Source organism: Gambusia affinis, linkage group LG22 (assembly GCF_019740435.1).
Source record: "Gambusia affinis linkage group LG22, SWU_Gaff_1.0, whole genome shotgun sequence".
NCBI lineage: Eukaryota > Metazoa > Chordata > Actinopteri > Cyprinodontiformes > Poeciliidae > Gambusia > Gambusia affinis.
Window position 1 is genome coordinate 11,812,393 of NC_057889.1, and position 72,089 is coordinate 11,884,481.

Consider the following 72,089-nt stretch of genomic DNA (forward strand, 5'->3'; position numbering starts at 1 on the left):
CAGTGCATGGACTTGTTGGGGATCTATTAGCCTCCATTGAGCATTTTGTTTAACATAGGATTTTCATCACAGAAGAAACGCCGTGTCCTCAATATTGTGAGCCACAACTTTACAATTGCTGATTTCTTTGCTCTTGCTCAAAAACCTTTAGAAAGTGCTGATTGTGATCAAATGGACCCAACTTCCATTGTGTTTAAAGTATAATAATCAGCCTGATTTTTGTTTTATAATTGTTGCTATAACAGGTTATGGGAGAGTAAATGAAAACTGTCGAAGCAAGGAAGCATGAATCCCTGGTCTTAGTATTTTTGTGTACTGTGAAGTTATTCTGCCATCCTATATAGTGTGGCTGCCTTAAGCTGTATCATGAATCCCTTGAGCAGTGTATTGTTCTAACTGTATCACATTGTGCCCGTCATGCTGTTTTAGAGAGGAGAAAGCTTCCTCTATGGGATTTCTCCTTCCCCCTTCCCCTGATAATCTATCTCTCCCTAAAGGCTAGGCCTCCCTGACCTTGTCTTATTCACTGAGGGCGCCTTAAGTGAAAGAACTGAGGCCTGAATGGACCATTTCTCCTCTTTTAACACCCCTTGAATGTCATTGGTGAAATATGAAGTCATTAGGCAATATTAAAACACTGCTGACAAACTAATTAACGGGAGACATTAAACAGGACCGGCTTGATTAATCCGCTTTAACGGTTCTTTTAAAGTGGTTCTGGTCAAAATTAAAACAGATTTAGTGGTGATGTTAAGGAAAATTATTTTATGTGTATCAGGCCTCAAGGGCAACCAAATGTCAGTGGTCTTTTACCTCTCACTACTCTGACTCTTTTGATAAACAAAATGACTTTGTAGGCTATGTGAACTCTTTAAGCCTATCTTTAGGTATTTTACAAAACTTTTCACCAGACAGTATGGCAATTTGTAATTGGTACTCCTTATTGCCTTTTTTCATGTATTTTATTTGAAGTTTTTTTTTATGGTATTAACAACAAAGTACACCACAGTTTTTACATTTGCACTGATTAACCCGGTTGTAAGTTTTAAGTTATTCATATGTGATTTAGTTTTACAGTTTACAGAGCAATTGCATGTTATTTCACATCAGTGCAGATCCCAAACTTTTAAGCTTCAATCCACACAACCACCACAAATTATGACCCCTAATATTACTGGCTGAATTACCCAGAATATTGGTAATTAGCCGGTGAAAGAATTTGTATTGACAACAGACATGACCTCAAAAACAGCACTGTTTGTATGTTATTTCTTGGATCAATTATGAGAATGAAATACTTCTAACAAGCATTTAAAAATTGATGGAAATCATCTCAGTTACCAACAGTTAGATATTTGGGTTTAATGACTTGGATAACATATATCATTTTTAATAGATTTGTGATTTAGTGATTAATTCGCCAGCAATAATTATAAACCTCCTGTGTGTTACTGGTGTGAGCGTGATCAAAATAGTCTTTTGAATAACCATGTAAATGTCTCCATCTAGTGGGAGAAGTGTAAAATGCACTTAGTTTAGTGACAGAAAGCAGGTAGGACACCTACAGTTTGTATGATCGTGAGACTTGTTGACTTGTTCTGTTACTTTTTATATGCTGGGAGTGTTCAGCCATTTGCAGGTAAACTGAATATAAAGTAATCTGCACTGTTCTATATCTCCTGTAAATATTGGTCACCATCCTTTATGTTGTGAAAAGATACCTTTCTAAATAACGTTAGTTACTAAATAACGTCAGTGCAAAAATATTCATATTTAGTCTTTTTTTATTCTTTAATAGAATGGTTATATAATGTTGTTCAAGAATAAATCAAATGTTATTTTGTACCCGAGTAGACTCTTTAAGAAGGTTTTATCGATACTTTATAATAATTTATGATACTTGTTTTTTGTAATGTTCCTTTTTGCACCTCATGAGATGCATGCATGCTTCACGAAACTGCCATGTTCCACCGTAAAAAAATATAATAAATCTCAAGCAAAACTTTTCATTGTTTTACTTGACGGTATAAGTAAGATAAAAGAAAATGTACACGAGCAAGAGCTTTTATACAAAAGGTTAGTAAGGATTGTTAATTTAAAAAATTTATATTTTTACAAAATTTTCTAAAACCTACTATAGGAAACGATCATGCAATGAATGACGTATTTCCGGTTTCAACTGCGTGCTCCTGTAATAGTCGGCCATTCAACGACACAAAGCGTCTAAACGTATCAAATATTTTTTGTGTGAATTTTCTAAATTGTTTAACTAGTTTTGCAAGCGATAACAATTACTTTTGTTTTTGTAATTTAATTAACTGTATCGTTGGTCATGAAATAAATTGACAATGTAGCTATTTTCTTCTGAAGAGCGGAGATCGACGCTAGCTGCTAGCTCTGTTAGTTACTTCAGGGCCTGTAATCACGTTGGCCTTCTGTGGCTTCGTTTTATAAAATGTTTCCTTCTTGGGGGAATTACGGGGCTCCTCCGCCGCAAAGCTTCGGAGGACCTGGCCCTCGAAAGCCTCCAATCGGAGCAGGTCAGGCTCCTGGTGGTTTCGGCGGCTACGAGGCCTCCTCTAGCGGCTCGTTGTTCTCCAGCCTTCAGGAGCAGCATCGACAGCAGATGCAGCAGCTCCAGATGTTGCACCAGAAGCAGCTACAATCCGTGTTACACCACGGTAACAGCGGCACTGGGTTTGGAGGTGGACACTCGGGCGGGTTTAACGCGGCCCCGCCGTGGCATTCAGAAGGACCGGGCCAGGTAGAAGGCGCAGAAAGTAGTCAGTCGTACCTTATGCAGGAAAAGACTCCGGTTCAGGCACCGAGGGGACCGCTACCACCCAGTCAGGGCCAGCAGCCGCAACCTCCACCGCAGCAGCAACCAGCGGAGTCCAAGCCGATTCCTCCACCTCCAGAATCCCAGCCACCCAAGTCGCAGGAAAACATCAGCGTTCCAGTGGCCAGCAACACAAACCCGTGCAGCACGAATGATAACAAATCCGTACCTTTACAGGTAATGACTTAAATTGTTGATATTGTTGTTTTGGTCTGAAACAAGACTGACTGCATTATTTTCAAATTGGACAAATAAGTTAAAATCGTGAAAATAAGCTTTAAATTTTTTTACATTTTTGATCCAAAAACAGACCTCATAGAGGCCAATGAAGCTTGGATATCAGATCACAAGATTTCAGTCTACAGTTGCTTAAAAGCATGTGGTTCCAGTTCGCTTCAGAAGTTATAAGTTCTAATGGGTAATGCTGCAACCAACACTGGGGATGTTATCTGAGGAACTGAAAGAGATATACAATGAAACTAGTAACTCTGCTCAAGAGGGGTGTTTCTCAACCATTCCCTCAAGTTCATACTTGTTCCTCTGAAGTTAAAATTACTTGGGGTTTTTTCAATATTTTTAACAACACTGTTTTATTGAATGTCTGTACAATTGCACAAAAGTCAGCTTGGTAAAGTGTTTCAGTGTTGGTCCAAAGAAAAGTCTTAAGTGACAAAAATTGTGCTGACGACAAAGATTTTATTTTTTATGTACATTGTTATTTGCAGTTATAAGGCTTGATGTGTACAGAAATAAGTCATCAAAGTTAATTAACCCATGTATATAAAAATGAGGACTTTAATTGCAAGCAAGAGTTGAATAAAGTTTTCTAACATTCTTAACCAAGTTAAATTTAAATTGCTAAACCAGAAGCCTGTTTTGGCAGTGGTTTGTTTAATGAATGCTTCATCTTGTCTTTTATTTGTTTATTACCAGTTAAAGTAAAAAATAGAAACTACAACTTTGGTGCAGTCTGTTCTGTCTGCTTACATGTAATCAATAAAATTGAAATTTTATTTAAAATAATTTTGGTAAATAAATTGCTAAAAATTCAAGGGTCTAGAATGTGAAAGCAACAGCAGCTTTACCCATAATTGATTTCATTATTTATTTATTTATCTAAACTCTGTAAGCAATAACATATCTATAAGAATGAAGAAAAAGCATAATCCTCACCTACTTTATTTTGTGATGCTGTTGTTTCTATCAGGATCAACAGAATGTGTGGTACAAACAACATCTTCAGAATTTACAGAAACTGAGGCAGGAGAAAGCCCAGCAAAGTCAGACAGCAGGCAATGCCTTTCTAACTCCACAACCGCCCAGTCAGGCAATGCCTCCTCCCCTTCCCTCAGAACCACCAAAAGGCACACCCCCTCCACCGCCACCAAGAGAAGAACCACCTGTGCCACCCCCACCTCCTGTAGAAGTAAAGGTAAGTTTTCCTACACTTATATTGATATTCATAAATGATTTATCGGTTTTACAAAATGATTTTTGTTAAGTTCTTGTTAAAGAAGTTGTGTAAGGCCCTTTTGGTGATGCAGTTAATACTGCTAATTTGTTCTACAGTTTTTCTTGTTTCTCTTTTAGTGTAATGTAGTATAATGTCATGTAAATGCAATACAATTCTACAATGTACTATTTAAGCTCTGTGTGCTTACATTTATTTGTTCTCAAAAAATAAAGAAAGATTCATAAAATGATTTTCACTTAAATACAATAACTGTAGATTGTTTAATTTATTTTACCTCTACACCAATTCACAGGACCTTTATTCATGCATTTGTTATTACACAGCTAATTTGGTTTTAATGAGTAATTTTTAAATAGTTTTTCCACATTTGCCCTTAAGAACATATTAAGATATGTTTTTCAGGAGAATGCAAGTGCCTCACAGTCTAAATTTATATGTTGTTTGCATAATTTTACAGAGTGCAAATGTAGGAAACTCATCTAATTTTTCAGACACAGTAAGTCTTACTGCCCATTCTCCCCATCATTTTTTATGCCCGTGCATATTTTGCCTCAGTTCTCATGATGCTTGCCATATTCTGAGTAGGGTTGGGTTGCAAAATTTTCACATAAACTGACATTACCAGAGACATGTTTTTTACTCAATTTTTTCTAAGTTGAGCCAATCTGTTGAGGTGGAAATTTACCAATGCTTCTTTGACCTGTTTGAAAGATGGGAAACATTTTTGTGTTGGAAATGATTAGGCATTAGAATATCTTTATATGGGATATTCTAAGCTTTTCAAGTTTGTACTGTTGTCTCGCTCCAAAATACGACATGCCCAAGTATCTTCAATGGTGACTTTGATCCCACTAATCTCAAATACCTAAACACAGTGTCAAATACCAACTGCACTGAAAACATACCCAACCCTACTTTTTAACACAATCCAAATCTTTTTGTCTTGCAACTTGTGTTTGTGATATTGTAGGTCTCCACCCATAAGCGATGTATTTTCCAGTTTAGTTCTTAACAAGCTTTAGCAATGTTTAAGATGTGTTTTGTTAGCTGCTTTTAGTGAATAATTTTGTTAATGCCTTGACTTAACTTTGAAATATTTATTTTCATTGCACATTGGACTCTGTGGTTCTACAAATATATCAAACAAGTGTTAGATATAAAAAATATGCTTATGCATATATTGCATAACTATATATGCAATATATGATTACCCCTAATCTTTGCTTGATTTTATTTGAAGCCTGACGCTCCAAAAGACCCAGAGGAAGCTGCTCGTCTTCAGCAATTGCAGGCTGCAGCAGCACAATGGCAGCAGGTGCAACAGCAGAGAGTTAGCTTGCAATACCAAGCTCTCATGCAGCAACATGAAAAACTTCAGCAGATTCTTGAACAGTATCAACGACTGGTTCAGCAGCCTCCAAACCTGCAGGTTGGTAAAAGCCCAACATAACATCAGCTTACATTTTCTGCTGTTTCTTTGTTTATTAGTAAATAGTGCTTAAAATGAATAACATTATTTTTGTTTCTATTGCAGACTATGTCTGCAGAACTGCAGCTGAGGCACTATGAAATGCAACACCAGCAGTTCATACCTTTATTTCAAAACTGGAATAGTTCTTTTGCTTTGTGGCATGAACAGTTTCAATCTTATCCTCATAAAGACCAGTTGCAGGACTATGAGCTCCAATGGAAGCAGTGGCAAGAGCAGATGACTGCTACCAATGCTCATCTTCAAGAGAGGGTGACCACTATTACTGCTATGGTGCCATTTGCCTCAGGCCAGTATGGTGCTATGATGGGACAGCTTGGCCAGTACCCTGGACAAGATACGCCATTGCAGCAGCAAATAGTGAACCCTGGTGTCCAACCCACTGTGGTTGGTGCTATTGCCACTGCTCCAGTGGCTGCTGGTGCCACAGCTGCAAGTGTTACAGGTGCTACAGCTCCAGGCCAACAACCTCCTACCTTTGTGGCACATTCAGAATCTTCTGACGGACCCCATGTACAAGGACGTCTTCCTGGTGGGGTTGGAGTCATACCCCCTGGTCCTTTGACTATGCAAACATCAAGTTTCAACAACATAAGAGAACCACGGTCAGTTGTATTTGTGTTTTACTTGTATTTATATATTGATGTGGGACTGACATTTAACAACAATTTGCAAATAATTTTTTTCTATTTTTATTAGCCATTTATAAATATGAATATTTGTTGTCAAGCAACATTAAATTAGTTTTATTTTCTTGATGGTAGGCCCAGCAGATTTGACCAACCACCACAAGGTTTTGATGCGCCCCCTATGTTCGACCAATCACAGCAGCGTTTTGATGGTCCTCTAAGGTTCAACCCACCACGTCAACGATTTGAAGGCCCAACATTTGATCAACCACGGCAGCATTTTGATGGTCCGACAAGGTTTGACCAACCACTTCAGCGCTTTGACGGCCCATCAAGATTTGAACAACCACGGCACCGTTTTGATGCCCCCCCAAGGTTCGACCAGCAACGCCCACGCTTTGATGGTCCTCAAGGGTTTGACCAACCACGGCAACGCTTTGATGGTCCCCAAAGGTTTGACCAGCCACGGCAACGCTTTGATGGTCCCCAAAGGTTTGACCAACCGCGGCAGCGCTTTGATGGTCCTCCGAGGTTCGACCAGCCACGGCACCGGTTTGATAATCCACCCAGACATGACCAGCCTAATTTTGGACAGCAATCCAGATTGGATTCCTCAAGCCCCCTTTGCCCTCCACCACGTTTTGAATCTCCTTCAGCCCCTCAGTTAAAACAGCAACAAGGTCCTGAACCTAAATTGGAGACTGACATTCAAAATCCTGCCAGTTCAGATTCAACAACCTTGCCAAAAACACCTGCTCAACCACTGTCTAACAAAGATGAAACTATACCAAATAAGTCAACAGCTGATGACTTGACAGATGATAATTTGCTTGGAACAGATGGCTTTTTTATTCAAGATGACCCTATTCCCCAGACATTAAGAAGTAAGAAAGAGTCTGAGGAAGCAAAAAACAAAAGTATCACTGATGATGGGAATAAAGACAAACCTACTACATCAACTAAAGACTCTGCTTCAGTATCAAAACCTCCACCACCTCCACAAAATTCCCAAAAGGACGATGGACCAATGACAGACAACAAAAAATCAATTAAAATGACTGCTGAAATCCAACCAGAATTACAAAGTTCAGACCAGTTAGCACCAAAACAAGAACCTCCAAATCTACCTCCTGGCAGGGGACGTGGCCAGCCTCCACTGCGTGGACTTGGGCGTGGACAGTTGGGTCCTGGCCAGTTCAGAGAACATAATACTGCACAAACTGAGGAGGGGGTGGGGGAAATGCCTTATGACTATGTACCATCAGAGGGAGATACAGGAATACCTGAAGAGCAACAAGACTACTGGCAAGATCCTTCATATCAAGGGTTTGGCGAGGATGAATCAGAGATGCGTCCTGAAGACACATGGGTTCCAGAAGAACATTACTTTGAAGAGGAGGAGTATTATGAGGAGCCAGTGGGACCATATATGGGGCGAGGTAGACCCCCAATGAGAGGAGGGCCCCCAATGGGACGAGGAAGACCACCCATGGGCAGAGGATTTCCTCCCATGGGGAGAGGTGTACCACCAATGGGCAGAGGATTTCCTCCCATGAGCAGAGGAGTACCACCCATGGGCAGAGGGGGTCCGCCCATGGGGAGAGGAGGTCCGCCCATGGGGAGAGGAGGTCCACCTATGGGGAGAGGAGGTCCGCCCATGGGGAGAGGAGGTCCACCCATGGGTAGAGGAGGTCCACCTATGGGTAGAGGAGGTCCACCTATGGGTAGAGGAGGTCCGCCTATGGGTAGAGGAGGTCCGCCTATGGGTAGAGGAGGTCCACCCATGGGTAGAGGAGGCCCACCCTTTAGTAGAGGAGGCCCACCAGTAGGTAGAGGAGGGGCACACATGGGAATAGGGGGTCCAGCAGTTGCTAGAGGAGACCTAGATGATATGCACTGGGCAGAGGCTGAGTCAGCAGAGTGTTCTGAGGAAGGAGAACCCTACTGGGAAGAATGGCGGCCTCAAATGAGAGGCATGAGGCCCCCATTTCCACCTGGTCGGGGTCGTCCTCCACGTGGGCACCCTGGTTTCATGCCTCGAGGCCGAGGAGGTCCACTTCACCCTATTCATGGTGAAATGGGTCATGAGGCTGTGGGTCATGAAATGGAGTTGGATGACGCCAACGTGGATCAATCAATGCACCCAATGTACCATGAGCACGACCCATATGGCCATCCAGGGCATCCTGATGTAGGAAGAGGCAGGCGACACATTCCGCCTCCTCCCCATGAAATTATGGATCGCTTAGAGGAGCCTTTGTATGAAGGAACAGAAGAAGATTCAGAATGGTATCCTCCACAAGGGCCTCCAATGACTCCACATGAAATAATTGACAGGGGAGGCATGAGAAGACGACCTATGGGTCGAGGAATTGCAAGGGGAATGTGGCGCCCAGGTCCACATCGTGAGGGATATGAAGAGGTATATAAGGAGGACGAAGCTTTGGATTATGATCGAAATGAGGATGAGTATCGCAAGCCTCCAGCTCCAGAGTTTCCACCTGAAGACTTTCGCCAAGAAGCCAAGTTCCGTGAGGGGGAGTGGGACAGAGATCGTCCTCTTCCTGAAAGACAGTATCCTCCCCGCATGCCACCCCCACCGCACCTCAGAGAGGAACGCTGGGATCCAGAAACAGAAAGACGTCGCTCGTATTCTTATGATGAAAACGATAGGGCAAGGGGAGAGCTACGAATTCTTGACTATAGGGACGAGCCCCCATACAGACTGGATGAACCGCCACACCTACGGGCTTCTGACTGGGATAGACCTTCTAGGCGTTCTCCATTACCAGTGAGGACATATCCCGATTATGGTGACCTTCGACCTCAGTATGAGGAGCGTAAGGAAGAGCCACAACCTGGTGGATCTGCAACAGACTTACCTGGAAGCTCAGTTGAAGCAGCAACCCAAGGAACAAGTGGGGCAAATGTGCTTGCCCTTTCTCAAAGGCAGCATGAGATTATTCTGAAAGCTGCTCAAGAACTTAAGCAAATAAGGTAATTTATTGTCTTCTATTATTCTATTATTATTTGTGGGAGCATGTTGTAATGATGACTGGCTGACTGGCCCAGAATAAAAATCCAGCCTAAAAAATGTAATTTGTTTTAGAAACTGTGATCTCTGATGTCGACCAAAAAAGCTAACCCTGGTCTGGCTAAAAACGTAGCTCTCAGTTTGGTTGAAATAAACTCTGGTTTGAATACATATTTGAATGCCAAGAGTCCCAGAGACTTCTCCAAAAAGCAGGAAGTGGACTGTAGTGCTTCAGACAGTTTTGTGTTGTTTTCCTCAGTGGTTATTGGTGAAGCACCACCACAGGACAGGGGGAGTGAGGCTTTTCAAAGAGTTTGGTTCATTTGACACAGAGCAGAGTCAAAGCAGACTGAAAATATAACAAATGTTGCAATTTTGGTCCTGAATTGACCTGAGAATGACTGCATTTCAGAATTTCATTGCAATCTTTTATGCTGAGGTGGCAACTATTAACTTGGCTTGTTTTTTTTAAAGGGAGTTGCAAGAAGGAAAGACCCCTAGTACTGAAAAACTACAATCTGCATCCAGTGACCTCCTGCCAGAGCTACCTGCAGGTCTCCTTGGCTTGGAGATCCCAGCAGATGTTAGGAATGTTTTAAAGGTAACTGAGAGCTACCTTATTATTCTAAAACACTTCTGGTTGTATGAGAAATTCAATAAAGGAAAGAAACTTAATTCCCTTTAGTTTTTCTACCTTACCATATGAGGCAAGAGCTTTGAAAATAATGGTATCTTTTCTCACCAGGGTATGAGTGCTGCTGTTCAGTCAGCTGCTCCTGAATCAGCGTCTTGGGAAAGCAAACCTGCTGCTGCTGTAGATTACCAGTCGTCACTGTCTGCTTCAGCCAAACCGGCAGTAATTCCTAAAACTGTCGATTATGGACATGGGCATGGTATGTCCAGAAAAACAAATACCATGGTCAACATTTAGAGACATATTAGGTGTTAAATCAGTGATCCTGGTATAATGAAATGTGCTGATTGTCCTTTTTCAGAGCTCGGAGCAACTGTGGAGCGGATTGCATATGGTGAGAGAATAGTATTAAGACCTGACCCAGTCCCATCAGATCGCCTCTATGATAAAGGTAGGGTTCATGTTGCAATCATTTTCTTATCATTTTTATTAAGTGCTGATTTTTAACTTTTTAATTGCCGTTTTCTTTCAACTAAATTCCTAGAACCACTCGGTCTCAGAGATTCCTACAGCCGAGATCCGTATTATGACCGGCGATCAGACCCCTATTTGGATCGTCGGGAGTACAGCAGAGAGAGGGAGTTGTACCGAGAAATGCCTCCTGAATATGAAAGAGACAGATATGAGAGGGAGCGTTATCATTCACGGGAAAGAGATGAAAGGTATGGCCTTTGTTGTTGAATATTCAACCTTATTTTTTGTTTTAAAAATTTTTTAGCTTTTCTACTTAAGTGGCATTATTTTTCTGTTTTTTATTCAAGCACACATACCTTGGTTGAAGAAAGGTACTATCAAATTGTGTCAGATGTCTTGATTTGTCTTGACTCTGATGGTTTGAAATGAGAAGGTTATAATAAAAAAATTTTAAATGGTAATTTTTATGTACAGGTCTCCACTACCTCCTCGAGTGGCATACAGGGAAAGAGATAAGGAGCGAAGTGGCAGTCGTGACCCAGACGACTTTTATGGAAGGCCTGTCTTTGACAGACCTCTGTATGAGCGCTCCGGACCTGACCGCATCGGACCTGACCGCATAGGGCCTGAGCGTTACAGCTCGCCTTACTGTACGTTGGACGCACTATATGTTAATTAGCATTCCTTATTTTGATTTTTTGAATTTGTTGAAATGGATATATTGCCATTCAGTGGAAAGAAGAGGTTATCCAGAGGACCGAGGACCACACCCTGCTGCTCCACTGCCTCCTCCACCAACACCACCACCTCCACGAGTCGAGAAGAAGCCTGAAATTAAAAATATTGATGACATCCTCAAAGCACCTGGCAGATTATCTCGACCTGAGAGGGTATTAATTAATTCCTGCAATATTCATTCATGTAACATTAATATAGACGAGCAAGGATTTAAGAAACCTTTATCTTAACAGATTGTTATTATAATGAGGGGCCTCCCAGGAAGTGGAAAAAGCCACGTTGCAAAGCTTATACGGGTACGTAATTCTGTGTAATTTTTGCTGTTTTTTTCCCTAAATGTATTAAAAATATTTCTCTGTAAATTAGAAATATTAGGTTTTTTTCAGTAAATCAGTTCTAATGTGAAAGTTGCATGTTTTAAAGATTATATACACATATTTCAAGTGTTTATTTCTGTTATTTTTGATCATCAATATTTTCATTAATTGAAATAAGCCTTTAACATTGACTTGTATTTTGAGGAAACAAAAGATTACATAAATGGTTTTGTTTTGGTTACAAACAAGTTTTGAAAATTATTCTAAATTTATTTAGGACAAGGAAGTTGAATGTGGTGGCGCACCTCCAAGAGTTCTCGTTCTGGATGATTACTTCATGACAGAGGTGGAGAAAGTTGAGAAAGACCCAGACACCGGGAAGAGAGTCAAAAACAAGGTTGGTCTGGTGCACATGAGACCAATCAAACTGTCTAATCTGATGGATTGTGATGAGTTTAATCAGAATTGTTTTAGTTTGGTGTAAATGATGAGATGCTCAACAACTGTCTTTCAGGTTCTTGAATATGAATATGAACCTGAGATGGAGGATACCTACAGGAGCAGCATGCTGAAAACATTTAAGAAAACGCTTGATGACGGTTTCTTCCCTTTTATTATTCTGGACACTATTAATGACCGAGTGAAACATTTTGATCAATTCTGGAGCGCAGCCAAAACAAAAGGCTTTGAGGTGAGTTGTTTAAATTAGTACATTTTCTAAATAGAGACACATGCTACAAATGAGCTTACTCTATAAGACCACACACAAGCATTGGACTGCTGTTTTATTCAGTTTGTTTATGTTGTTGTGTGTCTCTACCTATCAAATAAACCTAATAAAGTAGATAAAAAAAATTTGATCAAAAGGTGCTCAGTTTAGTTCCTGCTGAAAAAAAAAATCTCTTCCTTTTCTAGGTGTATGTAGCTGAAATCACAGCTGACACTCAAACATGTGCAAAGAGGAATGTCCATGGGCGCAAGCTTAAGGATATAACAAAGGTTAAAAGGATCCCTTTTTTGATCTCAAATACTAAGACGATTAAGGTAACTTTCTCATATCTTTGACTGAAACGATTATTTTTAATGGATTTTTTTATATGCAGATGTCCAACAACTGGGAGTCATCGCCTCGTCACATGGTGCGCCTAGATGTGCGATCCCTGCTTCAAGATGCTGCCATTGAGGAGGTACATTTTTTTTAGTAGATTTTTACTGCTGGAAGTTGAAACCTTTCTTGTCAGTGACTGAGCTAAACTTTGATTTGCTTGAATTTTTAGGTTGAAATGGAGGACTTCAACCCTGAAGACGTTCCCCAAGAAACCAAGAGGGAGGAGGAAGAAGAGAGCGATCTGGTAGGACAAAAAAGCTCCACCTCTTAGCCACATATTTTCATGTCTGCTTCTGTTGAATAATTTTTTCCAGATTGATCTGTAGTGTTAGTCCTAAATCAAAAAGATAAAAAAATCATTCACTGAGTAAATTTTTTTTTATGACCAAACAAAAACGGATGAAATCCCTAAGACTAAGAAAGCGCTGTAATTTTAGTTTTGTGTTTCTAACTCTATAATGATATTTAAACACAATTTGCATCAAATAAATTTTTCCCTTAATGTAAGATTCCAGTAAGTCACAGTAAAACATAAAACTAAACCAATGAAAATTGATGGTATAACGCAAGTTTTGAAAAGCATACTACTAAAATGTCTTAGTATTCTCTCTTTACAATATAAGATATGGTACAATCTACGCATAAATACTGTTTTTGTATGTGTATAAAACGTCGCAATCATTTAAACCATTTATGAAATGTGGTGACCAGCTTTGCACTGTTGCAACTTAAATGCTTCATTGTTTAATTCCTTCATTTTTCAGCAGAGATCTCTAAGTGAAGTAACTTTAGATTTTGAAGGCTTTGTAGATTGAGATGCTTAAAACACATTTAATTTTAAATAATATAGCTCAGGGTGAGCAATCTTCATAAGCAAGAATAATTTTGGTCTCAGTCCATCTAAGTAAAACTTATTCAGAGCTGCAAATATGGCATTAGTTTTAAAATATGTCATTGTAGATATTTAGTAGGTATTTAGATATTTTCACAAGTATATAGTAAAGGAGATTTCATTTTTGAAGAACCACTATTTTATTTCTGTTAGGTTTTAAAATAAAGAAAAACACAAACTTTGCAAAAACAGGGTGGATAAAAAAAAATCTAAAACAATTTTCCTAATGCTTGTCATTCCATTGTGGAAATTCATATCAATTATTCAATTAAAACATCTTAGAAAGTTCTTTAACCTGGATTTGAAAATATACAATTTTGTAAAGTTTATTTATTAATCATTTTTAGCCAAAGTTATTCAGAACTATTCTGAAAGGTTCAAAGAGCTCTGTAATATTGTGAATTTTTTAAATTCCTAGCATAATGCTGTAACTTCACCTGGGCAGCCTGAATACAGAAATTTCACCTCCTGTACTCAAAACAAACTGCAAACTAGGCTTCAAGGAAAAAAGGCTTGCCGTTTTTAGTTATATTTTTTTATTTTTCTACATAAAGATGTCTTCTTCAGTGGAAAAACATTCTCACATTTTAGCTATTTCACTTCAAATACAGACCTGTATGGTCAGATTTATTTGATAAACAAAGCAGAATAAACAAACTCAGAAATTGGCTTTCCTGATAATTTTTGGGAAGCAGAAAGACTTCCTGTGGATTTTGAACACAGTTACGATTAAAACTCTGGACAGTTAAAATTGTCATTTAAAACTGTCCTTAACCTTAAGGGACACGTAGGTCCCTGTGTTATACAAATACTGATTGACTAATCTGAGTCTCAGTTTTCCACACAACAAAAAAAAAGTTCTTTTAATATTTTTTGAAGTCCCTATATCTTGTAAGAGAATGTGTAATCTCTTTTCCCTTTTCTTAGTTTTATACAATACCAACTATACATTTTAAGAATTGTTTATTTAAACATTGAAATATTAGTACTTGTTTTGTCTTCAGTTGTGCCACATTTAAGAATTTAATGTGCACTGCTTGAAATGTCTGACTCTTTTTTTCCTTAAATCTTTACATGTAACATTCAATGACTTTTCTGACTTTTGTTTGTCCATAAAAGCCCCTTATTGTGATTTTTTTTTAGAACACAGTACAGTTGTTGGAAACAAAAATATACAAGAACCTCTGAACATTATGCTAGATCTGTAGCTTTTAGACAATAGAAACATTTTTGGTGTAAATTAACTTGGCAGAATACAATGCTCTATTGCTCAGCCTCTACAGCTTGTTGCTCTCCTATTTTCAACCCTTACAGATTATTGGTTGTTCAGGCACTATGCTTCCGCACAACTCATCCCTGCCTTTCTACCACTGATTGAAGAATAGAAAATATTACATGGTCATGTTTTATTTTTTATATATAATATTATTCATCGAGGAGATAAAAGTTCAGTATGTGAAGCTTTCTAAGAATGTTTGAGGCTATGTGTTATAATAAAACTCCCAATGATTTTTGTGGGGTTTCCTTTTGCTCTCAAATCTTAAAAATGGTTGTAGTAAATTTGAAAATTAGAACTGTGATGGGCTAAAGCTGTGAAATTAAAACACAAACCATTGTGTGTTCACTGATGAACTTGGCAATGTGATGCTTTGCATGTTGTTAGAGGCACCTGACCAGAATCATGATGCACATAAGCATTTAATTCCCAGTGGTCATGTCTTTCAGTGTTTTGAACCAATGGCAGAATCGGCTTTATTGATTAAGATTGTGTGTATAAACAAAGAATTTGGTTTTTAAGCGCTCACTGCATAGACATATAGTATAAATATATACAATTTTGATTAAGTAAAATACAGGATAAAATGAACAGTAATTGCATGTACAGTGAACCCTCACTATATCGCGGTTCACCTTTCGCCGTCTCGCTGCTTCACGGATTTGCATTGTGTTCTGCATTCTGATTGGCTAAACAGTCTCTCCGCTACTTCTCTACCTGTGTGTCAATAACGTGGCTTAATATGTACACGTACGTAAAAACAGCTTGCCAAATTTAACATAATCGACGGTGGCCTGTCGGTTTATAAGAATTCTTTTGCCCAGAAGAAAAAAAGAGCGACAACAACTACCGATAACTATGTTTCTCCCGTTCTAATCCAATGACTCGGGTCGCGGTGGGGCGGTAATTCGGGCACGGGAATCCACCATCAGTTTGTATTGATGATTAAAATTATTATTTTACAGCACCGTAGTTATTTGTAAAAAAAAAAAAAATGTTTATACAGTACTTTTATTTTTTAAACAAATGTTTGGGCCTGTAAAAAGGTTTGGTTCTTTGGTTTCAATGCATTATGGAGTATTTCATTGTATAATAATTATAAAAAAAAATTAAAGGTTACTACTTTGCGGATTTCGCCTTTCACAGGTTCTTTTTGGAACGTAACCCCCACGAAAAACGAGGATTCACTGTACAGCCATTTCTTTTTTAAGAATAAAGAAAGGCAGTTTGCGATAGTGTAAACATGCTTAATTTGTTGCTCAGCAGAGTAGCTAACTGATTATTCTGTAAAGTGTTCATTGTGGTCATCAGAGAGACGACCTAAAGAGAAAAACTTTCTGTTGCAGTTTGTTTTTGCAAAAAGTCCTCCGTAGCAGCCACTTGAAGGTAAAGTCTAAACCAGGGGTGGGCAACTCCAGGCCTCGAGGGCCGATCTCCTGCAACTTTTAGATGCATCTCTACTTCAACAAACCTGAGTCAAATAATGAGGTCATTAGCAGGACTCTGGAGAACCTGACTGCACTTGGGAGGTGATTCAGCTGTTGGATTCATGTGTGTTGGACCAGTGAGACATCCAAGAGTTGCAGGACACAGGCCCTCGAGGACCAGGACTGCCCACCCCTGGTCTAAACAGATGTGCCCAGGATATGTGGGATGGGCAGAAATTTTAATTCTCCTTTTCCTGACAATAGATCTGAAAAAGTCCTGGTTGGAGAGAATGTCAGCTCTGGTGATCCTCTCTGCAGACTGAATTGTTTGCCATTGTAGCCTCAGTTTGTGTTGGCAAATTTCTTACAAATAGTAATTGGCACGATTTTTGCGGTGTAATTTGGCGAACTATATCAATAAAGATGGCACTTTTTCATTTTATTTGCTAATAAGTCTTCTGGCCTCTTAACCTATTTTCTGACAGGCTGAATCTTGCATTTTGTGCAGCTTATTTTAATCTGTAGTTAATATGACTTTTAACCAAAAGAACCAGACGTTTTTTTTCTTTTTTTTACACTTTCACTTACCTTTTCCTCCACAGGTGGTATAAATCCCTCAATGCAGTTATGTAATTCATATGTCCCTTTACCTTTGAACACTTTTTGTTTCCAATGGGGTTGACTGTAGCAACCATCGTCTCATACCTTTTCTAAATTAATGTAATCTTTATTAGTTTACACATTTTAGTTTATGTACTCAAAGAATAAGAAGTTTATTAGTTTTGTGGATATATATGTAATGAAGGAATCTTTAGGTGAAAATGTAAATTCTTCATCTTTGGGTGTTTTACACGCATGATTAGTTTTCTGTGGTCTGAATCAATGTCAAAATTGTAACTCTTTCCAGTGGTTTGGCTTCTTTTCACACAAAAATCTGAAAGCAAACCAAAGCTGCCCACTATAAACTGCTCTAGAAGATTCAGTTTCTTGGAATGGGAGTACCAAATATTATGTGGGATGAAGGGGCTGAGTTTCAAATTAGTCAATACCATGTAATCCTCATATTAGGTTTTAAAAAAACCTTTGGTTCTATTTTAGGCAAATTTATTAAAGGTTTACCAAATGATTTTGAGAAGCTGTCTGGATGAGGCTTTGTGAAAAAGACATTCAGCATTTATCACTTTGTTTATTCTGAATCAGCTTTCTGAGCAATGCACACCTGGCTACAATAAGACATTTGGCTCAATCTTGCTGCAATATCATATCACATCACATTTGCACAAAAATTAAATTACAGGGATTGAAACGAACTAATGTTGGTTTTACACATACAAAACTCCTTAACTGTGGAAATTCCCCAAATTTGCTAAGATTGCAAGGAGGAAATCTGAATTTTTGTAAGAATCTATTTCTCATCTACACACTACTAAATAATTATTCTGAAGACAAATATGTGTTTAACTCTCAAATGTCAAGAGAGATGATTCTGATTAATCTTTCGCTTTGTAAACAATTCTTGATTTAAAATGGGTTTTAAGAATGGGATGTGGGGTAAGGAAAGTTTCAGTGATTAAAAACTATTACAGAATAAGTGGGCTCAGTGTATCACAGTCTGCCAGCATTCATTTCAAAACCTGCTGAGGCCAAGGAGGAAGTGGCTGCTGAGCCATATTATACCTTGTTTCCACTAATCAGTACGGCTCGGGTTGGTGTGGTTCTGTACACTATTTTATGGATCGGCGTATTTAGGAAAGGATTTCCACTGCCAGGTAGACTCCTACTGGGGAGGTGGAGTTGAACACAAACGCCTAACGTGTTAACCACAAATGTGACTCTCTAGTATGTCTTCTGCTAGTAGTGATGTTTTTCTGTCCTCCATTCAATAGACTTTGTGGTGTTACGCCAATAGCGCCACCCTAACCGTACAGTACTATTGTTGTACGGCTCTACAACCAAAGGGTGATGAGAAATGGTGCACTACGAGTTGGTTGTACTGGTTGCATTTACAGTGGATAAAGACAAAATGGCATACCACACCAACCCAGGAAGTACTGCTCAGTGGAAATCAGACATAAGTTGCTCACAGAGTCAGTTTGGTCTCTACATATATGAAGTTACTTTATGACAATCTCTTTGATTCATAAACACAGAAGACAGCATTGGTTCACTTTAAAATGAGATAGTGCTGGTGGTCTTTTCTACAATCTTAATTATTAATGCACAAAGGGCACACCTGAAAAGTTACTTAATAAATTGGTGGAAAATATTTTAAAAAGTGTCTCACGGACCTTTATTAAAAAATAAATAACTTGGGCATATATTTATTTGCATGTTCTAATGTTTAACACTAGAACACTCCTAAAAGATTTCTACTTATTTGGTTCGGAGGACCTGTCCTCCACTGGACTTTGCTTTTTCGCCTGGAACACATCAACCAAAGCATCAGAAGTGGACTTTTGGGCAACTTGGAGGAAAGAGAATATAACAGGAAAAGGGTTAAAGAAAGCCTAGTATTTGCCAACAACCAAGAGATCTTCCTTCCTGATGTTGGAGAGTTTCACAGATGTGAATCCTGCTGACTTTTTATCTGAACTACAAATGTCCGCTAAGCATTATCTGTGACATTTCATGCATAACCACTCAACTGAATAATTTCTTTAATAGTCAAAATTATGTCCTAAACGTCATTCAGTATTGAATCTTAAAATGAGTAGTTGTAAGTAGGTTCAACATAGTCATAAAATATTTGAGTCTTTTTCTTTTTAAGGAAGTTCATTTATTTTTGCTGAACTCAGACTTAACCTTGATTAAACCATAAAATCCAGCTAGTTACTTTAAATATGTAAGAGAGCAACAACTCTTTGGAAATAAAAGGTGAAATTCCAAAGGTTGGTACTCGCTACATAACCTTATCCTGTTTTATATATTTTTTTTAATTCGTTTTAAAAAAGCAAGAAAGATTTATTTTAAAAAAAATCTGTTTTTGTTTCTACATGTGATAAATGAGAAAGATTAGTTTTTATGCATATTTCCTTCCTGCTAAAAGATGTGTAAAAGATGGCATATGTTGGTTGAGTCCATGTTGATCTAAGAGGAAAACTCTTATTTATTCACTGTTCAGAATAGTTTTTGTTATAGTTTTATAGACATTTAAAACAGCTGGAGACAAAAACGTATAATACTCCCAACATAATTTGGCAAAAATAAGCAACAATGTAGGAATTCAAAAGAGGCTTAGTTCAACTTTTAGTTGCAACAATTTGTCAGATGTATTAATAATTTTATGCCACCTATTTTATGAAACATTTGAATATTCATAGTCATAATTCATCTTCTGACTTGTCATTCTGTAATATGTAGATTTTAATGAAATCCTTTAGATAAAAAAAACTTTAGACAAACACATGTTAAAATCATAAAACACTGATACATCAGTTATAGCTAGATGCCAAAATTTTATTATTTGGCTCATTGTGGCTTGATTGATTGGATACTTGTGCAGTTAATTATTTATTGATGAGCATGTAGCTTGAGTGCAAATCTTTGTAGGACTTTTTTTTTTTTTTTTCAGCAGTAAGACTGCATCCTCAGCAAAAGACACAGTGATGGGATTATTTGTACAGATAGTCCATCTTTGTAGACTAAACCAAACTTTTACTTAAACTATTTTTGTTCTTTGTAGAGATCTTTTATTTTTCAAATTCATCAACATTTAGTTGATGATGATCAGTTTGTCACTTAGGAGTTGCAATATACCGGTATTTGTCTGCATGCCAGCAGCATGTATATAGCATTCATTGTGCTGTTTTATCTTCCAATGCAGTGTTATGCCGGTTTTGCCTGTTTGTCTTTTAACCTTTTATAAACCACTTTGCTCTCTTTTCAGCCAGTCCCCTCTCCTAGTTTCTTCTTCCACCCCTACGTCACCCAGACATTTAACGATTGCAGTGTTTCTTTAATCTAGGGATATCTTCCAAAAAGCAAATGGGAGATGGACACATCAGAGGCCAAACTTGGTAGGTATTCAATATTTGAGATCTCTGTTGTATCATGAAAGCACTTCCTCTGTAGTATAGATATTTCCATTTCCATCTCATAAGTAATTTCTATGCGTATTTTGTTACTTGGACTGGGCCAGTAGAATTGAGTCTATTGTTTTTAGCATAAAAAAAACAGTATTGTCTCCTTAAGAAATTGCTGCAAGCCATCAAAGTGTTTTAGGCCGTTATGAACATGTCCATCATCCTACAGATTTTAGTTTACAAGTATTTAAGATCATTACTGTTCATGCCAGGAAAAGAAAATATAAAATTGACCCAAGATCAGACTGTGTAATATTGAGACAAATTGGAAAAAACCAGAGTCATCTGATTCAGTGTGCCTGAACATGTATTGAGCGACCGTGTGAGAGATTAAAAAACACATTTCTTCATATTGTATGTTCGCTTACAGTCTCATTGCATGATCAGGTTGGGGACACAAAGGTGCAGTTTATGAGCAAATCAGCAGCAAAAGTAAGGATGTTTAACTATCTGCCACCCATGGTTCAGATAACCTGGAAGGTGGATGGCTCATTGTCAGAGCATTGGTAACAATTTCTGCATGGCTCAGGCTTGAACTTTCTATTAAGACATAGAATAATATGTGGACATGGCCAATCAGAAGGGGATCCTGGCATTCACCATCTCGTGATTGGTTTAACCCAGTGGTTTTCAATCCTGGTCCTCCAGACTCTCTATCCTACATATGCTCCATAACACCTGATTCAAATGATTGCATGACCTCCTCTGCAGTCATCTAGAGCTGCTTAGGCCTGTTAGTCACCCAGGTATTTAATTCAGGTGTATGGCAGTAATGAGACGCCTAAAACAAGCAAGACCGGAGGGCTTGAAGGTCAGGGATAAGAACCACTGGTTTGGACCATGATGTGGGCCTAATATTTGTTGTTGAACGACAGGGAGACCTTCCGTGTGTTGAGACCCTTTTTTGTCTTGATGACCTGATCCATCGGTGCAGCCTCATTTCTTTAGGCGCACTATTGCGAAATTAGATCACATTCTAGATCCCTGCAGTAAATCTTAAGCAAGGTGATAGAGGGATGATTATCTGGGCCTGGTGCAGTATTTGAGTACACCAAGAACTCCTTTGCATGCCAAAGTATTCTAGAGTCAAATTTGACTCAACCCAGCTGATAAATGTAGACAGAAAACCCAAATATGAAATCAGATGTACAATTGCATGGCTGAAAAGGAAAGTAATAAATGTGGTAAAAGGAACTTTCTTCTGACTAGACTTTGGTTCTGCTTTGGTGGAATCTGAAGAGAGTTGTGCATAAACAAATACATAAACCTCAATGAATGTAAGCAATGCTGCAGAAAAGACTACAATTACGTGAGAAACTGATGCAGAAAGTATGTTCTGCCACATATTATTGCAAAAGGTGGTTCAACAATCAGTTACCGTTATGACTATATTACAAACTCCTGACCATTACTTTTCTGTTTTAATTAATGCAAGTAAACAAACAGAATTGCAAGGATGCCCCGAGTAGATCCAAGCTCTGTATTGAACTCTTTGCCTAAAAATAATTGCAGAAGTAGAATTAGGTAATTTTTTTACTGGGTGGACAAGAGTGACCTTAGCGATAATTTTCCTCTTAATAAAGACAAATTGGACGGCCTGGTGAGCGGTGGGAAGAGGAAGCGTGACAGTGAACACTTGTCAGGCATAGAGGACTACCTTCAGTTGCCAGACGACTATGCCACACGCACGTCTGCACCAGGAAAGAAAAGGGTAAAAAAATGTTGCTGTCATATGAAGCTGTCTTTTAGGAAAATGTAATTTGAATTGACCAATATCCATTTCATGCTCACAATGGGTTTGGTTGGTTGTCTTCTCTGTTAAGGTCCGATGGGCTGATCTTGAAGAGCAGAAGGATGCCGATCGAAAGCGTGCTATCGGTTTTGTAGTTGGACAAACGGACTGGGAAAAAATTACAGATGAGAGTGGCCAGTTCGCACAAAGGGCTCTCAATCGTACAAAATATTTCTAGGATAGTCTGATTCCTTATTTTGGTTTACAGTAAGGTACGTATGGTTTATTTTTTATTATTTTAATTACTACATTAGGCATTTCAGGTTTTATTTAAAGGATGTTAGATGATAATTTATAAATTCTTAAAAAAAAATAATAAAAAACTAATGTCTTATTATAAGAATGTTGTTTTTATAGACTTTATTTGTACTTATGGTATAGTTAGTGTATTTTATGCTGTGGGTTGCAGCAAATCTTCAATTTAAAGACAGTTGAGTTGTCTTGAAAGCTTGCTTTGGATGAAATAGCACAATCAGTTTAGTTTTACTGAAAAAGTATAATATCTGTGACCTTTAATGGTGTATTCAAATACAAATTAGCCATAGTTTTCAATAAAATGTTAAGCTTTTGGTGCATCATGGCTAAGTAGAAACACTTGTTTACAATGTTTATGTCACTGCTTTTAAAAAATTCTCACATCTTTGAAGGCTGTTAACACACAAGAATGAAATATTTTACCTTGCTCTATTTTGTATAAGTCTTTACTTATACAAATTGCCTTTCCTTTCAACTGATAGTTGTTTGGTTGATGGGGAGAAATTGTAATATTAAATGCTAGATGTGAAAGTATTGTGCATTGAATCAAACATCTTTAAATTTATTGGTATGAGTCTTGTTGCGTAAGACTTTAACTTTTACTATTTATTGTAAACATTTTTATCTTTAAATAACATTATTTGCTTTCCACAGGTGCCCAGAATGTGAAGATGCTCCAGCTCCTTGGTAGTGAAACATTCGTCAGAACAATATTCCCAACAGTTATCAGTAGTTTTTGTCACTTCACTAATAATTATAAAGAACACATTTTTCCCTCTGGTATGAGTTGTAGTTAATCTGTGCTTATTTTGTTTAAGTATTCAGTCATCTTTTACCTTTTTCTCTGTTTTATACTTCATGTACTGTATACCTGTAACATTGTTTCTTAGTCAATGTGTTGTTGAGAAAAAAATAAAAGATTCACAACATTATAAACTAATGAGAATTGTCAGTGGGGTTTCATAATGATCCTCGGAGAATTGACTGTGTTGCTTTATGTTTGGCAAGACTTTTTGTTCAGTTTATTGCTAATCTACGATGATAGTCTTGTCTCTGTACATTCATAAAGTTACAATCTCCAGACTAAGATTACTATCACCTGTACTCATCTCTTGTTCGTCTAGGTTCCCTGTTACTCCCTGTTAATTAATATTTTTGCAAATTGAACTTGTATATATTTTTATATAAACTGATCCAACATGGAAGTAGGTGTATTAAGATGTTTAAGTCCCATCTCCTGTAACTGCCACCGGTAGAGTTCACTGGCGGTGCATGTTACAAGGTAGTGATGAAAATATTAAAGAAAAAAGGAGCCAGTTTCTTTCAATAAAATGTTGACTTCTTATTTCTCATCCAGTGCTGTGAAAAAGTAACCCTCCCCATTACATATTACTTCTGTTTTTGCTTTTTTTGTCGCACTTGAATGTTTCAGATCGCCCAAAGTTTAATTAGGCAATAACTTGAGTAAATAGTGTTTTTGAGTATGAATCGACCTAAACTTACACCATTTTGAATCAGTTATAAGTCTGAGTTTGAGTAAACCACTCTAAAATATTAGTTTTGTTATTTAAGATATTTAAACTGGTGTTCTTTGGATCATTATTCTGCTGCATTATCAGAGTGTGCTTCAGCTTAAGGTCATAAACGTATAAAAAAACATTCTCACTCTTATTTCATGTTTTCTATATTTGTTGGTGATCAACTTAACTCCTATAGTCAGAAAAGGATCTGCAGCCTGTTCCTGACTAATGGATGCCAATAACCTTGGCTATGTTCTTGAATTTTTATTTAAATCAGGACATGTAACATTGCAAACATCAGACCTTTTTGCCCACTTTAAAATACTTGCAATTTAAGTAATTTGTTTATTCTTAATTATTAGGTGTGTCTTTGCGACAAAGGAAATTGACTCTTATAATGGATTGTTGATGATTGAACAAGGGGTCAATAATTGTCGCACGTTTGGAAATATTTTTTTCCTTTAATAAATGAAATTGTAATTGAAAAAGATTATTATAATTTCATTTATTGAAGGGAAAATATTGTTGGGTTATGTTAATCCAATATTAAAGTTTCGAAATATAGATCTCAAGAAGCAACACAGATTATTGCATCATGTTTCATTACTGTTTTGTTTTCTGTTTTTTGGGAAGAAAAAAAGGTGCATAATTTTTTTTTGCCTGATTTTTGTGCAATTATATGCAAAATTAACTTTTTATGTATCTTAAATTTTTCTATGAAAAGTTTTATTACCAGCTTATTGTGATAATTGTAGTCACTAAGAACCCACATTTGCCTTCAGCCTCTGGAATATTCTTTGTTCATTTAGTGCCACTGCTGAACAATAGTTTCCACAATTTTGCCTAAGGCTCTGTCTTTCTGTGGATTACTTTTAGCCTTATATACCACCTTCTTGAACTGCTGCTACTCACTATGTCCTAAGGTATTTGTTTCAACTGAACTGGTTTACCTTTTTTACAGCGAAAGAGTCACAAGAAATATCAATGTCATTAACATTTCAGAGGTACTGTTTGAACCCTAATACGTTTGAACGTGTTTTTGATCATGATGTGGTGAACCGTAATCTGCACAGATTGGTGTTTTCCTTTTTTTTCTGTCTTGTTATAAAGTCTGAATAGGCCATGAATGCTAACACCCAAATAACAGATATCCAAACAATACTGCAAACAGAATGTTTTAATACGTTATCTCATAATCTTCATATTGAAAAATTAATTAACTTGTAGTTATTCAATTCATTAATCAAATTTGTACTTTTATTATTTAAGAGAATTCTACACTGGCTGACCTAAAAATAAAAAAATTGCCAAACTAAGTAATTACGTTTGAGTCTCCTGTTGGATAATTAGTGCATGTCCTGTTAGGTGGTCGCTCTGATTTTGGAACAACACCAGCAGATGACATGACACCCAAAGTCATTGCAGACTGGAAACGTAACATTGGATCTGAAGCAACTTCAATTATATTCCTCCTCACTTCCAGACTCTGGGACCTTGATTTCCAAATTAGCACATTTTAATTCAGTCCACTGGACAACAGTCCTGCACTTTTTCTTCTTAGCCCAGGTAAGATTCTTCTGATGTTGTCTGTGTTTCAGGAGTGGTTTAGCACAAAGACTGGAATTAGTCGTAGATCATTATTTTTTAATATATATATTTGGCGGCTCTTGAAGAACCAACTCTGGACTCTCTCTAAATCTTGTGAATCTTCCCCAACCTCTTGAAAGATCCTTTGCTTCGCAGTCCTCTAAAAACTAACGTTACCCCTGTTGCTTCTGCGTTTTTGTTTTTTTTCCTACCACACTTTCATTCAGCTCAACTTTCCATTAGTATGCCCAGAAACAGCTTTGTGGCATTGACCTTTTGACTAACACTGACTGTATGCTTGACGACTTGTCAAGTCTGCAGACTTAAAAGAGGTCATAACATTTCTCTTGCTGAAATCTTGAAAATAGAAACCTTTTTTGATGATACTGGAATTTGAGATATGACTTTACGATTTGTTACATCTACTGGGTTGGTTGCCAGAAATCTGAGAGGTCAGGTCATTTAGTGCTTCTTAGAAATGATGTAAGAAGAGGAGGACCCACTTTCTTTCAGCATGGGTAGCTACATTTATTGTATGAAATTTATTAACATGTAATGGAAAAAAAAAGACACTGGTGTTATCAACATTTTTCTTTTCCATGTTTAAACTCTTTGAAGACTGAAGGAAACCCAGGGTTTGAATTTTCCTACTGAATTTTAATCTGGATTCGTCTGCCTGGGTTCCCTGAAGCTAGAAGAGCAAAGAGCATTTATCCTCCTGGAGACATTTTGCCTGAGTACCGACAGAACAAATCAAACATGATGAACTTATGGTAAGTATGGGAAGTAATTGTGCTAGATTTAATTATGTGGAAAAATGTACAGATTGAGTAAGTTTTGAAATTGTATTTATCTAAGTAAAATGTACTTTATATGTTAAATATTAAATATTTTTTCTCTCCGGTGTGGACCCTGTTTTGTGTGCGTTTTGGAACAAATCCTTCACAAATCTGAATTAATTTTTTTTTTTTTGCATTTTTTTATGCAACCTAAAGACATTCAAAACTAACGTGTTACAGAAAACATTTAATATCACTCACTGAGTTAACATTAATAGCTTTTTTAGTAAAAAGTTGAAGCTACATAATCAACCATTACTCACCTTGTTCTGACATCCATATAACTAACCATCCATATATTTGCCTTTCTTTTCCCATTTAAAACAAAATTACTCGGTAAGTCCACGCTGTGGCACAAGATGCCTTTTTGGCTGGCATTCATCCAAAGTGGTATTTAAATTCAGGTGGAATGTCACTGTCCAGCTTGCAGATCACCTTGTAGATTGTCTTCTTCCAGGATGGGTCACGATCCCTGGCCATTGAAATTGCGATGTAAAACTCTCTCAGTGTAATCTCAGCCACTTCAAGGAATCGCTCAGGAACCTAACAACGCATGTGAGAAACAATGGAGTCAAACAATTTTCTCAGTTGTTGGCTCTAAAAAAAACTTGAGTAAATAAACATGATGCTCTTAGGCATATTCTGGTCTTGCATATCAAGGCAAGTAAAGACTTAGTGAAGTGATATAAAACAAACCAGCTGGAGTTAAAACCCAGTATCTACTGAACACAACAGCCCATTAGCACATTTTAATTCAGTCCACTGGACAACAGTCCTTCACTTTTTCTTCTTAGCTCAGGAAATAGTTTCCTGAAATAATTCCAGAACTAAAGAAATCATTTCCATACATTTTTTACCTCTTGCATACAAATTGTCGCTAGTTTAAAATTTGCATACCAGCATTGTAAAAGCATTAGTTATTTTCTATGCTCCATTATAAGATTCTTGAACGCGAGATCAGATAGTTTTATACCACAGGAAGGCAACCTTACCGTAAATCTACCTTTGAAATAACTTTTTTTTTTTTTTTTTTTTTTCCAACTGAGTTGGAAAAAAAAAAAGACAAAAATGCTGGACATTTTTGACTAAATGTGACTAGTCAAAAGAAAATGTTTCAGTTTTCATTTGTTTTATGGCTGGCACATTTATAATGCATTTCTAAAAAACCACAAATCAATTTCTAATTTGATACAAAGTGTGGTTTTCCACAATGAGCGCAGTGAATCTGCTTGGCTGGTCCCGAGTCCAAAATAATTGATTGCATTTGTTGTTTTAGATTATTTGCTACTTGAAGTTTAAAAGTGAATTCCAAAAAATGACGACTTGATTAAATATGATTCTATGCTATATTTTATTCTTATTTCTTATATCCTAACTGATCATGTCAACATGAAACCTCATCCAATTCCCACAGCTGAACATTGTTGAGCTGTGCAAGACTTTATCCCTCGTTTTATAACTATAAAAGCATTGCATGTTTTACTTGTATATCAAATATTTTCTGGAGTTTTCTTCCTCTCTAAACTCCAGTTATTTGTGCATCAAAGTTGTGGATGAACGGCTTACAGGATCTCTGTTACACTGATGGATTTAATAATAATGCTGTTTGAATCATTCCTTTCCTTTCTACCTGCCAGGTTTACGCTTAACCAAATCCTTTTTATAATGAAACGCAACCTAAATTTTAATTTTGTTAAATCTATACAGTGTCTGCCAATGTATGAGATCTATGCTGTAATCAGTGATGTCAGTAACGCGTTAATTTGTAACGCGTTACTGACGTCGGACCACTTTTTTCAGTAACGAGTAATATAACGCGTTGCTGTTTCAAATCGAGTAGTCAGACTACAGTTACTTAATCAAAATCACTGTGCGTTACTATCTTCTTTTGTTATTTACCATAATCGTATTTCCTCTACGCGTCTTGTCGAGTGACCGACGTCTCTATGCGACAGAAATGTAAACAATGGAGGGAGATGCGCATTTTGTTGGTGGAAAAACTGGAACTATTTTCAGTTTCTGTCGCCAAGTCCGATTATTATAAGCGGCTTTGGGCTTCATTTTTTTAAGTCGCTTGCAAATTTAATGAGCGGCGGGTTGCGCCTTTTTGGGCTCGTTTTTGAACGTGAAGTTGCTCATTTGGGCTTGGAAATAAGCAGAGACTCATAATAAATCCCAGAATTTGTCCGTCATTAAGGTAGTTTTACTCAGTCTCTCCCTGTCCATCATTTCCCCGATGATCCGTCCCGCTGTTTCTTTGTTAATGTCAAGTTAAGGAATGACGTCGAGCTTCGCGTTGCGCTCCAGAAAACGGCAAACAACGAGACCAATATGAACAGCGCAATAAACGTAAAAACAGCCACGAATAAACGTGTCCATAGTTGCCAATAATTATAATTGAAACTTAACGCCATTATAATTATTAATAATACGATAAGTGTCACAAATCTGTGCAGCCATCTGAGTTGTGGAGCTGCAGGAGAAGATCTGGGCGCTGAGCTTTGAGACCAAACGCAGGGCCGTAACGCAGAACCTGGAGGCTGGGGGGATTTAGGGGGGGGCTTTAAAATCCTTCATAGTTTTCCAGACAACAGTGGACCACACAAATTACTCACGTTTTTTTATTTTTTTGTACTGTTTTTTCTACAATCTCCTCTTCAGTTCAACATTATCAGTGGAGACACATTGTTGATGTTACCATTATAAAATAGCTGATAATTAAGTATTGGCAAAGCTCAATGTTATTTTCACAGGAGGCGGAGCGTTGTTGTTAACAGCTGCTGGAAGTAACTAAAAAGTTACTTTTAATGTAACTTAGTTACTTTCCAAATCAAGTAGTCAGTAATATAACTAAGTTACTTTTTCAAGGAGTAATCAGTAGTCCGATTAAAGTTACTTTTTCAAAGTAACTATGCCAACACTGGCTGTAATGCAGTGGTGCCCAACGTGTGGCCCGAGGGCCTATTTTGCCCCCACAAGCTGATTTTGTGTAGTCCCTGACCACAATCCTACTCCTGCAAACTTGCTTCTATTCACTAGACCTACATTTGAACCTACTGAACCAACATTTAGATTTTGGTTCGGCATATTTTTAAAAATGCACGCATTTTTAAAAATATGCTGTTAAACCCTGATGAATCCAGGATCTACAGTTTATATATTTGTAAATCACCTTTAATAGTAAAGCATCTTCTTTTATTTGGACTTTGAACAGTTGAGGAGTTTGGCTCTCGCTCTTTGGACACCACCGCTTTAATATTTTTGCATAAGTGTACTAAGGCCGTCTTTAAATTTTTAATGGTTAATATACTCATTGTGCCCACTGCTCTACATTTTTATAGTGTGTTTACAAATGCTTCCTAGGATTTTAGCAGAAATATTCAGAATTTTCTTTTTGTTTGTTTGATTTTTTTTTTTTAAATGCATTTTCAACTGCAAAATTAGTTTTTATGTAAATTCATCTTAGTTGGATGCACATTATTCTGCAATTGTTTATTCCTTAGCCTTATCTCTGAAGCTTCAGAAGTGTTTTCAAGGCTGTAGTGTATTACTGATGTAAAGAAAGCTGAAAGGTATTCTCATCAAAACCATGCACCATAAAGGACAAAAAATATATTTTTTCTGCCTTTTTCCAAATTGGATCTTAGCTGTTTTCTCTGTCTGCATGAGCAAGTTCTGGAGGTAATGGTCAACATGTAAACCGCCTTCATTGTTGTTCCAGCTATCTGAATATTTCCGTATAAGACAGACTTTCTGGCCAACTGAAATATCTAGAGGCCAATTACATGAAACAAGAAACTCTGACATTGCAGAACGTAATCTAAAGTTTTTACATTTACGGTTTTAACAGTCAGAGCTGAATCATGGGATACAGAAATTTATTGCGTTTGTTTTCACCACAAAACTTTAAATTAGACACATCTTTGCCTAAAGAAAAGCAAACTATTCTTGCATCTAAAAAATAAAAAAAATAAAATAAAAAACTGACCTTAAAAGGATAGTTAAGATTCATCAAAATAATTTTGACCTGGAATAATCAATTCATAGCAGCTTGAAATAGTTTTTCAGCTGCAGGTTAGAGAAGTGACAGGACAAACAAAGTGGACACTTGACTGTTTTCAACCAACTCCAATCAGACAATTTCTCTCCAGTCAGGAACTAGGATTAAGAAACCGCATATTTGTTCCTCTCACTTCTTCAGTATATAACCACAATTGCTTTTAAAGGTTGTAAAACCTCTGAGCAATAACCACTGGGCTCGGGTATCTTTCGGTTCAAGCAATTAGCCGATACGTTTGCTCAGTTTATATGAGTGCTCAAATAAACTGAGCAAACGACCCATTTGGACAAACTTTAGTGGCAGTAATAAAGGCGCCTGGCACAATGATCAGATTGTGCTCCTTTTGATGATATGGAATCTATGATGGCACCATGATGTAACTTTAGACTTTTTTAGCTCCACTATATAGACATAAAATTTTCTTCTTTATGTCTATATACGCCCCATTAAGCTATAATCTACCTGAGCCTCCCTTTATAGAAACATATTCTCTTTTGTGCCGTTTCATAGACGCCCGGATGTTCCTGGATAAATTTAGATGACAAAGAGCTAACTTCTCAAATCAGGAAAACAAGTTGTGCCCCAAACTAATGACCTATTGTTTATTTTTATCTCTCTGCACATAGAATTCGGTAAATCTTATATGCCATCTTGTGTAAGAAAATATGGTTGTAATCATATGTTGCTGGTTTACAGATTTAGAAAAAAAGCCATTTTTTTTTTTTTTTGTCCATGTTTCACCATCTAGAATTAAACATGTAAAAAAAAAAAAAATCAAATATCACATGGAACATTCTTCACTGTGCAGATTTTTTAAAACATGTTTTAATATTTGTTTACGCTAATAAAAATAAGGTAAATTTAGTAGTTAATTTGATAGTTGACAGTTAAATTCTTATTTTGCAAGATATAATTCCTCCGGCCATCAGGTCTGTTGTAACGTGTAGAGGAGGTGCTTGCCTCAGTCACAATGCCTGATTGAATTATCACCATTTACAGGTCATAGCCTCTTAAATAATCGCTTCTCTTAAAAGACGGCATGCAGACTTTGGGGCATGTCACAAGCAACAAACAAACTTCTCCTTGAATACCATTACAATATCAGATTTCTGATCAAATCCGAAATTGTAGTTGCAACTTTTTTACTAATTTAAAAGATCATTTCTAGTGTCCTTTTTTTTCTCTTGTAATGGGGTACTATTGCCTAAATGTTGCGAAAATGTAAACTACACTATAATTTATTATTATACGATTACTAATTGTTGCAGTTGTTATTGTAGTTTTGAAATCTGTATAGTTGGGACTGTGATGAATCTGAACAGGGGAAAAATGCAAACCAATATAGAATTTATAAACTCAATGTGAAAAATTTGTGCCTCTATGAATAAAATAAGACCTCTAAGAAATCCAGCTGAACATCAAGTAAAAATGTATTTAAATTCTAACAAATGAGGGGGGAAATATAAAAAAAAATAAAAATTCTGCTCCTTAATTAGATTTTTTACATTTTTTTTAGCTTATTATTACTAATTTCTCTTGCCTCTGAGGTCCATAGGATCATCCTCACCTGGAAGTCGTTGGCTTTGTTGTAGTGCGTGTTTAGAGCTCTGAAAAGTTCTGATTCTCTGCTTACAGTCAGATTCCTCACATCGGCCTCCCCCTCCAGGAGAGCGCTCCGGGCAAACTTCTCCATCTGGATGTAGTAAAACTCCCGGAAGTTGCTGAACCATTTGATGAGCTGGGAGGTGATGCAGCGTGTGAACTGTGGACGACACACGCACCAGGTAAGCAAAATGAAACACGACCCACGTGTAACTGGAAACATGATTGTGAACATTTTAGATGTAAAAATGTTTTGAATTAAATAAAATGATGCAGCTATTTTACCATGTTGTTGTCTGCTGTTTTTGTTTTATGTTATTTAGGATATTTTGCTAGTTCTAAATCTCAAGGTTTATAATGTGATTAGATTTGAAACACTTGAAGCAAAACGTTAAGTTTTTTTTTTTTTAGGGTTTACAAGTTTTTTTTAACTTTCTTTTTGGAGATTATGAGGTTTTACTCACCTGCACGTCATGAAAGCACATCCTCAGCACCACTGAGCTCGGATAGCGAGTGTAGAAGAACATGAGCTTTGCTTTCTTCAGGTGGTTTGTTGTCAGACACTCCTGAAATACACCATTGTTAAGGAAGAAATCCACAAATCGAAATCTAAATTCTCTTAAGTTGTCATGTGTGGTTTTCTTTAGACTAAAATAAGGAGCATTTAAAAGTATAAGGCAACCATAACAGATCTAAGTGACTAATGAGCGTCTGAAGGATACGTTCAACATGTAGAGATTATTTTTCTCGAAGCAATCCGGTTCTAACTTCACATGTGGGAGCTGCAGGTTTTCAAGAATCACCCGATCCACCGGCGCAGTGTGTGTGTGAGGGCTTCTCACAGATCTGGAGGTGACCTTTGATTTCACTTTGACCAAATTCCAATACGTGTCCAATCTTGGCTCACCACCTTCAGAGCATCCGTCTGGTAAACATTTAAAACCGTGCCGTTGATGGTGTGTGATGTTGTTTTGCTCTGACGTTTGTTCAGGCTCGCTGCTGAAGAAGAGGGGAGATTTGGGGGTAAGAGGAGCCGCTGATATAGACTGAAGGATGAAGTTTTGCGGCCGTTCCAGTTCTGGCTTTTGGACCACCAGAGACAGAGCTTCTGTTTGGACATCTGGGAGCAGAACCTCTTCTGTCCCACATCTTAATTTATTGTCCATGCTCTCTGAGAGCTGAGGAGAGAGAGTAGTTTCTGAATTCTCCATCTCAGTTGGAGTCTGTGTAAGCGGCATGCTTTTGAAAATGGAGTCCACACTCCTGCTCACAGCTCGGCTCAGCTCGTACTTTAAAATATCTGCCAGCAGCTTTACCCGATCCGGTTTGGAGCTGAAGTGGCCTAGCGTCACCTTCTTCCATTCTTGATGAGTTTTACCTGGACTGCTTTCAGATTCGCTGCAGGATTTAGAAAGCACCTCATCTGTAGATGCTTCAGATGAAACCCTCATTCTGGGAAACTTCTCATCTTCGCAGATGGGATTGAACTTCGTCCTAACCTCTCGGAGGTGCTGATGGCTCTCGCTCAGACTTTCAGTTCCACTCGTTTCCATGTGTTTCTGATGCAAAGCCGACACTTCCACCCTTTCTTCTTCCTCCCGCACGCAGCCGGTCTCCTCGTGCTGATTTGGCATCACATCTGTGCAGGTTATACCTTTGATGATGTTCTCGACTCTGGCACGCTTGGCTTGATGGCCGCTGTTGAGACTCCAGTTGTAATGACCGTAAGACGCAGGAGACAAAGGTGTTCTTGTGCTCGCTGTGGACAGATTATACTCCACTGGGATGGAACACGATAAACCCGAAGCAGTGTTCTCCATCCTGTGAATCAGTCCCTTAATGTTCTTGCTGTCCTTGTGTGAGGTGTAAAAACCACCTAAATTTGGTGGCGGTGGGTCAGGGTGACTGGGGGGCAGATGCTCTGCAGTGCAGCCGGCCAGGCAGACGTCGCTGGAAGAATGCATACCTTTGCTCCAGAAGCTCATGCTTCGCAGCCTGAAAAGAGTGACAAATATGATAATTAACAATGTGATGCTTCTTTAGGAATATAAGAATTTTAATTCGTCATACTCACAGAGCCAGAGTTGTAGTGAAGAACTGATGGCGTCCCTGAGAGGTGCACTAAGAGATCACAGAGGGTTTTGAAGCTCGCAGGAGGATGGGACAATTATTTATCTGCAGTGAATCTGCTAAAAGCCCCTCACAGAGCTGGAGGTGTGGTCTAATACACACCCTCGCCTGACACGCATAGACCCACCTCAAAAAAAAACTATCCTTAGATTCAATTATTACATTTTTATACTTTATCTGCATTTTGTTTATCTTATATTAAAACCACAAATGGCAATATATACTTTATTTTTTTGGTGTCTGTAAAAGACACCAAAAAAATCGGTGCATTGTGAGAGAAAATTATGCATGGTTATCTTATTTTGTTATGGTGTACATTTATATTCAGTCCCTTTTGCTCTGGTACTGAAATGAAATCCATTTAAAGAAAGCCTTCAGAAGTCACAAGATTAGTAAAAAAAATAAATAAAAAAGTTCATCTGTGTATAACATTAAGTCAGTTTTGAAAAGGTTTTTCTGTAAACATTGCCGTTTGTAATCATCGAAGAAAGCAAGAAAGATGCTTGTGAAACCCAGGAGGAAATGTGGCTTACATGGACGAGGGACAAAAAGACGGGACACAAGTATGTGGAAAAAAACTTCTTCAGCCAGATGAGTCCAGATTTTTATTTTATGATCTACATGTACTGGAAAAGTAACTTTGTGCATAATCCTTAATTTGCAATCACAATGGTGAAACATAGAGATGGCAGTATCATTCTGTGGGTAGGCTTCATTCTATAAGGGAGAGAGAAGCTGCTTATTGTTGATGAAAAGATAATTGGAGCTAAACAGTGATTGGTGAAGGTTAATGTTCGGATCTGTGAGCCTGATAACTACATATAGTTTTTAACCCAACCATCAAGTACAAGAAGATATATTATTCTGACAGAACTAAGCAACTAAGATCATTTAAATATAAATATAATTGTGCTCCACAAGGCCCAGTGTTTGGGCTGCTGTTATTTCTATTATCCAATATATATTTTCTACCAACAGATTTGCTGATTCATAAACCATATCAACTGTTATGTTAAAATCATAACTGGGATAAAAACACAGGAGCAGGAATCTCGATCTTGGTATAAAAAGATGGTTCCGTCTGAGGTGGGGTGTGATTGATGTCTACTCCCGCACCGCCCGCTCTGTGCAACAGTCCCACCGCTCCCGGGCGAGCTGCGGTGGTTGCCGCTGTGCTGCGGGGGCGTGAGGTACAGCTCGCTTCCTTCTCCCAGTTTGCTCCAGCTTCCACAAACAGGGCAATAAAGGTGATCTCCTGCAACCGAGATGCTGTCACGGTCCCCTTGTGTTTACCTCAGGCTGAGTCGGTCCTTGTCAGCGGCGAGCCAGGTAAGCAGACAGGAAGCAACAAGACGAGCTAAACCGGGAAAACTGCAGGCTGACGATCAACAGACTCAAGTCTGTCGAGAAGCTTGAAAACAGAGTAAACGTTACAAAAAGCGGGGATAACTTCATAGTGATCATGTTTGACTGATTTGCGAGCAATGTAAGGACTTATTTGTACTGAGTGATATGGGGAGTCCAAGTTAGTCAGTGAGTATCCTAGAAATACGGGGGGAAAAAGTCAAAATTAGCACTAAGTACCTTACACGTCAAAAAATAAAAGAGCATGCAAAATATCACCACCAAAAAATATAAGGAAATTTAATTATGAGATGTCCACAGTAAAATGGTCCAAAAATACAAAAACTGTACTTGTATTAATAACACCAAAAAAAATATACAAAGTTAACCTTTTTTTTGTCATTTTAACATCTTTAATCATGCCATAGGTGGGGGAGGAGGGTTGCATTTGTATTCATATACAAAAACAAAAATTCATAAAGCTTGCATATCACTTCTTAGCTGCTCCAGCTGCCAAAGCTGCTCCCTCTGCAGCTACAGAAAATGTCCTTCCTCCTCCACCACCTCCACCTCAGCCGTCCATTTCTGCTCCACCCCCACCTGGTGAGTACCGTACTATTCAGTTATTAACTATAAGGACATGTTTCTCTTTTTCATAATCATTCATTTGTTATTTTCTCCTATTTGTCCCCTTCTTAACGCAGTTTCTGTTGTCAAACGCAGTCCTGCACCACCCGCTCCTCCAGCAGCAGAAGTCAGAGGAGAAAACAGGGTAACGAGGCGACATCAGAGTACTTTTTTATATGAAAGCCAAACTTATGGTAATATTTAGAGGACTGCAGCTCACCGCTTGCTGGTTTGCTTCATGTCTCCAGGTGAGGATGAGCCGAATGAGGCTGAGAGGCTGAAGGAAGCTCAGAACACCTGCGCCATGCTGACCACCTTCAACGAAATAGACATGACGTGAGTCAAAGAAACTGCTTGAGACAAGTCCAGTTTCCAGCCTCGGTACTATCGAACGTGATCTGCGGTGACACCCACCATTTCTTCTAGTAACATCAAGGAAATGAGGGAACTCTACAGGGAGGCGTTTCTAACGAAGCACAATGTCAAACTGGGTTTTGTGTCTGCTTTTGCTAAGGCGGCTTCACATGCTCTGATGGATCAACCCGCCGTCAACGCTGGTAAGTTAATGCAAGCAACTGGATCTGAAGAGACCCAAACATTGAGGTATTCATTCCCTTAAAACTTTTCCATGTTTTTTCGTATTGCAATCTCAAGCTTAATTGCCTTTTAACCATCGCCAAAGTTTGTTTAGTGATCTTTAAATTTAGTTGCTTACACTGGATTTTGTTGTTGAAGACCATTAGAAGAAGTTGGAACAAAATGCAAATATACGTCACACTGAAAAAATACACTTCACAATTGTGCGCTACTTTGTGTTGGCCTATCACATGAAATTCCCAGAACATACACTGAAGTTTGTGGTGGTAACATTACAAAATGTGGTATAGTTCAAGGGATTCAAATCTTTTCCAGTGTACTGTAACACAAGCTTCTGTGTTCTGGTCAAACCTATGTCATTAATTTGTATGCCAAATATGTTGTTTGCCTGCAGTTATTGATGAAGCAACCAAAGAGATTATCTACAGAGATTATGTGGACATCAGCATCGCAGTGGCAACTCCAAAGGTTTGGCTTCTAGTATTTTAAAAGTTTATCGTGATTCCTATCGCCGCTAAATTCTGGATAACTTTCACTTCATCTCAATCTGTTGTAGTTTTTACTGCTTCGTGCTATTTACCTCGCAGGGACTTGTGGTACCGGTGCTACGAAATGTGGAGTCCATGAACTATGCTGAGATTGAGAAAACCATAAATGCTCTGGGAGAAAAGGTAAACGTCGTAAACTGTAAACATTGCTTTGTTTTTTTCCTACTACGGAGTTCTGAGAAGCTTTTGTCTTTTTGCTCCTCAGGCTCGTAAAAATGAGCTTGCGGTCGAAGATATGGATGGAGGAACGTTCACAATCAGTAACGGTGGCGTGTTTGGCTCCTTGTTCGGCACACCCATCATCAACCCCCCGCAGTCGGCCATTCAGAACAGCATAGTGTTGCAGTGCTTTTTTTTTTTTTAAATCCAACATTTAATGTGAGTGCCACAAACTAAAATCTTATATTAATAAATAATTATTTCAGCAATACCACTGGTGCCTCGAGAATTGGCAGCCCTTACAGTTCCTTTAACACTAGAACTACCAGAGAAGGGTCATTTGACATTTCTACCTTTGGAACCCAGAGAGGGGTCAAATGACCTGAAGGATTCTAATTAGCATCCTAAAAGGAGGTGTGAACAGGCGCTTTTGTTCTGTAAATAAGGCCATTACTGGCGCACCAAAGGAAGAGGGAAAGCTTAACTCCCAACTAACTGTCTAGTTAGTTCTATTCAGTATATTGTATTTTATAATATAAAGATTATATTTATTATATTTAGCTTAGTTTTATTTTAGCAAAAAAGCACAATGAATTAATTTTAATATTTTAAATGGAGAATTAGAAATTTTACAGCCAGGTACAGCTGTGAGCAATGACCAGAAGTATTTGTGTCTAAGTCAAGAGGACTGAAATTCCAGCATGAGAAATATACAAAAGAACAACTGTTATTTGTTTAAATGTTTTTATTTTTGTCATTAAAAACAATACAAAAAATACAAGAAATAAAACAATTCCACACATATTTACATTAGGCACAGTGGGGGGCTGTGTGTGTGTGAGTGGCATGTCCTTGTGTGACTGGCATTTCAGCACTCACTCAGCAGTCTGTCTGCACTGTCGGAACATACCTGGCACTGCCAGGGTATGACCCTGGTGCATTTGCCACATGTGTATTTGTAGCATTCAACGCATCTCACAGTTGTACCATTGTTCCTGCATCGATGGTTGACCTGACACTTCGCTCTTTTGCCTAAGCTGGGTGTGGAAGCTTGTTGCCGAAGCAGTTTCTCCTTGTGTGCCTTCTTCCCACTCACATGAGAGTTACCCAACTCTTTTGCAAGCTCAACCAGGAAGTCCACCCGTCTCTTCTGCACCCCAATGCATGCCTAATAAAGCACATGTGCATTCAGTGCTGCCATGTCAATCATGTTATAGAACACTGCAACTGGGCATCTCCGTGTTCCTGCACGCACGCTGTACTCCCGCACCATTTGGTCCATCACATCCACACCGCACTATGTTTTGTTGTATTGTGTGACCGTGTTTGGCTTCCTTTTGGTGGTATCCTCAGTCTCAACCATGCTGTGCATGCTGCTGAGAACGTAAACAGCCTTCTTCCATTTGGGCACATACACTGTCAGCGTGGCACCAGTGGTTGAAAACACCTGAGTGGTGAATTCAGTGCGATCCATCTGTCTAGCGGATTGAGGAATTTCCCGGCGTCTCTTGTTGACTTTGCCGAGGATAGTGGTTTTCCAGCTAAGCAGTCGTTGTGCAAGTGACAGTGATGTAAAGAAATTGTCCGTGGTTACAGTTCTGCCCTTGTCCATGAACGGTTCCATCAGCCTCATCACTACAGTCTCGGACAGTCTCTCCCTGCTGGGACGACTGGGGTCCTTGCCAAGATATGGGAAGACATTACAGATGTACTTTGATTTCAAGTCGCAAGCCACCCAAAACTTGATGCCAAACTTGTCCGGTTTTGTTGCAATGTATTGCAGAAAACATCAGCGAGTCTTTGATGGAAAAAGCTGTTCATCAATAGTGATGTGTCGACCAGGGTTGTAGGATGCGATGCAGTTAGTGACAAACGATCCCCAAACATCGGAGATTGCAGCAAACTTATCGGTCTCCGCTCGCTCACTGCGTGTAAACATGTCATGAAAGCGTAGGTGTCGCATAATGTCTTGGAAGCGTTTTTGGGCCATAGTTGCAATGATCCTTGGGTTTGCCAGGTTTGCTGACCAGCTGTCACATAGTGATGGAACCTTGGTCACCCCCCGCAAGATAATGACTGAAATAAATGCCATTAGTTCCGGGAGATCCATGAACCAATCCAGCTGCTCCGTGTGACGTGCATGTTGAGTAGTCCATTCTTGAATGCTACGAAGCATGTCAAGAGTGATAAAACAGAGGAAGCTCTGAAGGCGACTCCAGATACTTCGTCTGGCCTTAGCGCTTGGCTCTCCATCTGTGGCGTACGGTTCTATTGGAGTGAAATGGAGATGTGTCCCCACTTGTTCACACTGTGCCATTTTTCATGGTCTCTGACAGCTCACTCCTCAAACAAGCTCTCTTTTTTTGGTAGAGGGAGAGTCTCCTCATGTACAAGATAAACAATTTCAAATTAACCTTTTGATTGGTTCTAAATAAAAAATAGTCAGGAAAATAAAATAGGTAGGTTGAGAAATCTAACCTGAAGACAGCTCAGAGTCCGAATCCAGTTGAAAGTCTATGTCTTCTCCATCTGAATCACAATCTGCTCAGAATCAGTTCCAATGCCTTCTGAGTGGTGAACCTCTTCTGCATTTTGTTTCTTGTGAACTAAATAGGTGAAGCAGTCACCTATTTATCCTCCACAGCACAAAAGGCTGCATGCAAATTTGCATGTGCAAAGTCTCCCAGATCTCTTTTGCTTACACTTTTTGCATGATTTTTTTGAGGTGGATCAACAAAATTAATTTGGTTAGTTTATTTCTAAACTGTCATTTTAAACCCATCCATCCATCCATCCATCCATTTTCTTACACCCTTCGTCCCTAATGGGGTCAGGAGGGTTGCTGGTTTCTCTCCAGCTGCGTTCCGGGCGAGAGGCGGGGTTCATCCTGGACAGGTCGCCAGTCTGTCACAGGGCAACACAGAGACATACAAGACAAACAACCATGCACACACACACACTCACACCTAGGGAGAATTTAGAGAGACCAATTAACCTGACAGTCATGTTTTTGGACTGTGGGAGGAAGCCGGAGAACCCGGAGAGAACCCACCATGCACAGGGAGAACATGCAAACTCCATGCAGAAAGACCCTGGGCCAGGAATCAAACCCAGGACCTTCTTGCTGCAAGGCAACAGCTCTACCAATTGCGCCACTGTGCAGCCCCATTTTAAATCCACTTAGCTTTATTTAAAAGAAAAACATTACTAATTTCTTTTAGAAAAACCTTTGCATATTTCTTGAAACAGATTGTATGTTTTGCAAACTATATGTACATTTGGCAAAATGACCTGGACCCAATGCAAAATGACCTAATGCAGCACAACATCATGAATCAGCTGCAAAAGGTCACATCTCTCCAAAAACACTTCATGTATGCTTCAAAACTACCCAACCCTCTCTGAAGAGCATTACCAACAGGAAAGTCTACTGTAGAGCTGCCTCCATCATAGATCGCACCCACCCCCAACATGGACTATTCACACTCCTACCTTCTGGCCTGACGGCTCTCCTCCCCCCCTCCTGATTCCTCAGGCAATGGCCATATTTACATTTGAAGAGGGGATGCTAATTTGAGCCATCAGAGTCGTCAGTTTGGACTCAGGGTCTTTTGACCCTCTTTCGGGACTTCTAGGAGGAGGTTGAAATCCCTGGTAGTTCTAGTGTTAAAGTAACTGCAATTGTTACATTTATATTTTTTTATTTTAAGTTTATCAGACTGTCTAGGAGTATTTATTTAGTAATCCACAACTCTGTTACCTTGGGAATAAACACTGTGTAACACTGGGGCTAGTTTAACTGCTCTGCGTTAAACGAAGAGAGGAAAACATTAAAACAAAACAAGGCAGATTTTTGTTGATCTTCATAATGCAGGGTAAAGAAAAAAGAAAATCAGCTACTCGGCTAAATCTGCCCATATCTGCAGTCAGAGCAGTGATTAGAAATATTAAAACTCCTAGAATTTTGACAAATGAGGCTGGAGAATGTCTCACATTTATCCTGCCATCACACACAAGCTGGGAGACGGTAAGCGAGATGATAGTAACGGGTAAAAATGTCCAGAGCTCACAGTACAAAAACTGCTGCAAAAGTTGCAACTTGTGTCTCCGTAGCAACCATTTATTTTAATGGATTTGGAGAAATCTTTACTACGAGTGCCAGTCATACTGGAGGCCTCAGTTAGAGTTTAAATGTTGTTTTCTGCATCAAAATGAGAAAATTTACATTTGCAGACCATGTCAAATCTGTGTGCAAATATAAATTTGCATACTTAGCTGCAAATTTATATTCTGGTAACAATCTTTTTTGTTTTGTTTTTTTGGGTTTTTTTTCATAAAGACTTGGAAGTATTATGCCGGCAAAACTGAAAGCACGCTCCTCAGATAGCAAGCACCTCATTTGTCAATCTTTGCGGAAACATTTTATCTCGTGCCAAATCCGTCCCACTCCTCCAGTTCTGATCAGGCGGATGAGCTGTGTGCCAAACGGTGGATCTTCAAAGCCCCATCGGGCCGCATGGCGGGCCCCCCCATCCCTCCCCGCACCTCCCCTCCTCACCTCCCCTGACTCTTGAGATGCTTCGAATAATGGGATCATCTCTGACAAAGTCTTGAGGGTTGCTTGGCCTTTTCTCCCACTTCACAAACACAAGCTCAAGTGTGTGCAGCTGGGTATGATGCCTCTTCTGGGTTTCATGTTTACTTTAATAATCGCGAGAAGGGGGTGACAATAGCTCCTAATGTACGTCTTTGTTTCTCTGCCAGAACCTACACAAATGTCTGAACAACTCCGTTTGGAGGGAAAACACAGAATTCATTACGAGACAAAAAAAAAACACCCCTCCCCCCCCCCCAGAAACATTCAATTACCATGAGAATACTGGAGGTCCAAATACAGCAAACAATGACACAAGAGCCCCTTTAATTTAATTATTTACTTTTATGACGGCTCAAGATTCCATTAGCGCTTTTGAGATCATGCTAATTGGCAACGTGTGCCGGGGGTGCATAGATATCTGAGAGGGTTTGTTGGCAGGTTTTTTACGTTTGTCTTGGAAATTTGGCCAAATCTGTGAATTTACAATCAGACTGCTCAATAAGACGTGGGTTTCAAGTCTTTGTGTCCATTCAGATGAAAGATGGCACATCAGAAATTGGCAGCTAGGTGTTTGTTTTCATTAAGCCACATCAGAGAGATAATTTACCTAAATTATTCTGTTTTGCTTCCCTTCTAAACAAGGTAATTATTTCAATTCCATTTTATAAGAACTCTGTATGATCAATGTAATTTAAACTGTTTTTTTAATAACTATATGGCTGTTCCAGAATGTCTAAGAAACTGTTGTTTTTTTTGTTTGGTTGGTTTTTTTAAAAAAGTTTTAAACAATTGCATTAACGCGTACTACTATAAAATCATTTTTGAATCAACTGGGGAGAAAATACTCTACATCTTCTAGGAAGCTGACAACAATAAAATGGAAAACGACCTGCTGACCCGTGTCTAGATGTACTGAGACCTATGAGGACCATAACAACAAAAATATACAAACTGGGTGATCCAACAGAACAGCAATCTAAAACGCAAATCACAACTGGTACCTTTAGGTTTCAGAAATGTCTTTTTAAAAAGTCGCAAACCATTTTTAAAAAGCTCGGTCGCTAAATCAATTCCTCTAATTCTAAGGAATCTGGTCAACTATCCAGCCAAAATCATCGATGAATTCAGTAGAGTTGAGGTTCGGGATTTAGAAAGACTATTCCAGAAGCTAAGCTTAATCTTACTCTCTTTTTTTCACCCAAATCCAGTTTTAAATAAAAATTTGTTGTCAAGTTGGACCCAGAAAGTGCTTTAGAGTCAGAGCATAAAAATTAAAACACAATCAAATTAACAAAAATTAACTAACATTTTAAAAATTTAATATTTTTTTAAATATTAAATGGAACGAATAAAATATGTTAAATGATCTTGGGGAAAAGGATGAAGAAAATATCTTCATGCCTAAACTGCATGGTCAGGTTTTGGTAATTGTCTGTATAAATTTGCATTCTGCGAATTACATGATGGATCACAAAATCTAAAATAAATTCAGAGTTATTTGCTTTTAAATATTATTAAAATCTCTCCATCATAGGAAGAAAAAAAACGTTTCAAAAAAATCATTTGGAGCTCCAAATTAGTAAATTTATAGCCACAATGAGTGTAAAGTACTGAATTGTTGAATAATTTTAATTTAATTTAATAATTTTTTAATTTTTACACATGGCACACATTCTTTACACGTGACACACAGAACAGGTACATTCATGTCATTGTTTCCCTGTTGCCACTAGAGCCACCTGACAGAAACTAATTGGATATCACACCTTGAGACAATTCACCGGCACATCCTTCTATCGTGGCTCTGCGGCTCCTGCATGAGTAATGCTGAGCATCCCTATTCATGAGCCTGCTCTTTCCTTTACAAACTGCTTCATTCAGCAGCATCTGGCCCTATTCTTCGTCTCGCTCGCCTCTTTTGATGTGGACCCCTGCTCCGTTTTTCTTCGCGCTCCTGTTCAGTTGTCATACCTGAAGATTGTTTTGGATGCGGAGAATGAAGCGGCGGACCCAGGACCGATGGCGCTGACGATGAGGGCCACGCAGCTGGTTGGTGTCAGAGGTTTACGAGCCCGTAACAGTCCTGGAGGAAAACCTGTTGAAGTCTGCAACAGACTTGAAGCCGGAGCAGAAATATGCCTTCAACAATTTAGCCCATTTCATACACTATGTCACTGAAATAGACATAAATTTGTGGTTGCACTGTGACAAAATTAGCAAGGCACTGTACGTGTACTCGGTATTCTGCACCTTTAGTGCTTGCAATGAACGTCTACCTGCTGTTCTTTCAAACAAAAGAAGGTGAACATGATTTAAGCTAGTTTGTAATCTTCATTCCCACTGTTCAACACTAATAAGCAATATCCAAATTAATATATTTTTTAAGGTAGGAGATTTTAGGGCACCCCTGAAGGAATTTGTGTCTCACCGAAGGAATTGCGTGCCCCCCGGAGCTTCAACTGGAGGTTAAAGTTGACAGCGATTTTACCCAATTTGCACAAGGAGGAGGAAACCATGACTGCTCCTAACTGTTGACCGGCCTACGAGGAATACTCAACACAGAGTTAGCTCTCTATCTGATTTGTCACATCTGAAAGGAAAAAGAGATAAAAATCACAAGAAAAATGGAACAATAACTAAGAATGCAAGGATAGGGAAGTCAGTGGCATACAAAATAGCTCTAAAACACAATTTATATTAGGAGTGCAAAACAAAGTTAAAATGCTTATTTCTGGAATTGGTGCAAAATGCCCAGATCAAGGCAACATTAAAAAATGGTTCATATTATTACCAAGCTGTTTGTTGTACAAAACATTTAATGGTTCTCAACTAGAAAACAGAGAATTTCACCTTCAAGTTTGCAAGAGTAAGCCTCTACCTCAAGGTGAGGTGTTCAAGGAACTTTGGTTCCTCTAAGATTCCTGACACAAGCAGGGTTTTTGTGTCAGGGGAATCCCTCTGGAAGTGAAAACCGGGAGAGGCAAACCTCGAAACGTGCTGGAGGCAATGTCTCTTTTAACAGCCTTTCATTTTAATGCCCAACCTTTTTCATCTTAATGTTTTAAAAAAAATACAAATTTCAGAAAAAACAACCTTTCTTTATGAAATGATTCAAAATTCAAATGAAAAAAAGAAATTTAAAAGTCACCTGTTTCAAAATCAATCTTTTGTATAGTTTCCTTTGTGAAGTTCCCTACAGTGTCCACTAGAGAGCGATGTTGACTATGAATCGCAGTCATAATGCTCATCTTGACCGTCAGGCCTTTTTTTTTTTTTACCATGTTACTTTCGCACAGAAACACAAAATGAGTTTGCATGTTCTCCCGCGCATGCGTGGGTTCTCTCCGGATACTCGTTTCCTCCCACAGTCCAGAAATGTGACTGTTAGGTTAACTGGCCTGCTTATTGTGAAATGACCACAGGAGAGAGACACTTTCTAAAATCTCTACATCCAGATAAAATAAAATTAAAATTAAAAAATACAATAAATTGTGTTTCAAAGAATCCTGCCATATCCTGTAAGGTTATGTGATGGGATTCCAACACCATTGGTAATGGTTCCATTTCAAAATGGAGTCATTACCAAAAAATAGTTATGAAAGATCCTTTTAACTAGACTTCAGAAAGAACAACCTGACTCAAATGCCATAAATTAGATTAAAAATTGAAATTTGAAGAGTCAGTGTGATTTGTCAGATGATGGAGCTGCAAAAGGTCATTGTACCGTCTCTCTCTGTTGTCTATATCCAGGCCTGTTTCACATCTGCTACAGAAACCTGGATCCAAAAACTAACAAAAGCCCATCACACTTTCTTCATACAGTTTTTTTTTTTAAACTGTTGCCATCAGACTAACAGTACCAAATTTAAAGCAGAACCACCAGATGGCTACACAGTCTTCTGCCTCCAGCTGTTTAAATGCTGAACTGCTGATAAGTGACTGCAGTTGAGACATATTAAATATGTGCAATAGTTTGATCTGTTATTCAGTCTGTCTGTGTTCTATTCATTAAATGTAAATAATTTGCTTTGGTGTGGTCTGAGCTGTAGGGAGTTTTTGCGTTGGGACTGTGTTTTGGGAACTGAGATGCAAACTGTTTTGAAAGTAGACTACTTAGCCTTTCCCATCCAGTGTAGCGTTTCTGCTTTTCAGTGGCCCGATCCCTCATCTGTTTGTGTGTTTTATTCTGCAAGCAACACCTGAAATGTGTCTCCGTACTCCAGGGCAGCGACTCTTGCATGCTGGCTGGGCAGCATGCCATAACACCACATGTTTAGAAAGGAATGACAGATACAACAGAGGCTGCATTGTCTGGTAGCAGTATGGATTCACTGCAAAACATATGATCATAATATTGCAGATTAAACTATTAGATTGGCCCCAGGCAAGTCAACTGTGATAACTTTCCTTTTCATGCTGTGGCTTTCATTTGGATTTGTGGATAAAGCAGCAAACTGACAGCCCTTCAGAGGGTTTCTTGAGCTCATGTAATGATTTCTGCAGCTGAATTGTATCTGTTTTCCATAAAGTGCAGTCAGAAATTCTGGATATCAGCCATTCTGTATAAGCTTTCAGCTCTGAGAATTACTCAAAGTATCTGGTAGAGGCAATCAGTGATTGGCAGTAAGTAGTAGAGTGATAGATGATCCTAGTCAGTTAAATATCTGCCGTGTCTGCACATTTCACATTTTCTCTGCTGAACCAGGAATAAAAACGAAACAATCAAGAGAGAAGGGAAATGAAAGTGCGGCAGTTGTCCAAATCAAAGTAAAACCCTGATTCTGGCAACACGCCTTCATGGAAGAAAACACAGATTACCTGACGTCTGATATTTGATCGCGATGGTGTCACGAGAGCAGATCTCTGCAGAAAACTTGAAACAGTTTCTTAACAGAAGCATAAAAAAACCCCAACAATGGCATGTACTCCCTCTTCGTTAGAAAATAAACTTTAATCTATTCAGGATATGCAGGTTCGTACACAGATACAGATGCAGACACTCAGCTTATTTTTGCAGCTGTCTGACAGATTAGGAAAGACGGGAAAAAAAAGACAAAAATCACGTCAAGTGATTAACAAAGCATTTTTGTATGTTTCATGTATACAAAGCCGTATAAAACAAGTACAATGATGAAAACTCAAGTCTAAAAAATAAGTGTGTAAACAATTTGTGAATATGTGCTTCTCATGACGCCAGCGCCACCACTAATCGGATCAACCGGTACCTGCCATCGTCGAGGCAGGGTATAAAATACTAAATAAAAAAACAACTGTTCTCCCACTGGTGTATTTTTGTACTGGGTGCTGTAACCTAAAAGCTCTACACCTGTGTAATATGACTAGAATACATAGGAAGACTGCAGAAGTCCTAAGTCAATCTACGCAGGGCTTTGGTAACAGAGCACCATTTTGCTGTTAGTGTCAATCCTCTGGGCGTTCTCCAGCCGGATCGTCTACTTCCATTGGTCCCTTTAAGGAAGAGATGGATGAAGTAACAACATGACAGGCACAGTGGGTGTTTCCAGTCTCCCAATGGACAGAGCCAGCTCCACGTAGCAGTACTGAGGAAGCCCCACAACCTCAGCTCTTTGGGCAAAAGTCTCCAGCCTGGAGCTCAAGTGCTCATTCAGAATAATTTTGCCAGGTATGTTTTTGTTGTTGTTGTTGTTCAGATGTCTGCCTCGGCAGCCAAAGTTCAGCTTGCAGGACTTTGAGTCCTCTCTTCCCCCCGGGGTCTCACTTGGTTTCGGAGGACAGCTGCTCCAGCAGCGGGTTGGCCTCGCTCTCGGGCGTTTTCACGCTGTCGGTCCGCACTATGCAGGTGGGCCTGTGGAGGTTGAGCATCACCATCAGCTGCTGCCTCTCCAGACGGAGCTCCTCGATCTGGGCCTTCAGCTCCGAGTTCACCGTTTCCAGGCGCTCCGATTCCTGAAGAAAGACGTGGAACTATTAGACACATAGAGGCGGTGAAAGTAGTAAACTTAACACACTAACACTTCTTGCAGAGTGGAAAAAGTACTGACTTTGGTAAAAAAAAAATTTATTTTATGTTTTTAATGACTTTCTAAACAAAACCATTCAATTTTGCAAGTAATCTATCCTTCTGAATGTAGTGCATATCCAGAAAAAAGATTTAACTGCCAATTCCATCTTTAAAAATGGTGATAAGTATCACTTTGATAAATACAGACAAATGTCGTTGCTCCCACAATTTGCTAAAGTGCTTGAAAAAGGTTTGAACACAAATGTAGTTTTATGAGATACATAATGAGAAAATAACTGTTCAGGGATGAGGAGTCCTATAAGGTTTTGTGTTGGCCCCTAAGTCCTTAGAATTTATACAAATATTTCAATATCTGTGATCTTTTTTTTGAGGGGGATGTTGTGTTATGCAATTTGACAGACCCTATGAAGAAAAAATAATATTACAAATTTATTTTATAGTACTGTTTTTTTTTTTGTTACCCCAAAAAAGATGGTGGCCTGTTTTTGTAACATGAGTAGAAACAGACCATTTTAGAGATCTTTTCTCTTTCTACTCATGGAGTTTTGTTACCTCATTGTTCCTGAGTCTGTATTTATGGAACAAACGTTTGTATGTGAATCTTGAAATTAAACTAGTTAAATAAAACTTAACCAGATGCCACAGTGGTCATTTTAATGGTGGAGAGCTGCATTAAGCTATTTCTGAAACTTAGTGAAACAAAGTCAGTTTAGTCTTGACCCCAACTTCTCTGCTGCTACTTGGTACATATGGCTGAGTCATGAACCCACCCTTTGGAGGAAGTCGGTGCGTTCCTTCTTTTTGTTTCGGCACCTCGCTGCCGCTACTTTGTTTTTCTCTCGTCTTCGTTTCCTTCTTTCTTCATCTTCGTCCATCTGCAAATAATCACGTAGGGACAGTCACTCCCTGTGTGTTCTGTATATGCTGTCCTGAGCTCCATTTCTTCCATCCATCTTGTTTGCGTCACATATTTCCTCACCTCCGTCTTGATGGCCAGTGGCCTCTTCCCCAGCCTCCCCAGGAAATGCAGCGGCGACAGCATGGTGCCCAGCTGGTGAAAGTCAGCCAACTTCAGCTGGTCGGTGAGGGTGGTGGCCGAGATGCCCGCCAGCGGGCCGAGGCTGGGCAGGGAGCCTGCCGCCAGCGAAGGGTCAGGTATCTGTCCCGGCATCATGTCCAACCCGGCCAAAGCCGTCGCTGTGGTTTGTGACAGAAAAAAAAAAAGGGAACAGGGAAAGATTAGCGAGGACGTTCACAGTCGAGCTGCAGCAATCCAGTATTTAAACGGTTGTAAACTGCCAGTTAAGAGGTGCGACTGACTAAATGTACAAAAATGAAAGAGGAACGCCCATCCTGTTGAAAACGATCAAAGGCATCTTCTGAAAAAAATCTATATATATATATATATATAGATATATATATATATATATATATATATATATATATATATAAATATATATATATATATATCTGTCTTTGTCATCAGAAGTCTTTAAATATCGGTTACCAGTTCCAAGAATGCAATCGAAAGTTGACACCTTTGAAAGCTGTGTTATCTTTCTCGTCAGCTGCTGGTAAATAATAATAATTTTTTAAAAACCAACTCATCGCCGTCAGCAGTTACACACTCATTGTTGTAGTTTCGCATGCAAAGGGAAGCCTGAGCAGCCTTTGCTCTGATCACATAAACAAAGCAGCAATGGCTCCAATCACTTTATTGCTTTTGGACGTTTGTCCATTTCATTTTTTTTTAGGAGGGAATCACAGCAGATCAAAGCCGAGCTGGTGCATTCAATCACCGCCCTTCTTCCAATAATTTAGGGCAGTTCTACAGGGTCTGACCACAGCCATCTTTAACGCAATCAGGGAGGAATTAGGGACACGGTGGGGCAGGAATAAAAAGGAAGAGGCTGGGGAATTAAGACGTCGCTCTAATTGCTCTGAGGTTGAGTTGAGTTGGAAAACCTCTGATGGTCAAATAAAAACCAGATGAGAAAAGACTCTACCCTGCCCAGCCCTGCGATCTGAGAGGAGAGGGAGGAGAGGGGAAAGAAACGGGCAGAAACAAATCATTTATCCACTAAACCACCTTCACACCTGAAGCCTGATCAACCCGAAGCTCGAGTTGACAACAAACGGAGATTAGCAAGAAAAGCCCGGGGTCACGCCGATCGTCAAAAGAGGCACATGATAGCACTGGAAGTTTGAGATTAATAGCTTTATTCACATTCGCTTCCTGAGCTTTCAGCTGCAGCTGAACCTCCACAGGTTCGCCTCCGACCGAACAAAGCTCCTCTCATATGGAACCAACAAAGACGCGTATTGTGAGGCGCTGCGAAAACAGCTGACTCTGCTGGTGGGTCTACTATCCGACAGCCTCAATGACTGGATTGAAAGTTAGACTATTTCTCTTTGGTCCTCTCCCCCCACTCCCAACCAGTATAGTTTAAAAAACTCAAGTCTATTACAAAGGCAGTAAAGGAGGTCATAAAACGCAGGGTTATGTAACTGGGCTCTGATGAGCTCCACCCAGCTTATGCACCAAGTTTGGTTTCACAGTTGGGACTGTAATGCATGATGGAGACCAAACAAGTGAATCAATACTGGAAGGATTTCAGGCTCTAGTGTAGATGTCACAGAACGTTGCACAACACGTAAATACATCGTAAACAAACCTTAGACAACTTTGAAATTCCCTGTGATTGTCTTCATCTTTACATATAATAATATATATTAAATATTTCTTAATTGTCCTTCATGACATTTCTGTTACTCTGGAAAATGGAGCCTGCAGCTCATGATTCACTTTTATTACCCAAGTCCTCGCAGCCCTTCCCTCCTCTGTCTCGTCCACTGTACATTTGTTCAAAGTTACACTACATGGCAGCCAGTGTTTGCTTCAACAGCAGAGAAGAGGAATAAGACATAGAGAAAAAAAAATAATAATAAATTCTTGCTCCCCACCCTGTGACAGTCCTAGGAGAGATTAGGCGGCGTGTTCAAGAATTTCTCATTTTGCAGACAGGATGTCAAAGAACAAGGGGAACTGATCAGGAGAGATCCACTACATCAGCTGCAGACAAAACCAAGATCTCAATAGATCACTGAGGGATTAGGCGTGTTTGTGCTCATTTCTTACTGATAGGTACAGATGTAAAATCTGAATTTTTTTTTGTGGAAAACTTCCGATGAGAAGTTTTCCACAATGTTGTGCTCTCACACAACATGTTTGAGTTTACAGTCATTTACAGTCATTGCTGTAAACTCAATGCAAATCCAGCTCTCAGCCAGAATAAACCTCAGACATCCTGGTGAGAAATTATAGAAATGCTTTTATTTAAACGTCGCCACCGATACTAAAAATAGCTCAATTCGAGTCCTTTTGAAGCTGTGGTGTACATTTTTTTAATCAAGTGTGACGCAATTAAAACAATCTAAACTGACTCAAACGCAGACAGGACTGATCAGAGCCAAACAGAAGCAGCACTTTAAATGGTCGCCAAATGAAAAATTTATTATCCGTATAATAAAATAACAATTTCTGAGTAATCAGTTTTAACATTACTTAGGCATGATTTAATGCAACAATGTGTTCTTGAAAAATATTTTGAATGGAAAGCCCTTATTACTTTGTAGTCTAGCTTATCCAAACTTGTAGAAAAGCCACCACATTTATTCAGCATGTAAACATAAACAGCACTACTCGTCTGCGTGGAGTCAAGTCAGATAAAACGAAGCGATCTAGAGGCAGATTTGCCAGCAGCCCAAAAACAAAGAAGAGTTTCAAGCTGCAAGCTTTTCCAGAAAAGTTCGTTTTGTTCTATTCTTGGAAAGTCTGAGCAGAAACGTCGCTGCTTTTAACCTTCGTCTCAGATTGTGAAAATCCCTCTCGCAAACTCGACAGCCATCCGAGCCTCGAGACATGAAACTCTTCAGAAGCCCCGTCTGTGCGACACGGGTGGGAGGGGGGAGTTTGCTGATGTGTGCCTTGCAGGGCATAATTACAACACTAGAGGATGAGTCAAAGTGAATTCTATATTTTTGAAAAGGAGGGTATTTCTGCGTGTGTGTTTGTTTCCTACCCTTCGAGCAGCAGCTTGCAGCTCACGATTAGCGGTCAGTGTCTGGATGATGCAACTGCGTTTCAGCAGTGGAGCACAACGAGCTACTGCCGCACCATTCCGGCTTATCGCCTACAAAACTAAACCAGCGAGTTTGGGTGCAGGAGCCGGGAGTGGAAATGCCAACTACTACACACAGAGAAATGGAAGCCGACTCTATTCATCCTCTGGCATTCATCCCAAGAGAAAGATCTGCGTTATCTGAGTTAGCAGGAGGTGGAGAGGAGGGGGGTGGTGTTGACCAGGCAGGTGGTGCAGTTCACCGATTTTGTCTGCTCGCATAATTTATCCATCTTCAGCTTTACTAAACATGTCCGCTTCCTGAACGCAATTAGCGGGGCCAAGGAATTCAGGCTCCTACCTGCAGGCAGAGGCACGGCCAGGGGCCCCATTTCCTTATTCAATTTAAAGGTTCAGCACAGGAGGGGCGGGGAGCGGTGCTGTAAGGGTTCTGATACATTTTTAAATTAAGTCAAAAGTTTGTACTTTATCCAGTGGTCAAAGTATAAATGCAAAAGTTACACATTTTGGGGCAGCTCTTACATCACACAAAAACCAGGTGATGGATGGAAATTTAGATAATGGAATTAGGGAATAAAGTGTCAAACTATATTCCCTTACATACTTTTCCAAACTGTGTGAAAAGCCTGGGAAAGGGCGCAGGTTTCCCAAGGCTGCGCTACTCTTACAAGCTTCTACTTTATAAAAGAAAGCATTATAACTTTAAGAGTTTCTACCCCACAAAAGTACAGAATTTGCAGGAATAAGAGCAGGGAGAAGAGAATCTGCAGCCAAGGCGCACTCTCTCAATCTCCAGGCCAAGGTCTTGGCGATCATAATTATCGTCTGCACTCAGCCGGGCCTTCGCGCTTGTGCTAAGTTACAGCACTTTGCAATCCTTCTGGGGGGCGGGGGGAAACCGGGGAGTTTGGCAGAGACTCTCCTCGAGGACAGGACACTTAAAACTCCAGATATATGGTATCAATGCGTCTGCAGCCCTTTGTTCTATTTTCATTGGAGCGTGGCGGCCAGACACGGAGCGTGAACTAAAAGTCGGCTGCGATCGAAAGTGGAAGTTGTGATCAAAACACATTTCATTTCAGCTTTTATTTCTTTAGATATTCTTTCCACAGACAGACGGGACTATTGTGAAGAGCTATTCTGTTCACATTTAATCTGTTGTCTTTATTGATGATGCTGAAATACATGCATGAAGCACTTCTGGAGAACTAAGCCTAAAAATTTCTGTTCTCGTTTTATTTTGTTTCCCCCGCTGTGAGATCATTGTCTGGAGGAGTCCTTGGCTCGCTTCATCCTGTTCAAACACACATCTTCACCGTGCATCTGGGTGGTCCTGGTTGACTTATTATAATGTTAGCATTTGGGTTTTTCTTTTTTTCTTTTGTTCCCCCCCAAGAGTAGACCGCACGGCAGCGAGTTTGAGCTCGGCTCAGGGAGGGATTAAATTAATCAAAATATACAAAATACAGACAAAAGCTCTGTACGCCATGTAGAGATGGCTTCTGTGACAAATCTAAGGCAAGCTGTGAGCAATCCCTGACAAGCACATTCAGACAATTTGATTTAATCCAGCCTGCTGAAGCAATCACCGGGCGTTGCGCAACGGCCGCTTGTCACTCGGGCGCTCTTTTAATACTTTGTCCTCGGATGTTTCCTCATCTGCAGCGTGTCAAGCACACACTTGCACAGCGCAGGCGCTGCTGGAGTGATCAAACAAGGTTCAGTGTCTTCGAAACCAGGAGCAAGAGATCAGGGTTTTGGGTCAATATTTTCTGACAAGGGTGCTTTTTGTCTAAATTTAAATAAAAAAAAAGAAAAACTGGCTGCTGTCCCAAAATGGCATTCGAGAACTCTGGAAGTCATATCTATGGAAAAAAAAATAATACATTTTTCTTTCTGGGTTACACCTTTTTGGGCGTTCATGTCGAGCACTGTTTTCATAAACCATGTGGAAAGGCTTATGAGCGGGTAATACTGATAATGTGATACCCAGAGCAGTGAATAGCTGCTCTCCCAGCAGTAGTATTAGTACCACTGAGCTGTTGCATAGTTGGCTCGCTCGCCTGCAATGCGTCTGCTGTCTATTCAGCGAGCTGGAGCGCAGCCCGGCAATCCTACCTCTCCGGAGACGCGCTGGAAGGCATTTCTACTTAAAATAAACTCTGTACGCCCGCGTTCAGCCTCCGAGGGCCCCCCACCACCACAACCGTCGGTGCCCGCGCTGCTCGTCGGCTCGCCAGCCCTTTCCCATTAATCCACCGCAGTGTTCCACTTATGCGGAAACCATCTCGCGGATGTGTCCGGGCAGGAGCTGGGGCATTTAAACCCTCCACAACACACACACTCAGACACAAAGGAAATATATATATATGTATATGCATATTTATTTATAAAGCGTGTAAATAGTTTCCCCAGTGAGCCGTGTATATTTCTACGAGCATGCAACTGCACCAGGTGATGGGACTTTCCTGCAGGGTGAACCTTTGAACTTGTAAGGGATGAAACCAACACAAAGCCACAAACACAAGCCACCACAACAAATCCTCTTTAATGTTGCACCCATGACCTTTAACCTTCAGGTCACTGAGTGCAGAGATGCTGGCCTAGACACAAAACGTGTCTCCTTCCTCGTTTAGCGTTCGGCTGATTCAAACGTGTACACGGTGACGAGCCAAAGCAAAGAAGAGTAAGGCGGTCTGAGCTCACAGCCTCAGCTGAAAACTTCACACTTCATTCACATCACTCATGTTTCAAGTTGAATTAGCCAAGACATGATTTGTCTTTGTGTCCGTGTGCAGTGGAGCAGAAGTTGGAACTCAAGGGAGCATCTCAATTAGAAACAAAGCAAACTGAATAGATTTGATATGCTTCATACTTACTCAGAGGGAACTTGTCAGTCGTCTTCTGTCAATGATGAACCGCGTTTGGACGCCCTGCAGGAGTAAAGAGGATATTTGTCACAATTCGGAATTTGCATGCTAACAAATCAACTATATTTTAATTTTTTTATTTTTATTTTTAAAAACAACGAAACAAATGAGCAATAAAATAAATCCCATGTAAAAAATATATAATGGCATCAGCCAGAAATGCACTGAGAAATTAGTTGGAGACCACAATCCTTTCCTGTCGTACTGCTCCCAAGAAAGTCGGGTACAAAACCGAGGCGCACGCAACAGAACGTCTCATACATCAACTCTGTCGCAGGAACATGTTGGATCTGCCTTGACAAAGTGTTTATTTTTAAGTATTCTTTGAATTTGTGGTCATCTTGTATAACCGCTCACTCAACTGCAACTGCAGTCAGTGGAAACAGATGAAATACGGTTTTTGGAAAACAGTAAATTATTAGAATGAAATATACAAGAGGACTACTGGTCATTCATGATTTATGAAAACACATTGTAATATGGAACAGTTTAAGTGCATGGGGAGGAAATGGATTGTTTATGGGCACATAATAGAAGTTAGAAGGGAAGAAATTAAACACATTAGTGTTAGTTCTGCATGCAAATTTATTCAGAAGAAAAGCTCACTTTACTTTTATGGCAGTTACCACTATTTCTCTCTTTGACTAGCTCTTTCACTAAGGCTGCACAAGTTCATGAAAATAGGTGATTGCAGTATCTTTGCTGAAGATTGTGACAATAATTTTGATTTCTATTAATACACCTTTTCCAAGTAAGAGCTGCACAACACATCATCTGTGTATCAGTGTGTATTCATGAGATTGCAAATGATTGTTTGAAATGTAATATTTGTTGGGTTATTATTTCAAATTGCGATGAATCACATTCTGGATCTCAATAAGATATTCAGTTTGTTGGATGAATGTTGAAGGCAAGGTGGCTCTGTTAATGGAGAACATCTATTCCCAGAGATCACTATTTCAGTTAACAGCATCAGACTAAACATACAGTAGAAACAAATTGTAGAAATTACAATTGCTTTTCTAGATGACAGCTATGACTAACTGTATAGTATAAGAGGACATTACAAAGATGATTGCCATTCAACACCTTCTGCATTTCTAATTCATACTGCATCAAATTAATCTGTCATTTGACAGTATTTTTGTATGTTTTACATCCTTCTTTGAGGCCCATATGATTTTTTTTATTTTAAATCTAATCTGAGACTAATTTTACACCAGACACTATTTGCTTGCCGTAAAGCCAGATCAGGGGTCAGAAACATTTACGATCCAAAGAACCATTTTAAATCTAAATTTTCCAAAATTAATATTAAGTAGACCTGCAAAACCTACCTAACCTTTTGGAAAAAATATGCGAGAAGAGATTTTAATGTGCTAACAATAACTACTTTAAATAAATTGCTTGCTTAGTGGTGATATTAAAGAGCCATGATTTTATTATCTATTTGGAGTTTCAAAAGAAAGAAAAGCATCACTGTTTCCTATAAATATGGAAGGCTGTGGAAAATCCATTGGTAGGTAGTTCACAAAACTTTTTTATTCCATTTATACATCAAAATATGACTACATTCAAAATGATTATTGGCCAAAGTTGGCAGGAGCCACTCTAGAGGGCCTCTGGAATCACAGGTTCCAGATCTCAGAACAAGATGAATATATGTCTAAACCAGGTCCACTTATAATTGACAAAAGTCTAAATCAGATCAACGTGTTAAAATTTGGTCTGATGCTCAGTAATAAAATGTATGAAACAAAAGCAAAATTAACACAAATGGATGCATTAAAGACTAAAGAAACCTAAACACTCCTTTATTATTTATGGTGCTACTCTGTCAATTTCAGTAGGGGGCTGTTTTTGTAGGGGCCCTTATTAGAAAGTAGTGACCGGGGCCCCACAGTGCCTCAAAAACGTCTCTGCTATTGGGCGTCTAACTGCTGCAGCATTCGGCTAAGCTAGCGGGCAACTTCTGTACAACCTGCTCTGTGTGAGAGAGAGAGAGAGAGTGTGTGTGTGTGTGTGTGTCTGTGTGTGTGTGTAGTAGCGTTACATAACCGTCTTCAACAGGCTGACGGACATTACGGATGATGGAAGATGAAAATATCTCCAGACAGAGGCCAGATATCGAGCTGGAAAAACGACAGTTGCCACAACAGTTGGAACAACAACGTCCCTAACGGCTCCGTTTGTGGCAGCGGCGGACGGAAAACTTTACAGCCGTTCAAAAGCCGAGCACTTTTCTCGATAAAAATGAGTAAGAAACCGCACCTAAATATGTGCAAATAACTCATCAATAATGTCGCACAAGCCCTCACGTCAAGCTAAACTAATAGTGTTATAAATCCTTTACGACGTGGTGGAAAGAAAGTGCGAAAAACAATATGCAAATATTGAACCAAAGAAGAGGAAAAAAGGTGGCTGCGCGCTAGATTAAGAGCAGACTGTTAAAACACACACTTACCTGTTTTGCGTCCAAATCAGTAAAAAAAAAAAAAAATCCCGCAATGTGAGAGTAAACGTCAAGCTGAGGCAGTCAAGAGTCAGACAGCTTTAAGGACTGAGCGGAGGTCGTTGCATCAGCCCGTTTAAGTACCAAGTGAGAGGCTCAGGAATGCGGAACACACGGCTCCCAGACGTAAGCATGGATGAAAATAATGCGAGAGGAGGCCCCAGAGGCGCGGTGCTGTGTTGGCTCCACCCATAGCAACCAGAAAACACACAGAAACAGACAGTAGGACAGACTGAAACAGAAACAGATACCTGCAGCCGAGTTCAGACTGGTGCATAAACCCATCCACACATGGCCGCCGCTGCAAACGGGTCAATAAATACAGAGACGGAATGTAGAAACGATCCAACGCAGTGTTTATCATTTTACAGGAGTTAGAGGCCAAATCTGAAACAAGTCTCACCCGGCTCTTTATTAACACGAAAACGAATAAACAAACAAACAGATAAACGACGCGAAAGTAGGATTGTATGTAATTTCAAATGAATTAAAAATAGACTTTATGTTAAAAAGCTGATTTAATTTAAGAGCTATTAAGACGTAATTGGTAATTAATGAGATAAACATCAGCTAATTAAATTCATTAATCAATAATATAATAAATTTATGCAGCATAAACAGCTGGGACCGGAAGAATAATCAAACTATTAAAGCATGATAACTTCTTAACCACAGTTGATTAAAAACACAGTCAAAGTACAGTACTTGGAGTCAATTACATGCCAAAAGAGTAAAAGTTTGTTTTGAGACCATTGTGTCATTTCTCTTAATGTGATTATCTAGGACCGGCCCAAAAATTGGCGAACCAAGATTCTGCTAAATGCTCCCACGCCATTAAGGAATCCTCAGGAGCCTTAATTATTCACACAGAAATTGTTTCGTTGTTTTGAAGAAACTGTTTCTACTAGAATTTAATAATTTATATTTTTTTATCTATTCTATATTTTTTTTCTTTTTCAGGTTTTACCATTAAGCATTAATTATTTGATTATGCTGACATTTTTATAAATTTAGTTTTGATTAAACAGTGCATTGATATTTTCTCCATTGTTCCAAACATCAAATCTAAAAATTATTATAGTTTTCATTTAAGCCAATCAACATATCATAAAAATTAAATTGACCTTGAGAATTTACATGTTTACCGAGAATTACCATTATGTTAATTTCTTTCTTTGGATTTTGATTCAGCCAGGCCCACGTCTTATCTGTGGGGGGCTTGCATGGCACATTCTGCTCAAGGCCCTGTGCAACATCGGGTCGGCCCTGGAAATATTTTAATATGTTCTCTGAACAAATAAATATAGATCAATTTAAGTATTTCAAATTCTTTCCTTCAATGTGCTCCGTAGCATATGACACCACTACATAATTATTTACTGGTGTGGAGTATTTAACATGATTGCATTATTTCCACTGGTTGGAAGAATAAAGTCAGATTACAAAATGTTTGTTTCTTTAAGCCTTTATTATGTATAATTAAGTTTAAGACACTGAACATGCCAATTAACAGCTCACAAAAATAAATAATCTATTATCTGAGTAAAGTTAATCTGGTAGCTCCGTTATTAATGCAAGAAAAGAAAAAAAACACAAATTTTTATCTCTTTTTTTTTAACTCTCAAAGAGAGCCCTCTTGTGGATCTTGTAGCGTCCTGGTCAAAGGTTTTGGCAGTGACTCAGATGTTTTGTAGTCTTTGTGTTCGCAGTTTTTGTGGTGACAGTTCACACTTTTTCTAGATGCTTGTTCAGACTGATCGTGTCAGTTATTTGGAAAGAACTTTCTGTGTTTCAAAGCTTTCCGATAAAAAAAATATTTACACAGTTAACCTCTTTTGTACTATAGTTAAGTCATCGGGATCAAAGGTGAGAATGTGAAAAAGTACTGATCTAATTGCCAGATTGAATGATACAACAGAGGCGCTTCAGATCATTTTGCAAGTCTGTTAGCTGCTAAAGAAATCATCATAGTTTCAGATACAGCTCATGTCCATTTCATTTCTCCTCAGTTTTTATTGCAGCTTGAATAAGTAAGAGAAACTTGAAACGCATGAATTTATTTTTATTATTATTATTATTTCTCTATCTCTCAGAACATTGCTGAAAAACTTTAAAATGACTCACTCAGTTGCTTTTTTACCACTACTGGCAACTAAAGCTTGCTGCATTTAAACAGAAAATCATTTAATTTCATATTATCCAGTGGTATTCCAAGGTTATGACCTGCTGAGCAGAATTACATTTAGGGTCCTTTCAAATGGTCCAGGCCTGATCATTTTTGCTTTCTTTACTCTAAATAACCGATTACTGATCCAACAATGACTTGAACTGATATGACAGAATGTGCTTTGCTGGACAGTCACACAGGGAAATTATTCATTAATAAATAAAACGCATTAAGAATGAGTTGCTCATTTCAAACTGTTTTATTTGTTCTATGTTTAATCTCCTTACTAATTTTTTGAAGCTTCTAATAGATATGAATACGCAAATAATGTTTGAGGTATGGTAATATTTGTCTTCTGTGAACACAGGTTTGAGTGTTTTCTCCTTATTTCTGTTGCTAAGGTGAAGAGAAGGGTGCAGAGAAGTGAAATTAAAATAATATTTAGATCCTTAACAGAGAAATTGCATGCTTTTTGCAGACATCAGCAAGTTAATGGCATAATTATGGCTGCTATTTATTTTAGTTAATAAATAGCAGCTATAAGTTAATTTGATTAAATAACTTAGAGTTAATATGGTTGATTGGTTACCTGCCACAAATCAAACATGTAGGATTCAACCCCAGTAACGTTTAATAGGGTTGAGGTACTGGGCAATCCAGAAGCCTGCAAAACAGACCCTTAGCATGATGCATGATGTGACCACCATCATGGAATATTTGATATCCTTACTGTGCTTCCTCCATCTGTAACTATGGTTACTGTGACACAACAGGTTAATATTTTTCAGAAATTTTTTTATCTTTGCAGACATCTGGAGATTTCAGTAGAGCTTGTAGCAGTAGAATTTGTAGCAGGTGCTTCTATAATCCTGTTTTCCATCTTCTCAGCCATGTTAACTGGCTTTATGTGGACAATGTAACTGGTATTCCAGCAGCTTCAAACTGGTGATAGACTTGAGCTTTGCCAAATAAAGCAAATACCCAGAAGTAAGATTGCATTAATCACCTAAACAATTGGCAGAATTTAAAACTCAATCAGCAGCATGTTATTTATTTTTATTATAGTAAAATATGATTTGTAAATATGCATACAGATGATAAAGATACTATCATTTCAAAATAAAAAATGGAACATGACAAACATGTATTTAGGCTCAGAGATTTGATGCTGGTTGTTGCACTTATGAGCACTAATAACAAAATTTGATATTTCTCATTCATCCATTTGTAAACTGTTAAAGTGAAAATTGTTTAATGGGTTTTAGGTTCTAACTCTTCCCATAATAGCAATGGTGCATTTATAAGCCTTTCCTGGGTGAATTAAAGTTTGCTCAGGGTCCACAAGATTGAAGAAGGCCTCCAGTAGATGCAAAGTCTGCTAAAAACCACAGATTAGAGCTCATTTTATCTTCAGTGAAAGCCTTTAGTGCATTAAGATATTGTAGAAAATACATAATGTTAATCAAGCTTCCTTAATGCATCTTAATTTTATTGAGGAAAAGAAAGCAGAAGCTGCTTTGTGAAACCCGAAATATTCTTCAACTTTTTGCTGCTCTCTACTTTTAATATTGCGATAAAATTTTAATATATCACAGTGGAACAAGTGATCAGTGGAGCCATTTTTCATTATTCCTTTTAATACATGTCAGATTTTATCCACACCATTATCTGGGGCTCTGTTGGGTTTAGCAGGATGCCAGCTCAACTGTTCCACCTAGAACAAGCAGCTGAGTTATTAGAGGCTCACCGAAATATCCCTCTCTGTTCCTTATTTTAGATTCTAATTTGGTTCCACGGTGATTTATGCCGCGCATCTGAGTGGAGGTCGGGACGGACCGTGCGTCACAGTCGCTCCTAACATAGATGACAAATTTTAGGGGAGACATTTGGAGTTAATAAAGCAGAACTGAGCTGGCAAACAGACGGATTTCATAAGCCTGGAGGGTCCTGGATATGAGTGGCTCAGACAGTGCAGAGGTTGTCCGTCCACTGCAGGTCTGAACTTCCAGCTGAAGTATTTGCTGCAGGCAGGAAGGCAGCCACAGATGTCACTCAGCACATGAACACACATGGCTTGGACTAATTTGGCGCTTAGATCCTTTCAGAGAAAGCGGTCCCTGCCAAAAACAATAAGCTGTTTGTTACACAGAGGGAGCATGCAGTGCATTATATCTAATAGAGAGCTGTAACCATGAGCCAATGCACAGACAAGATTATAAACACTATCATTAAGTGAGAATTGAGAGAAACCCAAAGCGGGGCGTATTTAAACAATGCACTTTACTGATTTAACTTTTTAAATCATGTGTCAACACACTGTACAGTCAGGATTTTCATCTGGTATGATCCTCCAGAGAGCTTTGCATAAAAACATGATCCACTGCGAACTTTCCAACACCTGCCAGAATGATGAATGGAGACAGAATTCAGTTTGTGGTTTTGCAGCTCAGACTTACTCCAGCACAGGTCTGGCTTTGTGGACTCCAAGGTGAAAAGCAAACGAACTGCATTTTGAATGTAAGCAAGCGTTTGTTATTTTAAACTGTTTTGATAAAACTAATAGTTTTATAGGCTGGCATTCACAGGAAGTGTAGCAAATAGTAAAATACGGTTATGTAATTAAGAAAATTAAAGAAAAAATCACGAGTGACAGAGTCCTAAGAATAACCCTTAATGAGTACATCACATCTGGTTAAATGTTGCATGTAAAACTAAGATTAAATTTCAAGGTAAAATTAGATTTTTGTGCTCTTTGCAGCGGATATCCAGTTAGGTGCAAGCATTTTTAAATAACAGTGATCTAAAGTCTGAGCTTAACAAAATGTGACCTGGAAGTGGTCAGGGCACAATGTGTCAAAGAAAAATGAAGCTAAGAAAAAGAGGCTGCTGGAGCAAAGTTGTCTCTGAGACATTTTGACAGATAAACCCCAGTTGTGAAAACAAGGAAATAGCAGTTCTCGTAGTCTTTTCATACACAGAACTCTCCCAGTACTAAATTGCTGCTAGTGCTTGCATAGCACCAGTTCTTTCTCTTTCCACTTTTGCAAGCATCACCCATAGCACAACAAACCGGTGCTAACTCAGGACCACAAAGGAGCCTTTTTTACCAAGAGCTTTTGTTTCTGATCTGATTAAATTATGACAAATCAGTAAAGATGCAATACTTTAAACGTTAATAAAAACTAAAATACCAAGTGGAATAACCTATATTAATGTCATATAATAAAGGGAAGTTTAAACATTTACAAATAACATGCATTTGTGGTTGAGAATACTCAATATTTGTTCAGAAGCTATAAAATCCTAAAAATAAATAAATAAATAATTTGACTCAGCAACCTTTTGTCCTGAAATGTTGCATATTAACTTTGTGCTCTTTTCCTCTTTGACAGACGTTAAGAGCTTGTTTTGGTTTTCTCTGCCCTTTTCACCAGGAGAGGCAGATCTCCCCTCAATCAATCTGGGGATTTTTTTTCTCTCCACTGTCATCAAATGCTTGCATGCAAACTCAGTGTAAAAGGCCTGCAGGTGACTCCTTGTTTGTTTTGACTTGTTTTAAGCCAAAATAGATAACCAATGTGCAAACAAATCAGTTTTTTAAAATCTTCTGATTAAATTGATAAGAATAGCTCAAAGGGAACTGTTTTGTCTTTTGTATTAACCAACATCAAGTTTTTGGGAAATACCCAAAGAACCAGACGCTTCCAGACACAAACTTGACTCACCATCCATATCACTGCAGACATAATACACAAAGTTTATTTTCACCGCCGCTCTATTTAACTTCCTTCCTTCCTTTTATTCTTCTTTCCCAATATTTTCAGACAGTTGTACATTGCAACAGAAAATATCTGTTAAGGTGGAAAGCCCCACACTGAAAATCAATGTCAAATTTGTGAATAATGTGTTATTGTGGAGTGATGGTTTCTGATTTCTGTGAAGCTGAGAAAAACTGACTTAAGTTTTATGTATTTTTGGATATTCTGGGATCATTCTGTCAGAATCAGTCAAATGAAACAAATATTTTATAACTAAATACTTATTTCCCATCCTATATATACAGAATATTTGATATGTCATCTATTTCATATACTTCTCTCTCAAAAAACAGCTGGCTTAAAGAATAGAGTGATCCTATTTTCAGTTGAGTAAAACTTTGCAGTCTTCCTTCATCAAGATATCAATTCAGCATTTAATGTTTCACTTTTAACTAAAATATTTATAATTTTTTGTTTACATTGTGAGAGAATTAGGCAAACTATCTTAAAAACAAAGACCTAAATAATGCGTTACTATTTTACAAAATACAGTCCTTTGCACAACTATGCATCTTCAATTTTACCTCATTTTGAAACATCCAAACCTAATCTTCGGTATATTGTATAGATCAAAACAAAGTAGTGCATTATGGTGAAAGGGAAGACAAATGGCAATAAAAACATCTAAATCTCCCCTGAGTCAATAGGTTTTAGAATCTATTACAACAGCTGCTAGTTTCTAGTGCTCAGTCACTGACTATGCAAATTCATTTTTATGTTTTATCACAAGTTCTGGACTGGACTGTGAATCTCTGTCCCAGTCTCTTTGCAGACTCTAAACGGTGCCACATTCACCCAGCTGTTCTCACACACCGATGCAGATCATTGTGTGAAAGTGTGCAAACATTGGTAGGCAGCCCGGCTTTAGATGCTTTGCTCAGATTCACATCAACATGTGGCAGACAACGAAGCTGTAATCAACCCACAACTTCTCATCAGCTGCTGTGGAAATCTGCCACTCCTCCAGAGATATTGTGGCCATCTTGAGTGTCTCTCACATAAAAACTCATGCATAAAATCTGAATGAAACATAGGGAAGTTTGCGATTCGAATGTGACAAAATGTGAAGATGCTACGGCAAAACACTCCTGAAAAGGCAGTGAGTTCAGGCACGTATCTCTCTGTGTTAGACAGCAGTGCAAGGTTGCTCACTCCCAGGATTACTCATGTTAAGAAGCCCAACCTTTCCGAATTGATTTATCCCTGTAAATATAGCACTTCCTTGGGAATATTACAGCAAGCGGGAGACAGAGTGGTCAGGAGGTGTGTGAGACAACACACCAGGAAACAGTGAACAACAGAGGAAAAAATAGAAAGCTAACGGCCTGTATCCGAGCAGGCAAAGCTAACTATGTCACACAGTGAGGATAAGAAGTAAATTAATTGCAAAAGCCGTTAAGTGTTTCCATAATTTAGATCTTATTAATTAGGGTCATCATGTCAAAACTTTACTTTTCACTTCATTGCAGCACATATAAATCCCGCAAAAACAATAGAAAATATTTGTTTTTCTGTGCAGTTCTGCTCAGAGGTTTCATAGAGAAACTCATAATGAATGTCATATTATTTTCTTAGAGGTTTTTTAAGTTCCATTTTTGTAGATTTGAAATTACAATTCTAAACCCAACTTATAATAAGTCTACAAGCAAAAAATTGGTGATAAAGTTTGAATTTATTGTGGTATTTCGTCAGTTCAAAAAGGATTAAAACTATACACAGAGAATCAAATATATGCTTACATCCTAACTAATATCTTATAAATGTTCCTTAGCAAGTTGTAGAGAAACAGTGCATGTTTTGTAGCTAGATGCAAGATTTTTGTCTAATTTTGGTTTCATACTTGACCACAGTTTTTCCACAGAAATCATAGAAGATGTTGGATTTTAATTTCCAAAGCTGGTGAATTTGAATTAAATTTAATCATTTTTTTATATTTTCTAAAACAATCAATCTCTCTACTTTTACAAATGGTTGTTGTTTATTTTGTGAACCCTTTCCATAAATATAGAAAATAAAAAAATACATAGTAACCCATTTTAAAGCTGAAAGATATCTAATAACTTTCAAAAGCCTTGTGACATTAGTATCCTTCTGCATTTGATAGAAAGCATGTGCATGTAACATGAGAAAATGTGAACATATTGAAGGGTTATCAATACTTTTTCACCATGATACGAACCAAAAAATAGCCTAAAAATTGCCTTCTAAAAATGTTCCTAAATATGAGAATAATTATAGGTTGATAAAATATAGCTAATTGAGCAATATTTCAAAAGGTGTGTTTTTGCCATTCATTATTAACAAGGTACTACGATATAAGTCCTTCAGTCAAGCAAACATAAATGTCATTTGACATGTTCTGAAAAACGTTCTCTCTGTGAAAGCCAGAGTAAACCCATGTAAGGTTAATTGCCTGTAAGGGTGTGTGTGTGTGTTTGGGTATGTGTGTGTGTGTGTGTGTGTGTGTGTGTGGGTGTGTGTATAGTTATTTGTCTATGTTGCAACCTGTCCAGGTTGTACCCTGCCTCTTGCCCAATGACTGCTGGAGAGACACCAGTGTGGATTGAGTGAGAAAAAAACAGAACTGCAACCTATGAATTTCAACACACTGCCGAAACCATGCACACACTAACAAACCCTCTCCACATTCATTTTTGAATGTAATGTTTAAATATCAGTGGATTTTAGTTTTATATGATAACAATTATTATAACGTGAAGGTCTAGCCATAAAGGAATAAGGAATAGAGAGTGTCAGTGTCAGTTTGCTTTTAGTGACCCCTGCTGACGGATGATGAAACTGCGCCTCAGTCGGTGTCCCACATTTTTAATGATCTGCAATGTATGTACATTAAATTAAAATGTACCAGATTCACTGTGATATTAGGCTAATGTAATAATAAAATTTTACTACCTGTTGAAGTACAATCATCAACAAACGCCGTTTAAATAGCTGTTTGTGCAGAAAAGGGGAGTTAAGCAGGATTAATTATTGCCAGTAACGCTTCCAGTTTGCGGTTCCGAGAAATTGTCAATTTACCAGTTGGACCAATTGCCGTAATTTGCGTTCAGGGAGACCTGTATAATTGATGAGAAAAGTACGGCTCTTGTTTAGATTTTTTTCAATAGAGCCAGAGCTGAAATATGACACCCGTCGCCATGGAAACAAAACAACTGCAGTCATCCAAATATGGTCAAAGGAAGCGACAGGATACGGCAAAATGCGTGTTGACATCACTCTCGGTCGTCACGGCACGCACAGACGTGCGTTGACTGAAGGGACTCGTGTTCCCTCGGCCGTGACAGCAAACACGGAGGTATGAATAAATAATTAACGTGGAGATTCTGCGGCTCCCACTCGGTTTAAGCACAATTTATGTAACTCGGAGAATAAAAATAGCACGGTGACGTATTTCTGAAGCGACATGCCGAAAATGTCAATATTCTTGACGTGTAAGAATTTATTTTTATGATCTTTATGATTTTTGGTTTTTTAACACAAATGTTAGATTATTAAAATGTAGAATGTTGTTAGATGTTGTAAATGCATTTTATCATGAGTTATTAAAAGCAATTACTGATCTATTATTTATTTTTTTTAATTAATTACATTAATTGAGTAGTTTGTCTTTCAGACAGATTTTTTTTTTTTGCTCATAAAATCCTCAAGGGCATTAATCAGCACAGCACAGCGATAATGGAAACAAAATGCCGGGAACATGATAAAGAACCTATTCATAGAGGTTTTTCAATGTGTCTGAACCCTCAACTTGTTGAGATTTATTCCTATTATAGGTATAAAAGAAACTGCTTCAAAGTAAAAATATATTAATAATAAAAATAAAAAAACATGCATACATCCCAGGCTGACTTATTTGTAAACATTCAAACTTAAATCAATAGATTGCAGTGCTTAAAGAGATTGCATGTTTTAATGGTTTTTATGTTTGTATATTTTCAAAAATTCACTAAATGTAATGTTTTATATAGAAATGTAATATATAAATGTGGGTTTTGATTGGAGCACATGCCAATATTATAAACTGAAACATATATAGAGATGAGAAAGCAAAAACAGAGGTAATCTATATGGGACAAAATACCTTTTAACAGCATTGTAGCATTTTTTCTTCTGTGATGGAAAGAATAATGAATAAAAACGAATAATACATATACATTTCACAACAAGACAAATAAATGATTTGTGAATGTTGTGTTTTATTTTCAGCAATATTCCATTTTTTGCATCAGCATCATATTTGATGAGTAAAAAAATAAACTATGCCATAAAATACAGTACATCTTGAGAAAATACATGATATGATTATGTTTTCATTTTGATTTTTGGTTATGGAAAAGCTTCAGGTGATAAATGTCAAGTCAGATCAGGGGACACCTCACAGCAAGATGTTACACCAACACTGCTACATTTTAGCATCTCTCTATTTTCACTTGTCACTATAGCACTGTTTCACATATATTAAGCTATATCAAATGTGTGTTAACTTCATATCACATTTAGTTTTTTTTTTCTTAGAAACACAATTCACCACCTTTTTGTTGGCATACATATGACTCTTTTTGTTTTTGCATGCATTTGGATTCCAGCACAAATGTAAACTCAGACAGTTGAAACAAAATGGAAGAATTCAACCCTGTTACAGTTACAGAAAACATATTGTCAATATGCACAACCTTTAATTATCAGGTTTACACATCATAGCTCACACTACAAAAGGTTATTTGAGAGAGATAGCTTGCTAGCTGGTTGGAATACAAATACTGTATATTGTTGCATAAATTATTTCCATTCACAAGGCTAAGAGTGTTGGGGAGTTAAGACTATCTTTCATCAACTCTGAGCCTGTGTGACTGCCTTTGAGGCCCTCGCAGTCTTCAGCCATGGACTCAATCTCAGAACAGCTGAAGGAAAAGATGGTGCGATAGCTGCTACAGGTGGGACTGGAAGACATGACCGGCGTGGTCAAAGACTCGAGGTCGCTTGCCACAGACTTGTAGAGAGTTTCCCAGTCTGGGAGGCAGAAGGGCCCGTTGAGGTCTATGTCAGGGACAGATGCAGCCATCTCCAGACTAGGCACCAAATCATCAAGGTCATCTCCACTAAGGTCCTGCAAGGCCTCCTCTTCTGCACTGGAGCACAGGAGGATGTTGGAGTTCCCCAAGATGGCCGAAGCCGGGACGCAAGAAAGGTCTGCATCCTGACTAGCGGGGACTTCTCCAGCAGCTACGTTGCGCTCGGGTGTCTTTACATTCTCCAGGATGGAGAGCAGCTGCGGGGAGGCCGGAGGATCCTGCAGCACTGAGTCAACATCCTCCACCTTCTCCTCCTCCTCCCTGTCGCTGTCTTCTTGTGCTGGCAGTTTGCAGGAGGACTGATGGGAAGCTAAGATGAGCTCCAGCCTCTCTTTCTCCTTCAGCAGATCAGCTATCTCAGTTTGGAGAGTTGACTTCTCCTCTTCCAGAGAATCAGTCTCCTGAGAAGAGACAGACCAAAAAGAGAAGAGGCTTACAAACAGACCACAATGTAATTTTTAAATAATGTATTTTTTATTCTGAATTCTTGGGGTTTTAATTTTACTTTATCTGCAGGCACTTTATTAATATACAATTCTTTATATGTTTTTTTTGTTTGTTTGTTGTTGTTTTTAGATATTTTTACATTAAATGGGGTATATTTTGTTACTTTGCTGCTGTAACAAATTAATTTCTACACTGTGGGATTAATATAGGACAATTCTGTTTTATTCTATTCTATTCAGTGAGAGCATAACACATTGACTCCAAAAATTCTGCTGTCCACATTACTCCAGTTTAAAAAGTCTTAGCATAAATTTTTAAGATATTTTTTTACTCAACAATTGTCTAGGTCGTCTGATTCCCTTTTATTATACAAACCACTCCGATCCGTCGGGTCTTTTGATAGGAGTTAAAGTATGAAAACCCACAGTGAGACAACATTTTATTTTTATTCCTGGTATGTGGAACAACCTTCTGATGCATCATTTGGTCTTAGTTTGGTCTTAGATTAGTTACTCCTATTTAAACTTCATCTTAAGTTAATTGTGTCTGTGGCTCTATGGTAGAGTAGTCATCTTGTGATTGGAAGGTTGTAGGTTCAATTCCAGCTTCCACATGTAGATGTGCCTCTGAGCAAGGCACTTAACCCGAAATTGCCCACTGATCTGCACGTCGGTGTATAAATGTGTTTGTGAATGTGACTCTAGTGTAAAGCGCTTGGAGTGGATTTCTAGAAAAGCACTATAAGTTCAGACCATTTAAGTTTATCACACGTTTTAGTTGGAGTTTATGTTTATGTCTAGCTGATAAGCTTACTTTTATATCAGTTATTTCATGAAATGTGAAATTAATCAACATCTATTTTTCAAGAAATTTACCAATTATATCAGCTGCTTAACTTAAAAATAGATTTTACCTCATCAATACAATTTCATTTCCTAAGCCTCCAATGCCACCTTCCTTTGTCTAGGCCTTTACTTACTTTGTGGTGTTTTTTTTTAATTTGTGACTGTTTACAGTTTTTATTTTAAGTTTCTTAGGGATGGTCATAAGAAGGGATTTAAGGGCTGATCTAATGGGGGCCACCAATAATTTTATTTTACGTTTTCATTTTTTTTAAAGTCAGCTAGTTTGATATATTAATATCAACTTTACTTAATTCCCACCAAATGAAGTTTCTATAATTTTAAAATTCTGTAACTGTATTACAGAACTTCTGTTGGGAAGTTGAAATTAGACTATGTGAAAAAAATGTTTTGACAAGGTTGTCAATGTACTTTACTGCTGTTTATTGGGAAGTGAGGGTTGAAAAAGTGGCAGTAAGGTGGAAATTACAATCCATCGTATCTCGTCCTTGACTCAACTAAAGTAATTTTCTGCAAAATATGCATAGAAATTATTCATTTTAAATTTGTTATGGTAAAAAGCATTTTGTCTTGCTCTCGTTGTGTATGTATTATGCTCAACAAACAGCTCTGATTGATTGGTCTCTTATGGTGCTGAGCAGCCGCAGCATGCTTTGCTCTTGCAGCCTTTAATGCCATGTCACATTAATGTCTGCCTTTCTTCGTGACGGTTTGCTTCCACTGTGGGAATGTCTTCTGCATAATGTCAAAAAACAGCACACTTACAGCTTGAAGGCTGTCTATCAGCTCCCTCCGTCTGTTGCGACACTTTGCTGCAGCAATCTTGTTCCTCTCCCTCCTAATCCTCCTTCTCTCTTCGTCTTCTTTAGATGGCTAAAATCAGTAAGACGAAAATAGGAATAATATATATATATATATTTAAAAAAAAAAAAAAAACGTCAACGCTATATTTTTTAATCACAGCTAACTCCACAGCACAATGTCCTTTGCCATGCAAGAGAGAAAATCCTCTTTGTTGTGAGTGCTGGGAATACAGATCTTCTCGAAATGCTGCACCAGCTGGTACGCGCAGGACGCACGCGAGAGCGCGCACCTCATGCAATTTTCCTTCACAGTTATTAGAGCGGTGCTCCTTTAATAAACCATTAAATATAATTAACACCCGGTGCAACTGATTTGTACATACAGCCTAATTGCAACAATATTTAATGCCCCATTCATAAAATCGCGATAACTCCAATAACATTTACAGAGGCGCAGGTGGAGCTTGATATTAAACATTCAAGGAATAGCTGCATCAAAAATAAACTGAAGAATTAATTAATAGGTCACTGGAGTTTATTGTCAATAAAAGTAAAGCAAATCCTCTCCACCCTGCCTACCTGCTCCTTTTGCGCCTTTTTGTTGCACGTTTTTGCCCTCTTTGCGCTTGTTGGGGACGACTGGTTTGCGCCATCGGTCTTGGTTTTTGCAAAGCCAGATGTGATGGCAGTCGGCTGCACCATCCACTTCAGCTCTGGCGACGTTGAGATTGCAGTCACAGACGGAACAAAGGCGGCTGGTGCAGAGGTGTCACCATCCTGGAAGATATGCACATTATGCATGGAGTCAGTCTCCATGATTTGGTCGTATCTCAGCGAACAATCACGTTGACCTTAACCAATAGTTAAATCCTGCATCAATCATTTGGAATCGACAACAAATTTATCAAAAATGATGATAGAAGCAAAGCTCATTCTGATTATCACCACCATCATCTCAATAAAGGGTCAAAATTCAAATTCTATGAATCACAATATAATTAATTAAGAGGACAAACGACATCTGAATGCTCTCCTAGTGCTTTTCAGCCTACAAGACAAAGGGAATATAATGTCAAATAAATATTTACGGCAACATCCACATCAATCAAACTGCAGACTGAAAAGTCAGGAATATTTATCTATTTTTACTACTCGCCTTCACCTGTTTAACGATCAGAATCGCATCTACCTTGGCGCTGTCCACTGATGATGAAAGCGAGTCAGGAGGACGCAGGCTGCA

The 72,089-nt window shown here is 38.6% G+C and overlaps 3 protein-coding genes and 1 pseudogene across 8 annotated transcripts in view; 2 read left to right on the plus strand and 2 right to left on the minus strand.

Moving 5' to 3' along the window:
• The first annotated feature begins 2,173 nt into the window (after positions 1-2,173).
• Positions 2,174-32,261, plus strand: ylpm1 (YLP motif containing 1). 5 transcript variants are annotated; one of them, XM_044105952.1, is made up of 23 exons: positions 2,186-3,016; positions 4,047-4,271; positions 4,771-4,809; positions 5,554-5,742; positions 5,848-6,407; positions 6,567-9,428; positions 9,940-10,066; positions 10,211-10,358; positions 10,461-10,550; positions 10,644-10,821; positions 10,921-10,944; positions 11,048-11,223; positions 11,306-11,463; positions 11,545-11,607; positions 11,906-12,025; positions 12,143-12,319; positions 12,544-12,627; positions 12,732-12,815; positions 12,906-12,980; positions 20,296-20,347; positions 21,997-22,124; positions 22,237-22,417; positions 23,115-23,549. In XM_044105952.1, exons 1-22 carry the CDS (start codon positions 2,456-2,458, stop codon positions 22,381-22,383), a joined length of 6,267 nt encoding a protein of 2,088 aa, XP_043961887.1. In that variant the 5' UTR covers positions 2,186-2,455; the 3' UTR covers positions 22,384-22,417; positions 23,115-23,549. The 5 variants fall into 5 exon arrangements, with proteins under 5 accessions (XP_043961889.1, XP_043961887.1, XP_043961888.1 ...); XM_044105954.1 differs by lacking the exon at positions 4,771-4,809 and having other exon boundaries at positions 2,174-3,016; XM_044105953.1 differs by lacking the exon at positions 10,921-10,944.
• Positions 32,262-34,432: 2,171 nt separating this feature from the next.
• Positions 34,433-40,266, plus strand: LOC122824971 (annotated as a pseudogene).
• Positions 40,267-46,991: 6,725 nt separating this feature from the next.
• Positions 46,992-57,799, minus strand: LOC122825418 (jun dimerization protein 2-like). The gene is made up of 5 exons (XM_044106835.1): positions 57,611-57,799; positions 55,096-55,149; positions 49,054-49,271; positions 48,845-48,949; positions 46,992-47,998 (listed from the first exon to the last, which is right to left on the minus strand). Exons 3-5 carry the CDS (start codon positions 49,246-49,248, stop codon positions 47,807-47,809), a joined length of 492 nt encoding a protein of 163 aa, XP_043962770.1. The 5' UTR covers positions 49,249-49,271; positions 55,096-55,149; positions 57,611-57,799; the 3' UTR covers positions 46,992-47,806.
• Positions 57,800-67,840: 10,041 nt separating this feature from the next.
• LOC122825457 (proto-oncogene c-Fos-like) overlaps positions 67,841-72,089 on the minus strand; it is a 4,599-nt gene continuing 350 nt past the window's right edge. The window contains exons 1-4 of one of the 2 annotated variants that reach the window (XM_044106883.1): positions 72,039-72,089; positions 71,429-71,626; positions 70,812-70,919; positions 67,841-69,137 (exon numbers count right to left, since the gene is read on the minus strand). The exon at positions 72,039-72,089 is cut by the window's right edge and continues 347 nt beyond it. In XM_044106883.1, coding sequence (XP_043962818.1) covers positions 68,454-69,137; positions 70,812-70,919; positions 71,429-71,626; positions 72,039-72,089 — 1,041 coding nt within the window. In that variant the 3' untranslated portion in view covers positions 67,841-68,453. Of the gene's footprint in view, positions 69,138-70,811; positions 70,920-71,428; positions 71,627-72,011 lie in introns of both variants that reach the window. The other variant, XM_044106882.1, reaches the window with a different exon arrangement.

Coding starts and splice junctions, on each gene's coding strand:
- ylpm1 (XM_044105952.1), top strand. CDS start 2,456: ATGTTTCCTTCTTGGGGGAATTACGGGGCTCCTCCGCCGCAAAGCTTC. Junction 3,017..4,046: donor ACAAATCCGTACCTTTACAG/GTAATGACTTAA, acceptor TGTTTCTATCAG/GATCAACAGAATGTGTGGTA. Junction 10,359..10,460: donor CGATTATGGACATGGGCATG/GTATGTCCAGAA, acceptor GTCCTTTTTCAG/AGCTCGGAGCAACTGTGGAG.
- LOC122825418 (XM_044106835.1), bottom strand. CDS start 49,248: ATGATGCCGGGACAGATACCTGACCCTTCGCTGGCGGCAGGCTCCCTG. Junction 48,950..49,053: donor CACTGGCCATCAAGACGGAG/GTGAGGAAATAT, acceptor GATTATTTGCAG/ATGGACGAAGATGAAGAAAG. Junction 47,999..48,844: donor GCACCGACTTCCTCCAAAGG/GTGGGTTCATGA, acceptor GTCTTTCTTCAG/GAATCGGAGCGCCTGGAAAC.